The 72,089-nt window shown below is 42.6% G+C and overlaps 1 long non-coding RNA gene across 1 annotated transcript; it reads right to left on the reverse strand.

Annotated features, from left to right (window-relative positions):
• Positions 1-39,499: 39,499 nt before the first annotated feature.
• Positions 39,500-41,104, reverse strand: LOC118374776 (uncharacterized). The gene is made up of 3 exons (XR_004823671.2): positions 40,947-41,104; positions 40,701-40,754; positions 39,500-40,124 (listed from the first exon to the last, which is right to left on the reverse strand). It is a non-coding gene; the product is annotated as an uncharacterized LOC118374776 (long non-coding RNA).
• Between the last annotated feature and the right edge of the window lie 30,985 nt (positions 41,105-72,089).

Raw genomic sequence — 72,089 nt, forward strand, 5'->3', positions numbered from 1 at the left:
CACATGACTGTAAGTAGCTTTGGATAAAAGCGTCTGCTAAATGGCATATATTATTATTATTATAATAACACAGTAGAAAAAAAGAGTCTATATACATTGTGTGCAAAAGGCATGAGGAGGTAGGCGAATAATTACAATTTAGCAGATTAACACTGGAGTGATAACTGATCAGATAATCATGTGCAAGTGGAGATACTGGCGTGCAGAAAAGTAAATAAAAATAGTATGGGGATGAGGTAGGTAAATTGGGTAGGATATTTACAGATGGACTATGCACAGCTGCAGTGATCGGTTAGCTGCTCAGATAGCAGATGTTTAAAGTTGGTGTTGGTGAGGGAAATAAAAAAGTGTCTATCTTGAGCGAATTTTGCAATTCGTTCCAGTCACAGGCAGTAGAGAACTGGAAGGAAAGATTGCCAAATGACAAAAAGTAAATTGCTTTGCCACATTTTTTGCAGTATTACATTAGTGCCTTGTTGTAAACAGGATGCATGTTTTGGAATATTTTGTATTCTTTAAAGGCTTCCTTCTTTTGACTCTTGTTAATTAGGTTTGCATTATGGAGTAACTACAATGCTGCTGATCCATCCTCAGTTTTCTCCTATCACAGCCATGAAACTCTGTAACTGTTTTAAAGTCACCATTGGCCTCGTGGTGAAATCCCTGAGCGGTTTCCTTTCTCTCCAGCAACTGAGTTAGGAAGAACGTCTGTATCTTTGTAGTGACTGGGTGTATTGATACACCATCCAAAGTGTAATTAATAACTTCACCATGATGAAAGGGATATTTAATGTCTGCCTTTTTACCCATCTACCAATAGGTGCCCTTCATTGTGAGGCAGTGGAAAACCTCCCTGTTTTTTGTGGTTGGGATCTGTGGTTGAAATTCCCTGTTCGAATGAGGGACCTTACAGATAATTGTATGTGTGGGGTACAGAGATGAGTTAGTCATACAAAAATCATGTTAAACACTATTATTGCACAGATAGTCCATTGCAAATTATTATGTTACTTATTATGTTATTACGTTATACGATAAATACCTTCCCCTACCACGGCTGGGATTTAATTAAGAGTGGCTCTGCGATGATGTCCATGTTTTATGTACACAGGGACATGTTAGGAAGCAGTGTGGGAGGTGTGTCGGACATAACATCTCAAATACGAAGTAAACATTGAATTCCAGGCTTTGTGGTTCTAGTCCCCCACATGGTCAGAAAGATCTTTAGTTATGACCTTTTCAGTCGTTCAATTGTTTCATTCTCCCCAATTCTTAGATTGGAATAGAGGGGTAATGATGAAACGTTAGCTAATATGTTGTGCACAGTCACACCCAATATCTAATGATGTTCCAACGATGTGTAATGAAACGATGTGCTTAAATTCATACAAATGTTTCCAAAGGCGATCAAATTCTGCATGACAGAATAGATGCATTTTCTACGCTTCTTCTTGGGAGACCAGTTTAAATATTTTCACCCTTAACGGGTGGGAGTGCTGCTCTTATCCCGAATAGTGAGCACACCCATGTAGAAACCAAATTGACACGTGGATCGACGCAGTACATCTGAAATCTCTTTCACTTCATCAGCTTGGTTGAAACGCGTGGAGTTGTATTGCATAACCCAGTTGTCTGTAAAGCCTGATTGAAGACAGATGCAGGCAAGATGGCATCAGCCTGTCTTAAAATGTCACCCTGGAAGACGTCCCAGTGCGAGGAGTAGAGTACCAGTCTCTCTGATCATTGGCATTTGCCCCATAATTATTATTCCTCTCAGGGTCCAGGGCACCCATTATTATAGGTCAAAGTTGGACAGAATTGTGTTGTGTTGATTTGGTTACACTATAACAAAATGTTTCAGATCAGATAGCTTCTCCCTGTTTTAGTCTGTTTCTGGACATTGTTTTCTTTAGTTTTGTGCCTACTGAACATGATACAAGACTTGATACAGGACACAAATGACCCCTGCTCTAACCGTTGACCAACGACACGACCCAGTGTTGGTAAGACAGAAACTGTGACCAATGTGAAGGAAATTGGTTAGGAGAGGGGAAGTGGTTGGATTCGTTCATTTGGCTGGCAGAGAAAGTGTGAAGAGTAATCAAGAAAAAGACACATCCTTTTTTTTGGCGTTCCATTTCTATGTTCCGCATGATCTACATTTATAATTAAAACACAGAATAAAAAATAGTGCCAAAAGCAATATCCATTTGTGGGAAAACATTATGACTACTTAACATGCAAGCATGGAAAGGGAAAAACGTTTTGTCAGACAATCACATAACTAATCATTTTTTTTGGACTGTCTTTAGAATAAATCTTGTTTACTGCATTTTTGTATTCCCTGGGGTAAGAGGGCTGTGTCCTCGTGCTGTCATCTAACTACAGCTGAGACAAAGTCATATAATATAGAAATGAAAGCTCTATACTCTTGTTAGCTTATGAGTAGGGTACTACAGCCATAGATCTAATGGAAGTACTGCAAGTTCAACAAAGTCCCATTGTACCTCTGGAGGAGTGACATGATTAAAAGAGGAACCACTGTATGTGCATTATGAGTCACGAGTGTTGGTTCTACTGTCATGTAGCATGCTGTGGTTAAAGTGTGGGATGGAGTAGGTTGAAGTGTAATATGGTTTAGACTGTTAAGTCTGCTGTGGTGTAGAGGTTTACCAATGTGTGGCATTGGGACTGGCTAAGGTACATGATGAATACATCCATGGTCTAGTCAGATGTCAAGTCACAGGACCGAATTGGAGTTTCACAGTACCTTGAATTTGGAGAGAATGTAGTCATAAAAATGAAGCCTCCCAGTTAGAGGCAGCAACCAGGCTGCTGGTTCCAATCCTGGGACTGATTGGATGTCAACTGGTAACCTGAGTGACCTTGAGCAAGGCATTTAACCCCTAAAACTGAGAAAGCTTCAGAACTCATGGTACTGACAGACTAGACTATAAATAGCTACAGTATCATAGCAGTCCATTTTATTGCATTAGTACGCTAGACAACTTTGGCTAGATGATCCGCATACCAACTAGCCAACCTCAATGACTGTGCTGTGACAGCGTGGCACGATTATTCCTCAATAACTTAGATCACTTGTTATGTCTGCTCTGTGCTTGTGACGTGTTGTGCCAATCCCTATGGCAGCATAAACAAGCTTGTGTGCTGTGTTAACGGAATATCCACGTGCTATGTCACTGCGTTTCTCTGCTTTAGTAGCTGACAGCAACTGGAGGGCCCTCATACAACAGACACGCTCTTGTTTTGAGTCGCTACGTCGCCCTCCTCCGCCTCACCTCCAGTCGTCTGGTCGCTAGTGACCAGGATGTTTATGGGGACACGGCACAATGTTTGGCCCCGACCAGGTGTTTACAAACCCAGGATATCACAGACAATATTTAGCTCTGACATTTCATTGGTTCCCACGGTTACGAGGGGTAGGGGAAAGATCTGGATAGATTGATTCCTGGTAGAACCTGTCTGTATAATGACTCTGCAACAACTCCAGTGGATTTGTCTCTTGATACTCCAGGGCTTGGACAAGCATTTTGTCAACTGGTCCAAATGACTGTTTGAAGACCCTGCATGGCATGATGTGGGTGGCCTTACCACACAGTGACCCTGACTTCCACTGAAAATACAGTAGTCACTCTGGAAACTGCTCCCTTGGGGCTCTTGTCAAACTGGACACGTGCATGCGTCCGCGTGCACAATCGTGCGCAAATTGATTTTATCCCCCCCACATGAAATGTAATGAAACACGATCATCACACACAGGTTGAAATAGCAAACCAAACTCTGAACCAATTATGTTAATTTGGGTACAAGTTGAAAAGCACTAAACATTTATGGCAATTTAGTTAGCTATCTAGCTTGCTGTTGCTAGCTAATTTGTCTTGGGATATAAACATTGAGTTGTTATTTTACCTGAAATGCACAAGGTCCTCTACTCTGACAATTAATCGTTTCTAGTCATCTCTCCTCCTTCCAAGCTTTTTCTTCTTTTGATTTTATATGGCAATTGGCAACTAACTTTCATAATAAAGTGTATTACTACAACCGACCTCAGTTCATCTTTCAATCACCCACGTGGGTATAACCAGTGAGGAGATGGCATGTGGGTATATGCTTCTAAAAGCCAATGAGGATATGGGAGATGCAGGACTTGTGTTGCGTTCTGCATCACAAAATGAAGCAACTTATATTTTAGGGCTTGGTGAAAGCGAGCAAGTTTGGGTGCAATGATTGAATAACATGTATGTGTACATTTATTTTGCAATGCTCCAGCAGGTGACACACCCGGTTCGGGCAGCGTGTAAGGTGCAGGGTTGCGTAACCGGTGGAAGCCGGCTAGTGATGGCAATTTAACAGTCTGATGGCCTTGAGATAGAAGCTGTTTTTCAGTCTCTCGGTCCCAGGTTTGATGCACCTTACCTTCTGGATGGTAGGGTGAACAGGACGTGGCTTGGGTGGTTGATGTCCTTGATGATCTTTTTGGCCTTCCTGTGACACCAGGAGCTGTAGGTGTCCTGGAGGGCAGGTAGTTTGCCCCCGGTAATGTGTTGTGCAGACCCACCACCCTCTGGAGAGCCCTGCAGTTGCGGGCGGTGCAGTTGCCATACCAGGTGGGGATACAGCCCGACAGGATACTCTCAATTGTGCATCTGTAAAAGTTTGTGAGGGTTCTTACCTCATTCAGTTATGGTTAAAGCTTCTCCAGTTGCCATTTTGTCAACTGGTCCAATTGGCTGTTTACTGTACAGCAGAAGACCCTGCATGGCATGATGTGGGTGGCCTTGCCACACAGTGACTCTGACTTCCACTGAAAATACTGTAGTCACTGTGGAAACTGCACCTTTGGGGCTCTTGAAATCTTCAAGTTCCTTCGCGTCCACATCACCAACAAACTAACATGGTCCAAGCATCAAGACGGCCGTGAAGAGGGCACGACAAAACCTATTCCCCCTCAGGAGACTGAAACGATTTGGCATGAGTCCTGAGATCCTCAAAAGGTTTTACAGCTGCACCATCGAGAGCATCCTGACTGGTTGCATCACTGCCTGGTATGGCAACTGCTCACCCTCCCACCGCAAGGCACTACAGAGGGTAATGCATATGGCCCAGTACATCACCGTGGCCAAGCTTCCTGCCATCCAGGACCTCTACACCAGGCAGTGTCAGAGGAAGGCCCTAAAAATTGTCAAAGTATTCAGCCACCCAGTCATAGACTGTTCTCTCTGCTACCGCATTGCAAGCGTTACTGGAGCACCAAGTCTAGGTCCAAGAGGCTTCTATACAGCTTATACCGCCAAGTGATAAGTCTACTGAACAGCTAATCAAATGGCTACCCAGACTATTTGCACAACACCCCCCCCCCCCCCCACGCTGCTGCTACTCTCTGTTATTATCTATGAATAACCACTTTAATAACCATACCTGCACCTAGATAATTACCTCAATTACCTCGACACCGGTGCCGCCACACTGACTCTGTACCGGTACCCACTGTATATAGCCTCCACACTGACTCTGTACCGTAATACCCTGTATATAGTCTCCACACTGACTCTGTACCGTAATACCCTGTATATAGCCTCCACCTTGACTCTGTACCGTAATACACTGTATATAGCCTCCACACTGACTCTGTACCGTAATACCCTGTATATAGCCTCCACACTGACTCTGTACCGGTACCCACTGTATATAGCCTCCACACTGACTCTGTACCGTAATACACTGTATATAGCCTCCACACTGACTCTGTACCGTAATAAACTGTATATAGCCTCCACATTGACTCTGTACCGTAATACCCTGTATATAGCCTCCACACTGACTCTGTACCGTAATACACTGTATATAGCCTCCACACTGACTCTGTACCGTAATACACTGTATATAGCCTCCACACTGACTCTGTACCGTAATACACTGTATATAGCCTCCACACTGACTCTGTACCGTAATACACTGTATATAGTCTCCACATTGACTCTGTACCGTAATACCCTGTATATATCCTCCACACTGACTCTGTACCGTAATACACTGTATATAGCCTCCACATTGACTCTGTACCGTAATACCCTGTATATAGCCTCCACACTGACTCCGTACCGTAATACACTGTATATAGCCTCCACACTGACTCTGTACCGTAATACACTGTATATAGCCTCCACACTGACTCTGTACCGTAATACACTGTATATAGCCTCCACACTGACTCTGTACCGTAATACACTGTATATAGCCTCCACATTGACTCTGTACCGTAATACCCTGTATATAGCCTCCACACTGACTCCATACCGTAATACACTGTATATAGCCTCCACACTGACTCCGTACCGTAATACACTGTATATAGCCTCCACACTGACTCTGTACCGTAATACACTGTATATAGCCTCCACACTGACTCTGTACCGTAATACACTGTATATAGCCTCCACATTGACTCTGTACCGTAATACCCTGTATATAGCCTCCACACTGACTCCATACCGTAATACACTGTATATAGCCTCCACACTGACTCCGTACCGTAATACACTGTATATAGCCATGCTATTGTTATTTATTGCTGCTCCTTAATTATTTGTTTTTCTTTTCTCTTTTTTAAATGTATTTTCTTAAAACTGCATTGTTGGTTAAGGGCTTGTAAGTAAGCATTTCACTGTAAGGTTTGCACATGTTGTATTCGGCGCATGTGACAAATAACATTTGATTTGATTTGATCTTGTCTTACCCGCACCATTAGGCTCTTGTCTTACCCAGTCTCAGAGCTGAAACATCCTACCATGCTCTCAATATGTACCCCACACAGTTAAAGTAGAGCTTCTCCAGTTGTCAAACAAACAGAATATGTTTATTTAATTTAATCAGCTTGTCCCTGATTGAGGGAGTTACACACATGCCAAGGTTCTGCTGATTTTTAAATCAGCAAACAAAGCACTCTGCTGTGCAAATTAAATGATAGTGTGACATGTTGGCAATTTAGCTAACTATTTTGTTCTAGACTTCCAGTCACTGCCCTAAGTTACAGTGCCGTGAAAAAGTATTCACCCCCTTGGCGTTTTAATTTTTTTTTTGCATTACAACATGTAAGGTAAATTGATTTTATTTGGATTTCATGTAATGGACACATGTAATACACCTCTCTCACCTCTCCAGCGCTGCCGGAGCCTTCCTCCTCTACAGCGCTGCTGGAGTCTCCCGCCTGTTCAGCGCAGCCAGAGCTGCCAGCCTGCATGGAGCAGCCAGAGCTGTCAGCCTGCATGGAGCAGCCAGAGCTGTCAGTCTGCATGAAGCAGTCAGAGCTGTCGGTCTGCATGGAGCAGTCAGAGCTGTCGGTCTGCATGGAGCAGCCAGTCTACATGGAGCAGCCAGAGCTGTCAGTCTGCATGGAGCAGCCAGAGCTGTCAATCTGCATGAAGCAGCCAGAGCTGCCAGTCTGCAAGGAGCTGCCAGTCTGCAAGGAGCTGCCAGTCTGCAAGGAGCTGTCAGTCTGCAAGGAGCTGCCAGTCTGCAAGGAGCTGCCAGTCTGCAAGGAGCTGCCAGTCTGTAAGGAGCTGCCAGTCTGCAAGGAGCTGCCAGTCTGCACGGAGCCGCCAGAGCTGCCAGTCTGTAAGAAGCCACCAGAGCTGTCAGCCTACATAGAGCAGCCAGAGCCGCTAGTCAGCGTGAAGCAGCCAGAGCCGCCAGTCAGCATGGAGCAGCCAGATCTTTCAGTCTGCCAGGATCCGCCAGTCAGCCAGACTCTTCCAGATCTGCCAGTCAGCCAGACTCTTCCAGAACCGCCAGTCAGCCAGACTCTTCCAGATCCGCCAGTCAACCAGACTCTTCCAGATCTGCCAGTCAACCAGACTCTTCCGGATCTGCCAGTCAACCAGACTCGTCTAGATCTGCCAGTCACCCAGACTCTTCCAGATCTGCCAGTCAACCAGACTCTTCCAGATCTGCCAGTCAACCAGACTCTTCCGGATCTGCCAGTCAACCAGACTCTTCTAGATCTGCCAGTCAACCAGACTCTTCCAGATCTGCCAGTCAACCAGACTCTTCCAGATCTGCCAGTCAACCAGACTCTTCCGGATCTGCCAGTCAACCAGACACTTCCTGATCTGCCAGTCAACCAGACTCTTCCAGATCTGCCAGTCAAACAGACTCTTCCAGATCCGCCAGTCAGCCGGGATCTGCCAGAACTGCCAGTCGGCCAGGATCTGCCAGTCGGCCAGGATCTGCTGAAACCACCAGCCAGCAAGGATCTGATAGATCTATCTACCTGCCTGGGCTTCCTCTCACTCCTGAGCTTCCTCTCACTCCGGAGCTTCCTCTCACTCCTGAGCTTCCTCTCACTCCGGAGCTTCCTCTCACTCCGGAGCTTCCTATCACTCCGGAGCTTCCTCTCACTCCTGAGCTTCCTCTCACTCCTGAGCTTTCTCTCACTTCCGAGCTTTCTCTCACTCCCGAGCTTCCCCTCAGTCCCGAGCTGCCTCAGTCCCGATCTGCTCCTCAGTCCAGTGAGGTTCTGGGTGAGGACTACTGGGCCATGGTCGGCGGCGAGGGTGGACTATCCAGGGACGAGAGGAGAGGGGACAAAGACATTGACTGAGTGGGGTCCACGTCCCGCGCCGGAGCCGGAGCCGCCACCATGGACAGACGCTCACCCGGACCCTCCCTGTTGTTTTGAGGTGCGTTCGGGAGTCCGCACCTTAGGGGGGATTCTGTCACGCCCTGGTCGAAGTATTTTGTGTTTATCTTCATGTTTGGGTCAGGCCAGGGTGTGGCATGGGGTTTTTGTATTTTGGTGTGTTTTGTCTTGGGGTTTTGGTATGTATTGGGATTGTAGCTAGTGGGGTGATCTAGCAAAGTCTATGGCTGTCTGCAGTGGTTCTCAATAAGAGGCAGGTGTTTATCATTGTCTCTGATTGGGAAACATATTTAGGCAGCCATATTCTTTGAGTGTTTTGTGGGTGATTGTCCTTAGTGTCTTGATGTCCTTGTTCTGTGTGTATGTGCACCAGTATTAGGCTGTTTCGGTTTTCGTTACGTTTATTGTTTTGTAGTGTTTGTATTTAGATTCGTGTTACGTTAGTTGAATAAACATGGATCGCAATCTACACACTGCATTTTGGTCCGACTCTCCATCACACCTAGAAAAACGTTACAGTCCCGAAGTAAGATCTAGTGCAACCAATTACTTCCAGAAGTCACATAATTAGTTAAATAAAGTCCACCTGTGTGCAATCTAAGTGTCACATGATCTGTCCAATGATCTCAGTATATATACACCTGTTCTGAAAGGCCCCAATGTCTGCATCACCACTAAGCAAGGGGCACCACCAAGAAAGCGGCACTATGAAGACCAAGGAGCTCTCCAAACAGGTCAGGGACAAAGTTGTGGAGAAGTACAGATCAGGGTTGGGTTATAAAAAATATCCCACAGAGCACCATTAAATCCATTATTAAAAAAAGTGAAAGAATATGGCACCACATCAAACCTGCCAAGAGAGGGCCACCCACCAAAACTCACGGACCAGGCAAAGAAGGCATTAATCAGAAAGGCAACAAAGAGACCAAAGCGAACCCTGAAGGAGCTGCATAACTCCACAGCGGAGATTGGAGTATCTGTCTATAGGACCACTTTAAGCCGTACACTCCACAGAGCTGGGCTTTATGGATGAGTGTCCATAAAAAAATAAGCATGTTTGGTTTTCACCAAAGGTTATGTGGGAGACTCCCCAAACATGTGGAAGAAGGTACTCTGGTCAGATGAGACTAAAATTGAGCTTTTGGGGCATCAAGGAAAATGCAATGTCTTGTGCAAACCCAACACCTCTCATCACCCAGAGAACACCTTCCCCACGGTGAAGCATGGTGGTGGAAGCATCAAGCTGTGGGGATGTTTTTCATCGGCAGGGACTGGAAAACTGTTCAGAATTGAAGGAATGATGGATGGCAGTAAATAAAGGGACATTTTTGAGGGAAACCTGTTTCAGTCATCCATAGATTTGAGACTGGGACGGAGGTTCACCTTCCATCAGGATAATGACCAAAGCATACAGCTAAAGCAACACTCGAGTGGTTTAAGGGGAAACCTTGAAATGTCTTGGAATGACCTAGTCAAAGCCCAGACCTCAATCCAATTGAGAATCTGTGGTATGACTTAAAGATTGCTGTAAGTAACAGGGTTCCCCTGTTCCCCTTGCCACTTTATTGTTAAGCCAATAGGTTTTTGGTTTGAGTTTGTCTTGCCTTCACCTACTCAACATGGCATCTTATTGGCTGGTTTGCGTAGCTTGCTTACGAGGGGGAATGTTCCAGTTAGAATCATCCCAGTGAACAAGCACCAAACCAGCGGTAAGTTGTTGGTTGCCAAGCACTGTACATCAAAAGTGATTTTTATACTCTCAAGTGATGATTTAAATGTACAATTTATATCAAATTGTTTGTAAATGTTATTTGAACATCACACATAAGATGCAGCGGTTTTTGGAGAATATTTGTTGTGCATTTTGTTGTAAAGAATTCCTGCCAGTACTAGCTAGCAACTTACTGTGTCTGGTGGGGGGGTCATATGTTTTGTACAGTGCGTGAGTGCAGAGTTGGATGGTGAGACGTGCATTGCATGACGTGCAATTTTGTGTCGTTCCTATCAGAATACATCTACATGACTGGTGCTACATTGGAGTTACGTTGGAGTTCCATGTCGATGACTGATTGTACACAACGCAAGAAGAGTACTGTTACATGTACACGAACGGAACCCATCCAACTTGAAGGAGCTGGAGCAGTTTTGCCTTGAAGAATGGGCAAAAATCACAGTGGCTAGATGTACCAAGCTTAGAGACTTGCCAAGATACTTCCAGCTGTAATTGCTGCAAAAGGTGGGCTCTACAAATTATTGACTTCGTTGGGGTGAATAGTTATGCACACTCAAGTTCTCAGTTTTTTTGTTTAATTTCTTGTTTGTTTCACAATAAATAATATTTTGCATCTTCAGAGTGGTTGGCATGTTGTGTAAATCAAATGATCAAACCCCCTAAAAATACATTTTAATTCCACGTCGTAAGGCAACAAAATAGGAAAAATGCCAATGGGGGTGAATACTTTCGCAAGCCACTCTATATTTTGATCTGTGTATTCTTTGTAATTTATGCATATCAGGGCTCATCTGTAAAAGAGACCTTAGTCTCAGTTTGATTCCCTGATAAAATAAAGGTTAAATAAATAAAATAAAAATTGCTCGTCATTCGATCTTCAACCTTCTTCCAACTGCACGCAGAGAAACAAAAATGGTATCCATTAAGTAATTTCACACTATCCCATTAAACACACTTCTGAAAATGCATTCCAGGTACATTGAATGTGGCTCCATTGAATTACAGCTCAAGTATCAATGTCTCAGTGTTATCTGTACTTTGCTGCTGGCTAATATGATTCTGAGGTATGTCTTAATTGGTGTTTTGCAGTCATGCAGACCCCAGCCTTAAGGCCTTAGAGCAACATTGTCATTTTGCAACAGACAAGCAAAAGAACCTGTAGCATCAAACTATCGTCACAGTACTTTCTTGACAGACTCATGTCAATGTGTGTAAGGACATAATGGAATCAACTGATGAAACTATTGGATTGCGTGATGTATCACATGATCCTTGTCTACCAAGGCCAAGGTGTTCTGTTACCCAAGACACCCTCATATAATAACCTTTTACACAAAAGGATTGGTGTCAATGTCAATTAACATTGAACTGTCTCACCCATGCTTTACAGGCCTTCAATGACCACATCGCCACCTGAACAAAACAATATGTCACACAGGTATCTTTTGGTTATCACTACGGCAACAGCTTCCAGGAACGACACAATATTTACATGACTGTGCTATGTTTCTATGGGCTGTGCTATGTTTCTATGGGCTGCCATGCATTTTGAATGGGCAGCCAGGAAAATGCCCATTATGGATGAGACATGTTATACCCTGCGGGGAACAGTAAAGCTTACACCCTGGTTCCTTCCTTGTGATGTCTATGTGGCGCTGTGTACTGGCAAAGCATGATGTTTTGAGATGTTTGCCTCAACATCTGTGTCCACCATCAGCTCACACAACCACCTTCATCTCTGTACTCTGTTCCAAGAACCAATGTGGTATTTCACAATGTGGAAAATTTATTTAGGTGGCCTGAATTGGTCTTATAAATACCTAATAAAGTTCCAAACTGAGGAACAATTATCCCTGCTCTTTCTCACCGAGGTCTCAGCCAGTTACCTTACTGCTGAATCACAAAGCATCATTGCATGTGTCCCAGTCCCTGCAATTCATTCATGTGTAATCTGAGTGACGGTCGGCATTAGTGTTGCTTTCCTAAGATGCTGTAACAACTGTCAGAGAAGAGTAATTAGGCAGGGGAGTGACACGAGGGGGCGCATGCATGCACACCCTTTCCCATTCCCAAAATCCAATATCCCCTCCACATCCCTCGCTACAGAAGTCCTGTTTGTGAATCATTATATTTAGATTTTAGTCATTTAGCACACACTGTTATCCAGAGTCACTTACAGGAGCAATTAGGGTTAAGCGCCTTGCTCAAGGGCACATTGACATATTTTTCACCTAGTTGGCTCGGGGATTAGAACCAGCAACCTTTCGGTTACTAGCTCAATGCCCTTAATAGCTAGGCTACCTGCTGCCCATCATCACAACCTGTTAGCTGTTTGATGTGGTGTTGCATCTGCTCAGGCAGCCATGCTGCCTCTTTACCCAATCAGTCTTCTTCACTTCCTGTATGAGCTTGGAGAGGTACATAGGCCTCTGTGGATAAACTGTTGCCTGGGAAAGGGTTTGGGGCGGCAGTGGGATACATGCATCTCAATTCCCACATGTATAGACGGGTAGTCTGCCTTCCAGTCTCGCTGTACCCATTAGCGCTAATCTGGAGCTTCCGATGCTTTCTTCTAAAGATCTGTGGGATGAGCTTGGTGATAAACTGCAAAGCAGTCTGCCTCTTGAGGGACATGGTGGTTTAACAGACATACCATTTCCCATCGCACCATATCATGACACATTCCACACAGGGAATTACTCATACCAAGGGTACAATTGATTTATTAGCATACTCTATTACTCAAATCACAGACAAAGTGAAGCTTGTGTAAGGAGTGATAATAGTGCCAAAATAAATGTTATTTATTGGCATTTAAATCACTTCATACTTGTCATAGTGGAAGTCTAACAGTGATCTTGAGGAAAACACATGGAGAGAGATTTCACTTGGAAAATTCACAAATAGCTCCGCTTACATCAGCATCTAGCTATGGCAATGCTAACAACCTACTCCCTACCTCTGTTTGTTTATGTAGAAGACACCCTGATAATGTTCTGCCCGACTCATTATATGAAATATGCAGGGAGAAAAATGCCTGGAATTAAATTCACATGACAGAACGTGGCAGTCAGTCAGGTCTACTTCAGGCATCTAGGAGACAGTGGCTCTCTGTGTTAAATGGGTAAGTATAAACATGAAATACATGGCAAAATTAATGATTGTAATGATAAGAAGGAATGTTGGAGGGGGTAGTCAAAGTTGGAGTTGCCATTTTTCATTTCTAAAAGAGTGTGGTTATGTGAGTGTGTTTCACTGAACGATTAGAAGGATACTGGTGGTTGCAGAAATAACAATGCCCCCCCCAAAAAAATATTTAGTGCTTGTCTGGCCTAAGAATCAGAGAATACTCATTGCTTAATAAAGACTGAAACGCTAAAAACAGACAAGGCAAAGTTGTTGAAAGGAACATCAACCGACACTTTTCAAGAGCTCTTTTTCCCAGTATAATGGTTTTTTTAATTGTTAGGTAAACTAGATACAGGTGTGTGTTGCGTGGAGGATTTGCTTTCTCCTGACTCCACTCAACTTTCTTAAACTTATAGAGAGGTCAGGGGTTAAAGGTTAGGAATGCCACCTTGACATTCTACCTGCTGCTTAACTACACTAGGAACGTTGTGTTCACATTCCATTAGAATAGGTTTTTCTACTGCTACACCTGGAACGTTGTGTTCACATTCCATTAGAATAGGTTTTTCTACTGCTACACCAGAAACGTTGTGTTCACGTTCCATTAGAATAGGTTTTTCTACTGCTACACCAGAAACGTTGTGTTTACGTTCCATTAGAATAGGTTTTTCTACTGCTACACCAGGAACGTTGTGTTCACGTTCCATTAGAATAGGTTTTTCTACTGCTACACCAGGAACGTTGTGTTCACGTTCCATTAGAATAGGTTTTTCTACTGCTACACCAGGAACGTTGTGTTCACGTTCCATTAGAATAGGTTTTTCTACTGCTACACCAGGAACGTTGTGTTCACGTTCCATTAGAATAGGTTTTTCTACTGCTACACCAGGAACGTTGTGTTCACGTTCCATTAGAATAGGTTTTCTACTGCTACACCAGGAACGTTGTGTTCACGTTCCACTAGAATAGGTTTTTCTACTGCTACACCAGGAACGTTGTGTTCACATTCCATTAGAATAGGTTTTTCTACTGCTACACCAGGAACGTTGTGTTCACGTTCCATTAGAATAGGTTTTCTACTGCTACACCAGGAACGTTGTGTTCACGTTCCATTAGAATAGGTTTTTCTACTGCTACACCAGGAACGTTGTGTTCACATTCCATTAGAATAGGTTTTTCTACTGCTACACCAGGAACGTTGTGTTTACGTTCCATTAGAATAGGTTTTTCTACTGCTACACCAGAAACGTTGTGTTCACGTTCCATTAGAATAGGTTTTTCTACTGCTACACCAGGAACGTTGTGTTCACGTTCCATTAGAATAGGTTTTTCTACTGCTACACCAGGAACGTTGTGTTCACGTTCCATTAGAATAGGTTTTTCTACTGCTACACCAGGAACGTTGTGTTCACGTTCCATTAGAATAGGTTTTTCTACTGCTACACCAGGAACGTTGTGTTCACGTTCCATTAGAATAGGTTTTTCTACTGCTACACCAGGAACGTTGTGTTCACGTTCCATTAGAATAGGTTTTTCTACTGCTACACCAGGAACGTTGTGTTCACGTTCCATTAGAATAGGTTTTTCTACTGCTACACCAGAAACGTTGTGTTTACGTTCCATTAGAATAGGTTTTTCTACTGCTACACCAGAAACGTTGTGTTCACGTTCCATTAGAATAGGTTTTTCTACTGCTACACCAGGAACGTTGTGTTCACGTTCCATTAGAATAGGTTTTTCTACTGCTACACCAGAGTTGTAGCTCAGAACTCAGAAGCTTGAACGACATTCATTTGTGTATTAAGAAATTATAGTCTCTTCATAGGACGTAGACTCAAAGCAGAGAATCACACTAATGATTTACAGTAACTATAATGGGAGTGTATCATTTGTGTCTCCCGTCAGTCAACAGATACAGTATGCAGCTGATGTAGCATCCCGATAAATATCCTAAGGCATAGTACACTGAAGGCTGTCATACCCATCAGTATTAGGTCATATCATTCTCTAATATGAAGACGGCCTCATTTAACATTCTATCCTTCATATTTACTCCATCTATATAGAGATCAGGTCAGTTTCATTGCGATTCTTTAGCTGGTTTCCTCGTGATATATCATGTGAGACAGTGGGATCTGACAGGGAATGTATATCATGGATAAAGTTCACCAGAAAAAAAAAAACACAATCTTTGTCCACCAGCTGTTGGACGATTTTCAAAAGTTCTGGAGGGGAAAGAAAATCCAGCCGTGGTGCGGCTATGACAACGTGCCGTATGACAGCAGCCGTATGTCCATCCATTCCTTGGTGTTTCATGACAGTCCAGGCTAACGACACCTCTATAGGCTTGTCTGTATACATGGCAGGAACACAACCTACTCAATTCCAACCTTAACAGCACAGGGGTGGACCGAGGGGAAATATGACATTTTAATATGGTCATGACTTATCATTTTTATAATATTGTTAATTTAAAAAGTATTTGGAAGGTGCTTTTAAGAGTGGGAATCTATGTGCGGGTTGCGTCAGCGATGGCTCAATCTGCAGGGCGTGGGGGACCCCGATTCTAATCTGTAGGGCGTGTAAGACCCCGATTCCAACTCCCTGTGTCATCCGAGGGATGTCTTCAAATGTGCTCACTACACGGCTTGGCTTTGCTGCAATGATGATTCATAATTATTATCATGTAATTTCTACTCAAACTGGACTCGGGGGAAGATGTAACATGGTTAACGTAAATCTGAGAAAATGAGTGTGATATGTTACATTGCATATGGTATATTTTATTTTGTGGAAGTCCATCATCCAATTTCATATGATATTTTACAGGGACCCTCAAAACAGCATGGTTCTTGACTTTTCATTAAAGACCCACCTCAGGGGAAGTTGCCGAACCAATTTTGTGTACCTCCCTCCTGTCATAGAGTGGAAATGTTAGTTTAGGTTCCGCCTCGAAGACTGGGCTGTTAATAAATATTCAGGAACTGGGGGTGGGATTTCGACATGTAGCAGAGAAATAACAACAGATATGCCCCTTACTAAGCCACTCTCTGTTGCCAAGAGAGTTTTTATCTATATTTTTAGTAGCTGTCTATTTACCACTACAAACCGATGCTGGCACAAAGAATGCACTCAATGAGCTGCATAAGACCATAAGAAAACAAGAACATGCTCATCCATCTGCGGGGGTCATGGTGGCCGGAAACTTTAATGCAGGGAAACATCCGTTTTACCTCATGTTACATATGCAACATGAGGGGAAACAAACTCTAGACCACCTTTACTCCACAAACCGAGACGCACACAAAGCTCTCCCTCGCCATCCATTTTGCAAATCTGACCATTACTCTATTCTCCCGATTCCTGCTTTACAAGCCAAAACTAATGCAGGAAGGACCAGTGACTCGTTCATGGCCAAACACGACTCCAACAACATCATTATGTTTATCGATGACACAACAGTGGTAGGCTGATAACCGGCAATGATGAGACAGCCTATAGGGAGGAGGTAAGGGACCTGGCAATGTGGTGCCAGGATAACAAACTCTCCCTCAATGTGATCAAGATAAAGGAGATGATCGTTGACTACAGGAAAAGGAGAGCCGAGCACGTCCCGATTCTCATCAACAGGACTGTAGTTGAGCAGGTTGAGAGCTTCAAGTTCCTTGATGTCCACGTCACCTACGAACTATCATGGTCCATCAACATCCTAGAGACCAGTGCTGTCCACTGACTGGAGGTTGAGAAACACTGTTGAGTACACACTTCTAGGCAAAACACTGTCAAGCACCATGCATACACTAAGGCTTGAGCTCCAGTAATATTAATACAAACCTAATATAAACCTCTTTACTCCCGAGAGTTGTTACACTGGATGTGCATACAAGATAATAATATGCAGTTTTGAAGGAAATTGGTTGGTAATAGACTGTTTTAACACAGTTCCACCATGGACAACAAGCTGCTAGTGCTTAACAACGCTATGTCCCATATTAAGAGTATTTACCAGATTCCCATGGATGGATTAAAGACAACGAGTTACAGGGCTTTTCACTCCTTTGCCAAGCAGCACCAGTATGCCAAAAGCACAAATATGATTTCACAGATAAACCAGACTCTTGGGACGGACAGATGACAGGAAATCCAATGCAAATACCAATGTTTTTCTGCAATCCCCCATGTGAATACAACCACATGATTTATTCAGAGGAAGAGGATAGATCTCAACCACATGATGTATTCAGAGGAAGAGGATAGATCTCGACATTGAGATCTCTTTAATGGTACGCTTCTGGCGTGGATATATGCCATGCATTTCTACCCAAAGCCAATGCCAATAGGCCTGGGACTGAATCCAAGTCTCAAGCACTTCCTTTTCTCGTTTAAGTGGCTTTGATTCTAGGGTACATACAGTACATACTGTACAATCCATATCCTCCTTCATTCCTGCTCTCTCTATAATCACAGACTTGTATTTTGTCTGGCCGAAGCCTTAGCATTTCACCCAAGGTTGGGTCCCAGTCAATCCCAAGGTCTTGGGTTGTTCTTTACAAGAACCTTAAGGTTCTATTACCTCTACCGACAGGCAGTCCTATTGGTCCCTTGATGTCTGCAGACTCAGCCATGTGCACACGGTCCATGTAGCCTGCCCTACACCCTTCCTCTGCTCTCAATTCTGTCCATACCACCCCCTCCTTTCATTGAAATATTTAGGTCGGTAATTAAAGAAATGAGACGCAAAACAGTGTCTAAGATGAATGTTCTGATTTTGGTGTGTTAGGCTGTCATGAGCCAAGTCCATTTGCGTGAGAGCCTTGAGAAACTGGCATTGGAGGTAGAGAGGAAAGTAAAAGACCAGAGAAGTTCCCAACAGCAAGACAGACATTTTGGGCCCAGATGGAGGTGCACGTGCATTTTATTCCGTGCTGGGAACATGTAATCATTTGAAAGGAGATCGCGTTGAAGTGGGTACTTGAATGGAACCACACCTTATCTAAACAAAGTACCCCATTTAGAAATTGGCATTTAAACACATTCCTAGCTGGAGAAAAAAAAGGGGGAGTCTTGAAGTTTTGAAGAGCCCCATCGTAAGAGCGCTTCGATGAAGCAGAAGAAAAGCTGAAGAAGCAAAATGAAAAGATCTGGAAAATATGATGAACGTCACACTATCTGTGAATAATAAATAACAAGTGATTGAGACAGAAGCGAGACAAGTACACAGGACTATAGGGCTACAGTGTGCAGGGTCTGGCACATTTCAAAGGAATACGGAGGGAGGAAGGTATGTCCTGTATGACTTGTTAAAACCAACACTCTGCAACTGTTTTTCTGTGTAGAGCATAAACAGAGAGATATGTCCATAATCGCCAAAGCCATTTGCATTTCAGCTTTGTCCGATCACTTTTTCCCCTCTCTCCGACTTCTGGAAAGATCCACAATGAAACATGCAGTGTAGCAATAGGTTCTTGTGGCAGTTGTTTCTCTCTACATGCCGGATCTACTAACAGAACAATACTGCATTAATTAGCTAGTATTTCCCATTTAAATATACAGTATTATAACATTTATATTGGGGACAGGGAGTACATCAGAGAAAAAAACTAAGGATAGGACTATATCAGCAATGGAGTGTGCCTCAACGTTTGGTTGGTTTATGAGGGTGTAGCAGGTGTCACATTAACGAGCTATCAGAGCTAACATGGCAACACTCAGAGAATGAATACTGTGGGCTACGGGCTAAAACGTATAGTGTTGTCAGACATAGATCACATTCTGAGGAGATATGTTAATTTCAATCATGTGTTTTGTATCCAAGATGGGTGATATTATTTAATTTATTTGGGCATTTGACTCGTTTGACTCATCCTTCTCAACTGTTGTTATTTACTATTCTATCTCTTTCAGATAGTTGGCTTATACAAGTATAGAGACTTCCCCTGTGAGTAGTGTGATCTTTTTATATGTCAGAGGAAAAAAAGAGAGGAAAAATGGAGGTGAAATGCAAAGTGGGAGATGTGAAAAGACCCACACAGTTGAGCGTGACAGGCCCGAATATAATTGGCAAAATGTCAGCCATCGGCAAGAAGCAGACAAGTAGTAAAACCACAGTGTATCTGAATGGAAATCGGCACGGAGCCGTTGTTAACATTGCCTCGTCAGTAATTTAATGACTTTCTACCCTCAGGATGATCCAACCTTGGCACACTCCACCTCTCTATCCATCTGCACAGCATTATTTGAGGAGCAACATGCACACAAAGACACAAACAATCACTTGTTAGTTTCTCAGGGTCAAATAAACATGGATAGAATTTCATCAGAGCAAGCAGATTTCTTGGAGATGGAGGAAGAGGTGGGAGGGTTGGAAGTCAACAAACAATGGGAGAGCTGGAAGACAACAAGAGATGGGAGGGTTGGAAGACAACAAGAGATGGAAGGGTTGGCAGACAACAAGAGATGGGAGGGTTGTAAAATAGTAGAGGTGGGAGGGTTGGAAGACACACGGTAGTAGAGTTGGAAGATGACAGGTGGGAGGGTTGGAAGAAAACAATAGATGGGAGGGTTGGAAGCCTACAAGAGATGGGAGGTTTGGAAGACAACAAGAGATGGGAGGTTTGGAAGACAACAAGAGATGGGAGGGTTGGAATACAACAAGAAGTGGGATGGTTGGAAGACAACGGCAAGAAGGGTTGGAAGACAATAAGAGATGGGAGGGTTGGAAGACAACAATAGATGGGAGGGTTGGAAGACAACAATAGATGGGAGGGTTGGAAGACAACAATAGATGGGAGGGTTGGAAGACAACAAGAAGTGAGGGTTGGAAGACAACAAGAGATGGGAGGGTTGGAAGACAATAAGATATGGGAGAGTTGGAAGTCAACAGGTGGGAGGGTTGGAAAACAACAAGAGATGGGAGGGTTGGAAGATGACAGGTGGGAGGGTTGGAAAACAACAAGAGATGGGATGGTTGGAAGATGACAGGTGGGAGGGTTGGAAGACAACTAGAAGTGGGATGGTTGGAAGACACCAAGAGATGGGAGGGTTGGAAGACAGCAAGAGATGGGAGGGTTGGAAGACAACAGATGGGAGGGTTGGAAACAACTAGAGATGGGAGGGTTGGAAGACAAATGGTGGGAGGGTTGGAAGACAAACGGTGGGTGGGTTGGAAGACAAACGGTGGGAGCGTTGGAAGACAACAAGAGATTTGATGGTTGGAAGACAACAAGAGATTTGAGGTTTGGAAGACAACAGCAGATGGGAGGGTTGGAAGACAAATGGTGGGAGGGTTGGAAGACAAACGGTGGGTGGGTTGGAAGACAACAGCAGATGGGAGGGTTGGAAGACAACAGATGGGAGGGTTGGAAGACAACAGGTGGGAGGATTGGAAGACAAGAGATGGGAGGTTTGGAAGACAAAAAGATTTGAGAGGGTTGGAAGACGACAGGTGGGAAGGTTGGAAGACAACAAGAGATGGGAGGATTGGAAGAACGTTTTGATGGTGAACATGCTTGGTTTTTAGTGGAGCACCACTCCATATGGCCAATGCAATCAGTTTATTCCTGGCTTTACCATGGTGATTATTTTAAAAAAGGCAGTAAAAATGACGACACCACAGCTTTGATCCTCCAATTTCACGTTTCTATTATCTTTCATCAGGCGGCTATTGTATCGACCGATTAGAATTAAAGCCACCATCCATAATTTATTTTCACAAAAACAGCAGCCCCGGTACTTAGTTTTCAGTCAAGTTGAAAATCAAAAATCAAATAACATTTTATTGGTCACATACACATGGTTAGCAAATGTTATTGTGAGTGTAGCTAAATGCTTGTAAAGTTGAGGGATGCGAATGTAACTATGGAGTGGTAAAGGTTGTTCTCAGTTATATTCTTGAAAAAGAAATGGGTTATATGATTAATCTAAATGACCACTGAACAACAGTAACTTTCAGATAGCACCTCAACATGCTTAGGGGCCTAACAGTTCGGTTTCACTCTCTCTTCATTATTAGTCTTTGTGGCCTGCCAGTCACCGGATACTTCCAGACGCCACACGACACAGTGATTCACCTCAAAGATAAAAATACATCTGATATTTCATTCGCTGGGCTTTGAAGTAAACTGGCTTTTATTCCTTATAGTTAATCCATACATGGGTCTGATGGAAGCGGACAGTAAAAACTGTCATATTGATTTAGAGTATTATCTCTGATGAGCTCTGGAAGAGGAGTCCGGAGGAGCTCCATGCCTGGGCCCATTTTCTCCACATCCCGGAGGGGGGGGGGGAGAGAAGCGGGGTGACGGGGTAGGGCCTGGATGGGATAGGCGGCTGGCTCAGGGTGAAGTGGTAACCAGTGTTGTGGAGTCCAAACAGAGAAGCAGCAGCAGGAGGTGAGTATCTGTTTTCATAATGGGATCACTATAAAGACCAAGTGTACATAATTTTGAGAAACATTAGTGCAGCTTTCCAGTAGTGCAAGAGTGATTGAATGTGGCCCACAGTCATAATAGCCCTGTGTAGAAAACCTTGTTGGCAGTGAGGGCCAGAGGGTGCACCTGTTTTTAATCTCTTTATGGAGTATGAAACAGGCTGAAAAAACAGATTGGCGTTTTAACTGTGGATACGCCCGCACTCTCCTTTAATGTCTGCCAAGGAGTGGGCAGGGTGTGTTAACCGGGTCTGGCTCTTTACATCTCACCCTCTGTCCCTGATGCCTGTCATAATATGGTTGGCAGACACTACTTTTCTAATGTGAGCCTAAGACTAACCTGTCCTGAAGCATTTACCCAAAGAAAGAGATCAAGGGTTTGTGAGAAATTGAAGAATATCTGATCTATAAAAATCCATATAACAATCACTTTCATTTATAACATTTTGTCTAGACTTGACCCCTGACTTTAGAGCATCAATACCTATCCAGTCACCTCTGATGTCCTTTAGGTAAATACAAGTCTACATGGACCTTTGGGTAAGTTTGATGTACTCTCTGCTACCGCATGGCAAGCGGTACCAGTGTGCCAAGTCTAGGACAAAACGGCTTCTCAACAGTTTTTACCCCCACGCCATAAGACTCCTGCCAGTCAGGTAATCAAATGGCTACCTGGACTATTTGCATTGTGTGTACCTCCCCAACCCCCCCAACCCCTCTTTTATGCTGCTGCTACTCTCTGTTTACCATATATGCATAGTCACTTTAACTATACATTCATGTACATACTACCTCAACTGGGCCGACCAACCAGTGCTCCCGCACATTGGCTAACCGGGCAATATGCATTGTGTCCCGCCACCCGCCACCCACCACCCGCCAACCCCCTCTTTTACGCTACTGCTACTCTCTGTTCATCATATATGCATAGTCACTTTAACCATATCTACATGTACATACTACCTCAATCAGCCTGACTATCAGGTGTCTGTATGTAGCCTCGCTGCTTTTATAGCCTCACTACAGTATATAGCCTGTCTTTTTACTGTTGTTTTATTTCTTTACCAACCTATTGCTCACCTAATACCTTTTTTCACTATTGGTTAGAGCTTGTAAGTAAGCATTTCACTGTTGTATTTGGCGCACGTGACAAATACACTTTGATTTGATTTGATTTGATGATGTCTCCTTCCTCCCCACATTTTAAGATGCTGGCAGTGATACACATCTATTCTGAACTGCTGTACTGGGTTCAGGCCATAAGAAGGCTTTCAGCCAAGATATGTCTGCGAGCAAAAAAGCTGTTAAAAGCTTGTTAAAAAACACATTTTACAAAGTACTCTCTGAACTGACGTTACTCTCCCACCATTAGAATACTGATCTAATGTATGACTTTTGTTTTGGAAACTTTTGCATGCCCACACAAAGTGCATTTATGACTAAGGAAAATTGCACAACAATAGATTATCACTTTTTTTTTTTGCCTGTGAGACCGAGTGTCTTCGAACACAGTTCCCTTGCTTGCTAAGAATCTGTGTTAACCACTGAGCTAAACTCTAGGGTAGCTGCAGATGTAGGATCTTAATTTGATCACCATGTTGCAGAACTTTTCTGCAATGCAGGAAATCATTGGAAATGTGTGGTAGTGTATTTGAGGTTTAAAAAGGCTTTTGAACTTTGTAATTTACATTTAAAAATGTCAGACTTAAGTTTCCCTTACGATAAATGTATCAAACCCCTACAAACATTTTCATTAATTATAATTCAGCGTAATAATTCACATCTCATTTTGCTGCAGGATTATTTTCCTGCTGTATCAAACTGGCTCAAATGAAGATCCTACATCTGTAGTGAAAGTGTACAGGTTATTTATCATGTAGTAACATAAACGCTAACAGTGCTAGGTTAGTGCTGTCGTGTCTTTGGCTATGCCGGATTAAGTGATATGACATGCTATTCTATAAAATAATTTCTCAGTAATTAATATCACCTGATTGAGTTAAACATGTAAATGTAATTAACTAGAGAGTCGGGGCACCACAAAATAATATTTATAGAGCTGTTATCTTACGAATAAACTGCAGTCAATATTAATCGTCACCTTAATTCAGTCTCATCTGAAAGTTGTACATTCTTGGTTATCTTCACGAACCCTGGCTAACAAGTTAAATCAGCAATGCAAAATTGGGTTTAATTATTTATTTACTAAATACCTAACTAATCACACAGAATTACACATACACATAATTAATCATAACTTGATTACAAATTACGTCATAAAGGAAAACGTCCCTAGCGGGCGGAACAGATATGACAGCTTGTTACCCAAAAGAAAAGGGGCTGGGTTTGAGTGAAAGAGCAGGAAGACTGTGGAAGAAAGGGTGAAGCTATGCTATCATAAATACAGTATCTTATGCATTCTAAATTACCGCCCATTTGGAAAAGGAAAATGCAGTAAATATTTACTCTGAGCTGCGCTTCGGTAGGTTGGTGGTAGATGGAAGGCCGTGTTGCCAAACCAAGTCCTTTGTCCTTTGAAGAATTTCTCCGGTGGTCAATTGGATACATTGCAGTAACGTCATTGTGTGGTAGACGGGATACTTTGTCTGTTCCTTCCTAACCTGCGTTTGTAGCTGCTGTTGCTAACTCAACGGCTAGGAGGTATCACTTCTGTAGTGAATAAGAGTTCAAAGTTTATACCATTCGCAACCAAAGCTCACGCTGATGTTGGCTTCGTACTGTAGTTATTATCTGAACCATTCTGACATCGGACCGTCGTCCTCACATCCTCGGAACAGGAGGTTATATTGTCGTCAAGGCTTTATATAGGACGGGAGAAATGGGGTGTGTTTCATAGTTTACAACCTATGTCTCTTCACGTGGGCCTAATTTACAACCTATGTCGGGCCAAATTCACTCATGAAAACCCAAATCTCTAAAGTCACATTTCATCTCGTCACGAATAATTTCATATTCAAACATTTTTATTGAACAAAAAATCCATGTGAATCTAATAACTCTGATGTGTAGACTTTCCACTGTATAGTTTATGTCATCTTATCATTGATGAGAATGTCTCAGATGACAACCGAACTGACATCATATTCATTGAGTACCACCGCATATGTTCAATTGGTCGGATTACCAGAATATAGTTCCCCCCCACCTTCTGATGTTCCCAGAATCTCTATGTTAACCAAGGTGTTTGCAAATGTAAAATCAGTAGGGTAGAGAGAGGAAAAAGGGGGGAAGAATAAACCTACCCCCAGGCCAACGTCATAACATTGCCATAAGTACAAATGGCTTTCACCATCACAAAAGGTATGGAGGCCCTACTGGCCCAAATGTAGAAAACCTGACAAATTATTTTGGGAAAAGGTTTTAAACATGTGTGCTGCTTTTCCATGGAGCAGTGTACAACATTGATCATGTACTGTACACCCTTAATCCCTATGGTGTTTCAGAGAAGTACAGAGAATAACATAAGCTGTGGCAGGGAAACACTGGAGTGGATGAGAGCTGGGACTGTACATCAAAGGGAAACTGGCATGGGTGCAGAGTGGACCTCTGATTGGTAATTGTTTGCACATGCCTAAATGGGTCCACTGGGCAGGAACTGAGGATGGAGGAGAACTTTGATCGGACAGTGAAAAAAACTCCACTGCAAAAACCAGCAATGACAAGAGCATAGCCACAGAACATTAAGAAATGTGTGGTAGCACTTTAATTAAGGTTTGACTGGTAAATAACGTGAAGTAAAGGCTATGTGATCTATCATGTAGCCGAACATCAACGCAGCAGTGGTGTTTAGTATATAGTAGATCAAGTTTGGCCATTTTTGAAAAAAACAAAAACATATCTTTCCCATTATGTTCATGGATGTAATAAGTAACAAAACAGGACTAAAGACAACATATTGTTCAGGCTATCTGCCTGAAATACGATGAAATAACTTTCAATATCAGAGAACTTTGACAGTGGAGACATCTGTTTTATCTAACTCAATGGACATGAAAGCCATTGGGTGTGATTCCATAAGCTTTAAACTTTGTTCTAGAACCATAGAGATCCATGTGATGCATTAGAACAAATATCCACATATGGACTAACAGTCGGACATCAAGCATTCCTTTTGAGAATTGCCTAAGATCTCTTGGCTCTGTTCAGATCCCAGACACACACACACACACACACACACACACACACACACACACACACACACACACACACACACACACACACACACACACACACACACACACACACACACACACACACACACACACACACACACACACACACACACACACACACACACACACACACACACACACACACACACACACACACACACACACACACACACACACACACATCGTCATGGCAACTAACCTTAATCCTCCATCCCGTTCAACCGTTCCATGGCATGCTCTCTCCGGCCATACTTGTCTGATTCTGGGAGGGGGAGGGGGAACTGTCAACTTTCCCTTCCGACTCTCCACAGCTGGACACAGCGTTCCCAGTTCGCATTAGGACGATGCTGTGGCCGTAAGCCAACCAGACACCTGCGTCTGACAGCTGAACACTGTGCGCAGCAGTGGAGCAATACGGAGAGGGTGGGAAGGATGCTACCAACTTACGTGGAGTAGAACTGAACAGAGAGAGAGAGAGAGACAGAGAGAGAGAGAGAGAGAGAGAGAGAGAGAGAGAGAGAGAGAGAGAGAGAGAGAGAGAGAGAGAGAGAGAGAGAGAGAGAGAGAGAGAGAGAGACAGAGAGAGATCCTGTGTTAGTCAAGTCTTTGATTTGAATTCCCTTTCGTCAGGGCAGCCAACAGGGTTCCCTGTTACAGTAAACAATTTCCAATCAGAATGTGTCACTACATGTGTTTGACTTCTGAATTGTTTCTGTCTTCTATCATAATTTCACATGGTCATTTGAGCCCATATTTAAATATGTTATATTCCTCAAATGTCTGCCATCATGTGGCACTCCATAATCTGTTTTGTAGGTACCGTCCATCAGGCTTTGCCACGCTGAGGCATTTCTTTACTATAAACCCAATCAGTGAGGTGACTCAGTAAAAAGTGAGGAAACCTCAACATGAAACACATGCATTAGCCTTTTGGTGTAATTAGTTTTTGCTACAGTTCATAACAGTAAGTGCTTAGGTAGTACACAACAACAATTATTTTATATAATAACTACAGTGTCCCACCTAAATAACTAATTTTGTCTATTTGTCCTGTGAGCCTTTATGTGGCAATGGTACTTAAACAGGACTTTATTTGAAAAGGGGTAATGGTGTTCCTCATGTATTGGAGAATTTGCAATATAAAACGCCTGAACTCTGGTTAGCCTTGGAGCAGCTAATCGTTTCTACCATCGACAAACCCTTTCTCTTCTTTCCTCCACCAAGTTCAAGTGATTGGAGGATCCTGCTTTACAGTGCATTACCATCTCAGTTCATAACCGTAACACAATGACACACCTTCCATAGATCAAGCAAACAGTCCATTCTGCCACTCAGTGGCATTGATATCTCATGCCTTGCTTTGATTAAAATGTCTCCTGGCAGCTCACAAATCTTATATGGTTTCTCATATATTCCGAAGCCTGTTGCAATACTGTGGTTTCACAATATCATCGAAGTCTTGTTGGTGAATTTAAAGAGCACTGTCAGTGTAAGTGTTGTGTAAGTTTAGAATTTAAAGTTGAAATATGATGAAGCATTTTATGAATTAATATATTTTTAATATGGTATATGGCTACAGTACGTGACTATTAAAGGATTTGCGTCTTCCACTGTATATTGCATCTAATGTATCCTACACACTTTTATTATCTTAGACACAGTAGAGAATTGTACTGCTACAAGGGAACTTTAAAATGAATTGGCATGCTAAGGGTTAAAGGTCGAATGCAGCTCTTTTTATCTCAATATCAAATCATTTCTGGGAAACCATTAAGTACCTTACTGTGATTGCTGTCAATTAAATTGTAAAAAATAAACAAAATAGCTTCTTAGCAAAGACAAATTCCTCAAGCAAGAATTTTACAATGACTATCTTGGCTTCATGATATCATAGGAAAATGTCATCATGGTCTATTTTTGCAAAAAGGTACAAATGTCACAGTAGAAGCTCTGCCCTCCCTCCTCTCTCCCTGATTCCTCCCTCCCTACACCGTCCCTGCTCTCTCCCTCCTCTCTTACGCTTCCCCTATCTGCCCCTATCTGTCTCTCTCCCTCGCTCCTCTCTACATCCTCCCTCCCTCCTTTCTCCCTCCCTCATCTATACCTCATCCGTCCCTCCTCTCTCCCTCCTCCCACTCTCCTCTCTCCCTAATCCATCACTCCTCTCTCCCTCCTCTCTGCCTCCCTCCCTCCTCTTTCACTCCTCATTCTCTCCCTCCTCTCTCTGTCCCTCCGTGCTCCATCCTCTCTCCCTCCTCCCTCTCTCCTCTCCCTTCTCTCTCTCCTCTCTCCCCTCCCTCCTCCCTTTCGCCTCTCTCACTTAACCCTCCTCTCTCCACCCTCTCTCCCTCCATCTCTCCTCTCCTCTCTATCTCCATCTCTACTCCCAATATTTCCCTCTTCTCTCTCTGCTCCTCCCTCCCTTGCCCTGTGTAGGGTGCTGTCTTTCGGTGTCCTGACTCTCTGTGGTAACTAGAGATCCAATGGCACTTATCGTAAGAGTAGGGGTGTTAACTCCAGTATCCTAGCCCTCATACCATCATGGCCCCCTAATCATCCTCAGCTTCCAATCTAACGTAGGCTAATGTGATTAGCATGAGGTTGTAAGTAACAAGAACATTTCCCAGGACATAGACATATCTGATATTGGCAGAAAGCTTAAATTATTGTTAATCTAACTGCACTGTCCAATTTACTCTGGCTATTACAGTGAAATAATACCATGCTATTGTTTGAAAAGAGTGCATCATTTTGAACATGAAAAGTTATTAATAAACAAATTATGCACATTTGGGCAGTCCTGGTACAACATTTTGAACAGAATGCAATGTTTCATTGGATCAGTAAATCTTTGAACATTCACTGCCACTAGTGGCCAAAATCTAAATCGCACCTGGGCTGGCTGGAATAATACATGATGGCCTTTCTCTTGCATCTCAAAGATGATTGTACCAAAAAAATATAAAATAACGGTTGTTTTTCTCTTTGTATTATCTCTTACCAGATATATTGTCTTGTTTTCTCCTACATTCCTTGAACATTTCCACAAACTTCCAAGTGGTTCATTTCAAATGGTTGAAAGAATATGCATATCATTGCTTCAGGGCCTTAGATACAGGCTCGATTTGGGTATCTCATTTTAGGTGAAAATTGAAAAAAAAAAGGGGGCCAATCCTTAAGCATTTGAACCAATCAGTTGTGTTGTGACAAGGAAGGGGTGGTATACAGAAGATAGCTCTATTTGGTAAAAGAGCATGTCCTTATTATGGCAAGAACAGCTCAAATAAGCAAAGAGAAACAACAGTTTATCATTACTTTAAGACATGAAGGTCAGTCAGTATGGAACATTTAAAGAACTTTGAAAGTTGCTTCAAGTGCAGTCGCAAAAACCATCAAACGCTATGATGAAACTGGCTCTCATGTGGACCGCCACAGGAAAGGAAGACCCAGAGTTACCTCTGCTCCAGAGGATAAATTCATTAGACTTAACTGCACCTCAGATTGCAGCTCAAATAAATTACAGACACATCTCAACATCAACTGTTGAGAGGAGACTGCGTGAATCAGGCCTTTATGGTCGAATTGCTGCAAAGAACCAACTACTAAAGGACAACAATAATAAGAATTGACTTGCTTGGGCCAAGAAACATGAGCAATGGACATTAGGCGGATATACATCTGTCTTTTGGTTTGATTGGTCCAAATTTGAGATTTATGTTTCCAATCGCTGTGTCTTTGAGAACCGCTGTGTCTTTGAGAACCGCTGTGTCTTTGAGAGATGCAGAGTACGTGAACGGATAATCTCCGCATGTGTGGTTCATACAGTGAAGCATGGAGGAGGTGGTGTGATGGTGTGGGAGTGATTTTCTGGTGACACTTTTGGTGATTTATTTAGAATTCAAAGTACACTTAAACCAGCATGGCTACCACAGCATTCTGCTGGGATACGCCATCCCATCTGGTTTGCGCTTAGTGGGACTATCATTTGTTTTTCCACAGGACAATGACCCGAAACAGTTTTTATAAATACAAGAGATTGTGTGTGAGAGAAATTGTTAGTGGGAAAATGTTAGTTAAAGAATCCACCTTAAGCATTACAGGTACACTATGCAGAAATTGCTCTGCCATTTCCTGGTTGCTAAAATTCTAATAATTTGCCTTTTTCAGTTTATGTGACAAAATAAGCAAGTAGAGTGTAGAGAATCATTGTACCATTTTAACCCCTGTGAAATATATTCTCCATAACCAGAAATATAGTATTTTCAGCTGAAAGTAAATGTAGCAAAAACTCAACTGCAGACCGGGAAGCATAGAAATAGTGTACAATGAACATATCTACTACTTCTTAGACTTGCTATCAATGAGAATGACAGGTCTGTAACTTCCATTTCTATGTGAATTTCATCAGGTCACCCAAAAAGTTACATATCGCAGCTTTAAGTAAGCTGTGTAATTGAGGTCTTAAGAAATAACCAGAAAATAAATAACACCTCAACTCAAATGAGAAAGTTTCAAATGGTGAGTGCTTAGTTGGTAATTAACTTCAGCTCAATTGGTAATTAATTTCAGCTTAGTTGGTAATTATCTTCAGCTTAGTTGGTAATTATCTTCAGCTTAGTTTGGTAATTAACTTCAGCTTAGTTGGTAATCATCTTCAGCTTAGTTGGTAATTATCTTCAGTTTGGTTGGTAATTAACTTCAGCTCAATTGGTAATTAATTTCAGCTTAGTTGGTAATTATCTTCAGCTTAGTTGGTAATTATCTTCAGCTTAGTTTGGTAATTAACTTCAGCTTAGTTGGTAATCATCTTCAGCTTAGTTGGTAATTATCTTCAGTTTAGTTGGTGATTAACTTCAGCTTAGTTGGTAATTATCTTCAGCTTAGTTAGTAATTAGTTGGTAACTTCAGTTGCACTTGATGACATATTCATGGGAGGAGAACAATGACAAGAGACAAATATGCATGCAGATATGTGTACACACACACACACACACACACACACACACACACACACACACACACACGCACGCACGCACGCACGCACGCACGCACACACACACACACACACACACACGCACGCACGCACGCGCGCACACACGCGCACACGCACACACACACACACACACGCACGCACGCACACACACACACACACATGCACAGACATCGAAATCACACAAATAACATTCCAGAAAAACTTATATCTGTTTTATGATGGTTGTCATAGACAGGGGCATTTTGTCGTTATGTTAAATCATTGATTGGTGAAAGTAGAGGATACCACTTGCGTCAACCCTGAGATGTTTTCAGATGAGCCTTGGGTGTCACTGGAACTGACCTGCAAATGATGCTGCATCACCACACTGGTCAGCAGTGGTCTAAAGTACCTATGTAAAAATTAAGTTGTTTTTTCTACTTTACTTTACTATTTATATTTTTTGCCAACTTTCACTTCTACTTCACTACATTCCCAAAGAAAATAATGTACTCACACCCAAAAGTACTGGTTACATATTGACAGGAAAACTGTCCAATTCACACACTTGGTCATCCCTACTGCCTCTGATCTGACTCACTAAACACAAATGCTTTGTTTGTAAATTAACGTCTTAGTGTTGGAGTGTGCCCATGGCTATCCATAAATAAAACTTTTTTTATTTTTTATTGTGCCGTCAGCTTTTCTTAATATAAGGAATTTGAAATGTTGATAATTAAGTATATTTTAGCAATTCCATTTACCTTTGATACTTGAGTATATTTAAAAGAAAATACTTTCAATTTTACTCAAGTAGTATTTTACTGGGTGTTTTCTATTAAAGTGTCTTAATAGATACCAACAAATTGATTGACATTTTTTTGGCAAAGACTCCAGTCACCAAAGTCATAGACTTTTCTCTCTGCTATCGCACAGCAAGCGATCTAGGTCCAAAAGGCTCCTTAACAGCTTCTACCCCCAAGCCATGAGACTGTTGAACAATTAATCAAATGGCCACCCAGACTATTTACATTGTCCCCACTGCCCTGCCACTTTGTTTTAACACTGCTGCTATTCACTGTTTATAAATCTATGCATAGTCACTTTACCCAACCCTACATGTACAAATTACCTCACTTAACCTGTACCCCCGCACATTGACTCGGTACCGGTACGTAGCCTCATTATTGTTAGATTAGTATTTTTTTTAACTTTAGTTAATTTGGTACATATTTTCTTAACTCTATTTTCTTAAAACGGCGTTGTTGGTTAATTAAGGGCTCATAAGTAACCATTTCACGATAAGGTCTACAATTGTTTTATTCGCTGCATTAGACAAATACAATTCAATTTGATCTTTACTTTTACTCAAGTATGACAACTGAGTACTTTTTCCACCACTGCTGGTAATTGAGTGTTTTGGTTAGGATGTGGTGCCTACCACAATGGGAGGAGCTGTAGGAGAGGCCTGGGTGTGTGGTGTTTGGCTGAGTCAGGCTTCGTGGGCCAAGGAGCGGAGAGAACGATGGGGTTCAGGCCCAGCCGGTCCCAGGTGTGCAGCCTATCAAATGATCCAGCTGGACCCCAGGTGCAGCCTATTAAAGGATCCAGCTGGACCCCAGGTGCAGCCTATTAAAGGATCCAGCTGGACCCCAGGTGCAGCCTATTAAAGGATCCAGCTGGACCCCAGGTGCAGCCTATTAAAGGATCCAGCTGGACCCCAGGTGCAGCCTATTAAAGGATCCAGCTGAACCCCAGGTGCAGCCTATTAAAGGATCCAGCTGGACCCCAGGTGCAGCCTATTAAAGGATCCAGCTGGACCCCAGGTGCAGCCTATTAAAGGATCCAGCTGGACCCCAGGTGCAGCCTATTAAAGGATCCAGCTGGACCCCAGGTGCAGCCTATTAAAGGATCCAGCTGGACCCCAGGTGCAGCCTATTAAAGGATCCAGCTGGACCCCAGGTGCAGCCTATTAAAGGATCCAGCTGAACCCCAGGTGCAGCCTATTAAAGGATCCAGCTGGACCCCAGGTGCAGCCTATTAAAGGATCCAGCTGGACCCCAGGTGCAGCCTATTAAAGGTTCCAGCTGGACCCCAGGTGCAGCCTATTAAAGGATCCAGCTGGACCCCAGGTGCAGCCTATTAAAGGATATAGCGGGACCCCAAACCCACAGTGTCCCCTCCCCATAAATTAGCTTTACAATGTAAAATCATGGCCCCCTGTCGCAACCATGACATCAATTAAGTGTCACATAATTCCCTCCCTGTTTTCTTTCCTGAATAAGATGCATGAACCAATCAAATCTCAGGCCGGTATTTATTAATGTGCATATATGGGAGTTTCCGGGCTTTCAGAATTGCATTTGATTTTTACAGCAGCACGTTTCACAAGGAGGAAGTTGTTTATGTTGTTGCGTGCGCTGGGTGAATTCTCAGCCAGGTTTGCCATAAGAACTGAGTGGACCATGCCACCGCACTGCCAGTTTCTAAAACTGTTTTACTGCAAATAAATAAAAGATAGTGTCAGTAGAAACTAATAATAATAATAATTATTATTATAATTATTATATATTATATTATTTGATTTATTTAATTTGATAGTTATTTCTTATCAGTATCTGTCACACCCTGACCATAGTTTGCTTTGTATGTTCTATGTTTTGTTTGGTGAGGGTGTGATCTGAGTGGGCATTCTATGTTGGATGTCTAGTTTGTCTGTTTCTGTGTTTGGGCCTGATGTGGTTCTCAATCAGAGGCAGGTGTTAGTCATTGTCTCTGATTGGGAGCCATATTTAGGTAGCCTGTTTTGTCATTGTGGGTGATTGTCTATGTCTAGTTGCATGTTAGCACTATGTTTCATTAGCAGTCACGGTCTTTTGTTAGCTTGTTCAGTTTACGTCGTGTTTTTCGTCATTCAATAAAATAATGCATTTATACCACGCTGTGCTTTGGTCCGCTTCATACGACAAACGTGACAGTATCAAACACAAGGTCTGGTACCGCCAGCCATTGTACTGTCCTGTGGGTGTCTTAAAGTGGTGTATTCCCTAGTTGCCATAGATATTAACATTATTCATCATTGGAAAGGAAAGGGGATACCTTGTCAGTTGTACAACTGAATGCATTCAACTGAAATGTGTCTTCCGTATTTAAGCCAGCCCCTCTAAATCCGAGAGGGGCGGGGGGCTGCCTTAATCGGAAATAAACGGCGCTGGAGGAACAGTGGGTTAACTGCCTTGCTAAGGGGCAGAACAACAGATGTTTACCTTGGCAGTTAACCCACTGGCCAACAACCTTTCGGTTACTGGCCCAATGCACTAACCACTAGGCTATCTGCTGCCCCATTGGACAAAACTTTGAGTTTGAATGGAGCTGTGGATTTTCAAAGAGTCCCAGAGAGACAGAAACTATTTCCAGAAGCCATGGCATCTAAATGTCGAACCATCATGATGTTCTTGGGAGCAGGCAAATTGTAACAGGATCTTTCAACGACACACAAACATGTAACCTGGGTGTCTGATCAGTATTTTGTTCTTGTAGCTTTTTCATGGTATGCACACACTCTCACACCCTTACTCTTACAATAAGTACCATTCCATACACACCTTTTCCAGATCATTGCCATTTAGTTATTTACCAGTCTAGACTGTATGAACACAGGAAATGCTAATCACAGCTTAAATGTGTCGTCAAAGCTAAAACAATAGGTGTGTATAAGGGATAAGGATCAAGACAAGTTCCTGCATTAGCTTTTTGTTTTCATATTGTTGGAGGAGTTGTGTTTAGACATGGTCACCAAGTCTGAACTGTAGAACATACATATTATAATGGTGAGATCGCTTCCAATTGAGAAATAGACACCCATCAAGACTACACTAAATACACCTGACTGCCTCGACAAGTGAGGCGAAATGAATGCAATCTTGTGAAGCATATAGCCTGCAGCTCAACACAAGCAAATAAAATGTAACATTTCTCACACTTAGTAAATTCAAAGAGTAATTAGTGTGCGTAAAGTAAGCAAATATTGAGGGGTATCATCAACCGCCATGCCTCTTTCACACCCAAGGCCAACCTTACATAATGAGGTGCATGCTGGTACTGGATGACTAAATGACTACTGTGCACAACGTGGACACGAATACAAAGAGTTAGGTGGGTGATGTAATGATCGTAATCTTGATTATATCCGCTGTTGATGTACGTGTGATTGATTTTGTGAGGGATTTATCTCCTCAATCTATGAATGGATTATCAGAGTGTTTACATTCAAACGTGAGTACACATAACAAAGTATGGGCTTATTTTCACACTTTACAAATGGTAATGTGTAAATAAACGTGGCGATGTGAATGAGGTCAAAATATGAATCTATATTCAAAGCCTTTAATACTGCTTCGCCGATGCAGACGCAGATGATCTCTGCGGGTTTATAATGTGAGGGATGCACAAGTCCGTCATAACTGTCAACACTTTTCGATTGATAACGTATGTTTTGACAGTGTGTTTATACCGTATGGGATCAAATTCTGCATGGCCCTTGAGTTAGACCAAGCAGACATTAGACATATTTTGCTGTATGTAAACAATCAGCAGCACTGTATTCTCTAAAGGCCTAGGATTTACACCTTCACCTCAAACCTCATCATCTGCAGTAATAATATATTATCTTGAAGTACACATGTGCCGAGTTATATCTGCTGCCTAACAGTAAGTAAAACCATAAAACCATACACTCAGAAATGAGGACTTCCCAAACCCTGACTGTTAGAGCAAGTAAAACCATATGGAAGTGGAGATACATAAATATTTGTAGCTTTACAGTTTGTATTACTCCGCATGGTATCAAAGCAACTAAGGACACCACTCCAGTTTATGCCACTTAATGTAATATAATATATAATATAATAATAATAATAATATATGCCATTTAGCAGACGCTTTTATCCAAAGCGACTTACAGTCATGTGTGCATACATTCTACGTATGGGTGGTCCCAGGAATCGAACCCACTACCCTGGCGTTACAAGCGCCATGCTCTACCAACTGTGCTACAGAATTGTCAATTGTCTTCTTCAATTGAAGCTAACAAAAGAGTATTTAATTATACTGAATGTTTTTCTACGGCAAACTTTTCCCAGGATATTTTAAGGTGATTAACGTTTTGCTTGTACTTGCTTGTAGTTCCGAAATACTATCATTGCTTTGGCGTTCTGTCTAACAAAAGCCTAACATGATCAAACAGTCGTCAGTTTCCTCCCTTTCCATTACAACCTTGAATAAATGAACAAGAAATAAACAACCAAACATCAAGTCAACAACAGTCATGAACAGCTTCAATTCGTTGGGGAATTGACTCTACAAGGTGTCAAAAGCGTTCCATAGGGATGCTTTCCACAGTTGTGTCAAATTGGCTGTATGTCCTTTGGGTGGTGGACCATTCTTGATACACACGGGAAACTGTTCAGTGTGAAAAACCCATAAACAATTGTCTTGCCCATTCACCCTCTGAATGGCACTCATACACAATCCATGTGTCATTTTTCTCTAGGTTTAAAAATCATTGTTTAACCTGTCTCCTACACTCCTATGTAACAAGTGACATCAATAAGGGATCATATCTTTCACCTGGATTCACCTGGTCAGTTTATGTCATGGAAAGAGCAGGTGTTCTTAATGTTTTGAAACACTCAGTAGGTTGGTATATGGTATTTTATTATTATTATAGGATTGAGATATAGGCCAGTATATTGTAGCAAAGTGGTTGACGTTGAGAAACGCCAGTATATTGTAGCAATCAGCAAGGCAGTGCAGCTGTCTACAAAGAGAGCAGCCTGTTCACGTGACCTCTGTTACGCATACTTCACACACACACACCTGAAAGCGCTTAGCCTTATCAGGGGGTAGACTACTGACGGCTCCACCATACACACACACACACACACACACACACACACACACACACACACACACACACACACACACACACACACACACACACACACACACACACACACACACACACACACACACACACACACACACACACACACACACACACACACACACATTGGAAGGGCCATGAAGGCTTTCTCCCCCTCCTCTCAGCAATCCATCTTTGCTCGGTAAACAGCCCTTTTAACAGAGTGACGGATGGTGTAAGAAGGTGTTAATCATGAGGTCTCTACCCCTCAGGCCTCTTGTTAACACCTCCTTATCATGGTCATTCGTCCCTTCAGTGGTAGTGGTTATGGTTGGGATGTGGTGGATGGACTGGACACATACTGTACAGCTGTAGTTCGCCAACTGACTACCGTGTGACAGGGGCACTACTTAGACCGGACACACAGAATGCAGTCGAAGTGGAAGATGTATCTGTCCTTTCATCTGTGGGTGTTGGCGTTCTACCTAAACCATATGTCTTCTGGAGTCAGCCACTTTATCTGCAAATCAATCACATTTGTGTTGCAGCATTTTGGAAAGATCTGGGCCTGGACCCCAGGTGGATTGTGTGAATACACTGGGTATTCCAATTGGACATAGTGAATCCATTTGTCTTGAAAGCATTAGCTACACAATCGTAGGCTGAAATTGAAATTGGCCACAGCGAATTGTATTTTATGTGCAATGACTGCTGTTGAGTCCGATAGGCTCTCAGTTAAAATGAACCAAGCAGTGAAAACGACAGATCTCACTTAAAAACAAAAGCCAATAAATGTTGGGGTAAACTCAGTTTCGGACAATTCTGCTCTAAGGAAGCATCGGCAAAGCTGTCACATGGGAGCACGACATTAATGTGACTGTTGTGCAAATTCTTCAGGATAACAACGGAATACATTAAACACCTGTAGACTACATGCAGAATGAGGTTGTTCCTTTTACAACCCAATTGTCTTCTCAGAATGTTCCAGCTTTTGGTCAATGTTTTCTCTGTAGTCCCAGTCCTTCGCTAAGTAATTCAAATGTACTGTTCAGGGGTGACAGAAACCTGAGGCAGTGTGACATAAATCCGACTGTTCCTCTGATGCGACTAAAACCCCCCCCAACCTTTATTGAAAGTTTTGACTTCAAAAAAGTGCCTCTGGTTGGTGATTCATATGCTGTCATGATACGATAGACACTCATGGAACTCATTCTGGCTGGCTTTTTGATGAGGAATAGGCACTATGGTTTCTCTCACATGAAAGAGCCAGAGCACGTGTGTCACCCCTGAGAATGGAGCCACTCGTTAAGGTAGACACTGTTACTCGGACATAACTTCAACCGTATTGGTTTTACTCTTTGTATGAAGACTGTTCGCTGCTCTGGCTCCCCAATGGTGGAACACACTCCCTCACGACGCCAGGACAGCGGAGTCAATCACCACCTTCCGGAGACACCTGAAACCCCACCTCTTTAAGGAATACCTAGGATAGGGTAAGTAATCCTTCTCACCCCCCTTAAAAGATTTAGATGCACTATTGTAAAGTGGCTGTTCCACTGGATGTCATAAGGTGAATGCACCAATTTGTAAGTCGCTCTGGATAAGAGCGTCTGCTAAATGACTTAAATGTAATGTAAATGTAAGACAAGTGTCTCTGAGACTGCTGGACTGCACTATGGCCGCTCATTGTTTGAGTTGATCTGCTTTCACTTTAGCAAATGCAATCAGTCAATGTGGTAGCTGAATCTCAACATTTTTTTCCTGACTGATTTAACAGAAGATTTTTGGAAATATAGAACATATTTTCTTCGATAATGGTTTATTCCACACGGACCAGAGCCTCTGTGTTCGTGCTCCGTGTTACAATGCAGTACATGCTCTCACGTATGAATCATTACGCTGGGTGTTTAGAGTCAAGTCTCAGTGCTGATGGGTGGAAGAAGTCTCTCCCTCTCACACACACACACACACACACACACACACACACACACACACACACACACACACACACACACACACACACACACACACACACACACACACACACACACACACAGCATTTGTCTGGTCTGACGTGTAGATGAGAAGCTGGCCCCGACTGGCCCCAACGGGGTGTGTTTTGGGTTACGCACTCTACACTCTTCTGAGTCATAGGTCATAACCCCTGGGAGGAGGTAGAAGGGAGTGCTTCTTTTGTCTAACGTTTGTCTTGGATGCACCAGGCTGTAGTCCAGCCGTCAGACACTAGCAGGACAGCTGGTGGAAACTGACCACTGCAGTTCCTGGAGAAAAGAGTGAGAACCGGCTTTAAATGTTCAGGGCGGATAGTTTGTCACCTCCCCTGTGTGTGATGGAGGTCCTCCAAGAAGTTGTTACAGTAGACTTTTCCTCTGTGAAACAGAATCCCTTCGTTTATTTCAGAGTGCACATTTAATTAGTATGACACAATGACAGGGTGCCGAGGACGGAGCCAAGTGGCGCGCCCATACATGGATTCCGGACATACCAGTGGTGTCGGGCGATAATATTTGACGGAACCTGGAAAATCCTGGAGGCTAAGCTGTCAGTTTAGACACCACAAACAGGTTTCAAACCAACCAAGGAACAGAGGAACTCCCATTGGATCAGATTCTTTCCTGAGTGGTTTTCCCAAATCAATGTTATACCAGCTAATGAGGCCCAGACTTTTAAAATGTATATAACAAATAACAAAATACCAAGCCCATTTACTAAAGGCCCTACGATCAACAACATAATAATGTCAATCTTAACGAAAGTAACTCATTGGAATTGCTGGACCCTTTTCTTCCCATGGATTAGTAGGGTGAGAAACAAGACAAACTCTCTCCCACTTTCCCAGGCCTGTGAACCATGTGGACAGACAGACAAACACTGTGTTCATACCGACAGACTGAGAGCACGTGTGAAAATGACACTTCCCCTGAGCAGTCATCACATAGCAAGTCTCTCAAAGCCTGCGCCAAGATCAATTTCCATCAAAGGTCCAGTGGGACCAGTATCCCGCCATTTCTTGGAGACGAGTCAAGTCTTCCTTGAAGTGAAGGGAGCCAGGCTGTAAATGTATTATCTATAACAGAAGACATTACAGAGTTTTGTCATGTTTGTGCAGAGGTTCTCAAGGTCTTGTCACCATGGGCGAAATAGAAAATGAAGCTTTCGTTGTCTTGCGATCCAAAATACACAAATGTAATTATTTCAACCCCTGACATCCATGTACTGTGACTACCTCCCTGGCATTTATAAACGTTTCATATTAAATTGAGGCCCACAGTTCCTTTGGAGGGGATGTAAGACCACAATTATTAGCTGACTCAGTGAATTATTTTTTAATGGCTATCAGACTTTCACCAGACTTTAACGACGCGGGGTATGACACTGTCAGTAAATGTTTTTTTTCCGGGTGTGTGTACCGTTAGTGCAGTCAAGCATATCAAACCGGACCCCCTCCTATAATGCTCTGTGAATGACTTATAATCAAAACATACAGTATGTTGATGTCATATCCCGAAATTAAACATATCTGTCAATAAAGTTATTGGTGTAAGGCACCTTCCACACACTAAAACATGTAACTTCAAGTATTACATCAAAGAGACTGGAAGCGTACAAATAGCCCCCTGGCTTTATATCCTACAGACTTCACCTGGGCATGGTGTTAGACAAGCAGATCTATCCCAGTCTTTCACACCTCTTCAACCTGATTGAGAGAGCAAGAGACAGAGGGAGGGAGAGAGAGAGAGATGGAGAGAGAGAGAGAGAGAGAGAGAGGAGGAGAGAGAGAGGGAGAGAGAGCAGAGAGAGCGCAATAAAGCCCCTTAAATTGAAAAATTGAAATTGAAATTGAAAATTGAGAAAGCGAGAAACACCCATTATAATGATGACATCTTACACTGGCCCTCCATGGCCTCGAACCCTGGGAGTAGGCGGCTTCACTTCCCCTCGCAGCATGCACATCCCTGTCTTTTCCCATCATGAGGTCATCACAATGTCACCCGCCAGGAGCCTGCTCCTTTCAGCTTTCAGGAGGTCAGCAGGCAAACAATTGAAAAGAAAAACAGCATGGAAAGAGGGGGGGGGGGAGAGAGAGGGAGCGAGAGAGAGAGAGAGAGAGAGAGAGAGAGAGAGAGAGAGGTCCCTAAGAAACTGGTCCTGAAAACACAAACACACCCTACAGAGCCCCAGGACAACAGCACAATTAGACCCAACCAAATCATGAGAAAACAAAAAGATAATTACTTAACACATTGGAAAGAATTAACAAAAAAACAGAGCAAACTCTATTTGGCCCTACACAGAGAGTACACAGCGGCAGAATACCTGACCACTGTGACTGACCCAAAATTAAGGAAAGCTTTCCTATGTACAGACTCAGTGAGCATAGCCTTGCTATTGAGAAAGGCCGCCGTAGGCAGACATGCTCTCAAGAGAAGACAGGCTATGTGCTCACTGCCCACAAAATGAGGTGGAAACTGAGCTGCACTTCCTAACCTCCTGCCCAATTTATGACCATATTAGAGAGACATTTTCCCAGATCACACAGATCCACAAAGAATTCGAAAACATATCAATTTTGAAAAACTCCCATACCTACTGGGTGAAATGTCCATCACAGCAGCAAGATTTGTGACCTGTTGCCAGGAAAAGGGCAACCAGTGAAGAACAAACACCATTGTAAATACAACCCATATTTATGCTTATTTATTTTATCTTGTGTCCTTTAATTATTTGTACATTGTGATATATATATATATATATATATATATATATATATATATATATATATATATATATAATATGACATTTGTAATGTCTTTACTGTTTTGAAACTGTTGTATGTGTAATGTTTACTGTTAATTTTTGTTGTTTTTTCACTTTATATATTCACTTTGTATGTTGTCTACCTCACTTGCTTTGGCAATGTTAACACATGTTTCCCATGGAATAAAGCCCTTGAATTGAATTGAATTGAATTGAGAGAGAGAGAGAGAGAGAGAGAGAGAGAGAGAGAGAGAGAGAGAGAGAGAGAGAGAGAGAGAGAGAGAAAGGGGGCCTGAAAACACAAACAGACAGTGCAGGAAGGGAGGGAGAAAGAAAGTGGGAGAGTGGGTTATTTCCTCTAGGGTTTGTTTAAGAGAATAGGACACTCCTCTGGATGCTTTGATATGCCTGGGACTTTCTTGTTGGGGGTTTGATGAGAGTCCATCTCATGTCTCTCTTTGGTCAGGTTCTGTTGGGGTTTTGATGATAGTCCAGCCCATATCTCTCATTGGTCGGGTTCTGTGGACTTTAAGATTACATATACAGTTTGAGTTGCTATAAGGGGATGTCGTGAAAAGGAAAGCAAAGGGAATATTGTATTTCGGCCTGCCGTATTCAGATTAAAGACAACTGCAAATTTCAACCTAAAGAACTACTGTTTTCTTTAAAGTTGTATTGCCTGAAATTACGAATTATCCTGTTAAACATTTATCTAAAGTGATAATTTTGTATGCCGATTTCATTTTTTTAAATGTTATATTTCGAATGTAATGGGGAAAGTATATTTCCGCAACTATGACTATTGAATAGAATGGCTCATTCAATTTTTACTCTGTTAAATTGATAGGCTCATATCATGTACTATATAGCTTGGAGTTACATGACTTGTACCCAAATGTACGCCATTGTCTGCCCAGACTGTATTACATTTACATTTACATTTAAGTCATTTAGCAGACGCTCTCATCCAGAGCGACTTACAAATTGGTGCATTCACCTTATGACATCCATTATTATATGGAATCACAGGATGTCTAAGGCTGTCTTATGTTGTTGCAAGTCAAAGTCATTAACGATCCTTCAGTAAATGTTCTTTGCTCCCATAAGACAAGTGAATATACTCCTGCGTGACTGCACAGGGGAGATAACTTATGGGCTTGGACATCAGATCCAGGAAAAATATTGTACCCTTTGACCTAGCATACCTAGCAGAGGTTTAACTCTGGATATAACAACGGGCTGATGCCAATTCTGGATGAGACCTGCCTTTACAAGGCTTCCACCAGCACCCTCTATATCCCATTTGATACATAGTGTTTTGCAAGTCTACCCATGTTTGCTCTTGATTTAAGACCCAAGGCTTGTTTGAAGCCAAGAGACACGAATGGGATAAAGAGAGAGGTCCCACAATTCAGCCAAGATAAAAAGCAGACAGTGAGGTTGTACTCCAATGCCTGCGAATGTATGAGAAAATTGGTACTGAACCTGGCAGTGAGCCTCATTTACACAGGTATAGTGTGTACCTAACTACCAAACTCAAAGTTAGGTTAAGACAAAATTGGTCTTGCCCTGACTACAACACCTGGGCTAGCATTCTTCAAAAACGTACAAGAAGAGAGTGTACAATCATGATATTAAATCTGAGCCCTAGATCAGAGAGATGCTGTGGTAGGAGACACAGATATAAACTGGACAAAAGAGAGACAAAGCTGTTTTGAAACTAGCATGACTAGCATGGCTTACGTAGATTCCAGTGGTCAAATGACAGCATTGTGTCTCTGAGAATTGACATAAACTTTGTCAGGCCACAATCTGTATGATGAATCCAAATATGTGTTCAACAATTAAATTGTACTAAATTGTTGTTCTAAGATGTTGTCTTTTTGAAGATCCTACGTCTCTGATCTTACTCCCGAAAAGAACTGCATGTTCAATACAGTATGTTCGCTGTGGAAACTCACAGGTATTAGTCAGATTACATCACTTGTTTGTAATTGGAGCTTAGTACCTTGCTGCACCAAAGGTTCTCAGACTATCGATAGAAGCATCATTATCGCCTGTTTATGAGCCCATCTTACCTTGGGATAATGAGAGTTCCTAATCACTCCCAACATCACACGATTAACTGGAATACAACCAACTAATCTGGAGAGAGAAAGTAATGAAAACCCAAATTAGGAAGGGTTTTAATGAGAATAGTAAATGTAGGCATGTGTGTTGGAGGGTTTGAATTAAGAAACCCTTCTCACCTTAAACCAGAAGTTTACGTTGAGAAATGCAGAGTCGGCGCAATCAGATTGTCTCCCTCTCCTCCGCCTTACCACAAACCACATGCTGCAAGCCTTCAGAAAACACCTGTCCCCTCACCATTCAGCCAACCGAACATTGAGCAATCGCACAAAACCCCATTATGTTGGAGCCAGAGTAATTTACAAGCTGGATCAGATATACCTAGAGCCTCGGCTCTAATCTCTGCCCAGAATCACTCAGGCATTCAAACCCTCATTGCCCCTATTCTTGTCAGCTGCTAAAATAAAATAATGTATATAGTGTTTCACCATTGAGTCTATTCCCAGCTAGAACATTTAGTTCCTTGGAAGTTGTGGAACTGTATGTTTTTGTTTGAAGAAGTAACATTTTGCCTTTCCTGGGAACGTTTATCTTTAGGTTGCAGGGAGATTCTAGGAGCATTTTACTCTGAGGTTTTATTAACCCTAATTACAGGTTATTTGGAGGTTTTATTAGCCCTGAGGACGGAAATTACAGGTTATTTGGAGGTTTTATTAGCCCTGAGGACGGAAATTACAGGTTATTTGGAGGTTTTATTAACCCTGAGAACGGAACTAACAGGTTATTTGGTGGTTTTATTAACTCTGAGAACGGAAATTCCAGGTTATATGGAGGTTTTATTAACCCTGAGAACGGAAATTACAGGTTATTTGGAGGTTTTATTAACCCTGAGAACGGAAATGACAGGTTATTTGGAGGTTTTATTAACCCTGAGAACGGAAATTACAGGTTATTTGGAGGTTTTATTAACCCTGAGAACGGAAATTACAGGTTATTTGGAGGTTTTATTAACCCTGAGAACGGAAATTACAGGTTATTTGGAGGTTTTTGAATAACCTCCTTAAAACTTTCACAGGATGTTTTGAATAAGACTTTTAATAACACTGCTTATTTTGTGTTAACTTTTTGAACTCCAAGCACAGATAGAAAGAAATTCATGGGAACACTTTTTTTTTTTTTTTTACTGTGACATGGCTTCATTGAGATTTTAAGTAGTCCACTGCTCCACCAGGATGTAGCAAGCAGGCCGTGTGTTTACGCATACAAAGCTGTTCATTTTAGTCTATTCAAACAGAACCAATTTCAAAGGGAAACAAGCACTCATTATTAAGATCAGGTGTGGCCAAATAGTGTTGGCGGCCAACACACCTGAACACACTTAACAAGATAGAAGATAGAGTTCTGTTGATGGTGAGAAGGAAATGTATATGTTTCAAATAACATTCTTAGAACGTTCTCTGAAGTTTTTTTTTTCATCGTCCCAGTCAGTATTAGATAGGACGTCGGGTCCTCGCCCACCTGTGGGAAAGGTTTCTCCATTGACTTACAGCAAAAACTTGACCTTGTTTTCTTGTTGTCTGCTTGTTTTAATCAAATATAAAACTACGTTTAAAAAAAGTACAACATGTATAAAGATGAATTTTCAATATTTCCTGCTACCAAGGGTTCTCACTTCTTAGAAAAGCATAATAATGTATTGTAAACCGCATTGTAACCCGTCGATCAGGAGTTTTCACCTGGTTACATGTACATTGAACAACACAGCAGCTATTTGGTATGTTTTGTTATTTCTGTATAATGAAAAAAATACTACAAAGATGGCTATTTTACAATCGGGCGCAATGGGAAATAATGTTTGTTTTCCCCAAAATGTGGGCGTGGTCAAGGGGAATTCCTTATTATAATGTGAATATGGACTCGGAGTATGGACTGTTTTGAGAATGGAATTTAGAGCTTATTGAAATTAATGTGTACAATTATTATTATTTTTACCAGAATATTGCCAAGAAATGACAGAAACGACAACCATACATTATCTGATCATTCTGAGAACATTGCTTAAGCCTCCCAAAATGTTGACATTAACCCTTAATAGAATTCTACAATGCTGCTGTAGAATAGATAAAGATAAAGTTAATTTTATCTCAGATTTAAAACAAAAAGAAATAGCTCAAAAACGAAGGACAAAAAACAATTACAAGTTAACTTAATTTTATAGAGCACAATCTCTTCTTTAATATGACACCACATCCACATCAATAGGAATAACACACATTTTGTATTCCATTGTGTAGACACTCACTATCAAAAAACAACTAACACTCAACACAAAGACTTGAGTATTTATATTGTAGTAAAAAATACCAAGTATATCAAAATATACCAAGTATAATATATTATACTTATAAATATTATTTTCCACATAAATAAATACATTATCCAAAATGTGACCAGAGGTGTCATGGTCATAGAGAGGCTTTATTCTCTATCTTGGTTAGGCCAGGGTGTGACTAGGGTGGGCATTCTAGTTTCTTTATTTCTATGTTGGTGTGGTTCCCAATCAGAGGCAGCTGTCTATCGTTGTCTCTGATTGGGGTTCATATATAAGTTGTTATTTTTCACTTGGGTTTTGGGGTAGTTATTTTCTGTTTAGTGTCTGCACCTGACAGGACAGTTTCGGTTTTCACTCTTTGTTATTTTGTTCGAGTGTTTTGAGTAATACATTTATGATGAACACTTACCACGCTGCGCTTTGGTCCATGCCTTCTGTCGAGAGACGTGACAGAACTACCCACACAAAAAGACCAAGCAGTGTGGTCAGGAGGAATGGACGTGGGAGGACATTTTGAATGGGAAAGGATCCTGGATGTGGGAGGAGATCCTGGCTGGGAGGGAACGCCATGGGAGCAGACGGAGGCAGCAAGGAGGGAGCCATTTTACAAGTGGTCACGGCTAGCACGGAAGCCCGAGAGGCAGCTCCATAAAACTATTTTGGAGGGGGCACACGTGGAGATTGGCGGAGTCAGGGTTTAGATCTGAGCCAACACCCCGTGCTTACCGTGAGCAGCATGTGACTGGTTGGGCACCGTGTTATGCGGTGATGCGCACCATGTCTCCAGTGCGCAGTCACAGCCGGGTGCGCTATATTCCAGCTCCTCGCATTGGCCGGGCTAGAGTGGGCATCCAGCAAGGACAGATGGTGCCGGCTCAGCGCTCCTGGCCTCCAGTGCGTCTCTTCGGCCCAGGATATCCTTTGCCGGCTCTGTGCACTGTGTCTCCGGTGCATCTGCACAGCCCAGTGTGTCCTGTGCTAGCGCCCCGCATTTGCCGGGTGAAAGTAACCATCCAGCCAGGACGGGTTGTGCCAGCTCTACGCTTGAGACCTCCAGTGTGTCTCCACGGCCCAGTGTATCCGGTGACTGCTCCACGCACCAGGCTTCCAGTGCATCTCCCCAGTTCGGTGAGACCTGTTCCGGTTCCACGTACCAGGCCTCCAGTATGTCTCCCCAGCCTGGTAAGCCCTGTGGCAGCTCCAGGCACCAGGCTTGCAGTATGTCTCCTCAGTCCGGTGAGACCTGTTCCGGCGCCACGTAAGAAGCCTCCAATGATGATCCATGGTCTGAAGCCTGTAGTGATGATCCATGGCACGAAGCCTGTAGTGATGATCCATGGCCTGGAGCCTGTAGTGATGATCCATGGCACGAATCCTCCAGTGATAATCCATGGCCTGGAGCCTCTAGTGATGATCCATGGCACGAAGCCTCCAGTGATGATCCATGGCACGAAGCCTCCGGTGATGTTCCATGGCCCGGAGCCTGTAGTGATGATCCATGGCCCGGAGCCTGTAGTGATGATCCATGGCCCGGAGCCTGTAGTGATGATCCATGGCCCGTAGCCTCCAGTGATGATCCATGGCCCGTAGCCTCCAGTGATGATCCATGGCCCGGAGCCTGTAGTGATGATCCATGGCACGAAGCCTCCAGTTATGATCCATGGCCCGGAGCCTCCAGTGATGATCCATGGCACGGAGCCTGTAGTATCGATCCATGGCAAGGAGCCTGCAGAGACGGTCTCCAGTTCGGAGTCTGCAGCGACGATCCCCAGTCCGGAGCCTCCAGCGACGGTTCCCAGTTCGGAGACTCCGGCGATGATCGGTGGTCTGGTTTCTCAGGCGATGATCTGCGGCCCGGTTCCTCCAGTGAAGGTCCATGCACTAGGGCCACAACCAAAGCGGACGGATCTGCGGGTGGAGGGGGGTCTACGTCCCGCACCGGAGCCGCCGCAGTGAAGAGATTCCCACCCGGACCCTCCCCTTTAGAGTCAGGTTTTGCGGCCGGAGTCCGCACCTTTGGGGGAAGGGGGACGTGACAAGAGGACAATATTCAGAAAGTATTTCAAAACCCACACAAAGTAGCCTATTTGATTGACAATGATTCTTACTTCTGTAACAAGGTAAACAACTTTTCAGAGACCTTTTCAAAATGTAGGTAAATCAAGTCACATACACATATTTAGCAGATGTGATTGTGGGTGTAGCAAAATGGTTGTGGAGAGAGGAGTGCTCCAACAGCGCAATGGTATCTAGAAATTCACAATCAAATCAAATTGTATTTGTCACATGCGCTGAATACAACAGGTTTAAGGTCTTGATTACTTACAAGCCCTTAACCTACAAGGCAGAAAAAAATAAGATTTAAATAAAAAAATAACAGGAACAAATAATTAAACAGCAGCAGTTAAATCACAATAGCGAGGCTATATTCAGGGGGTACCGATTCAGAGTCAATGTGCGGGGGCACTGGTTAGTCCTGGTAATTGAGGTAATATGTACTGTACATGTAGGTAGAGTTAAAGTTACACGCAAATACACAAAATTCTAAAAGTAAAAGAATGGAATTAAGAAAAATATAAATATTATGACGAGCAATGTAGGCATTGCATTGGCTAGAATACTGTAGAATACAGTATAAATTATATACATATGACATTACTAAAACACTATGTAAGCATTATTAAAGTGACCTGTGTTCCATTATTAAAGTGGTCAGTGATTCCATGTCTATGTATATAGGGCAGCAGCCTCTAAGGTGCAGGGTTGAGTAACTGAGTGGTAGACAGCGAGTGACAGTGACTAAGTTCAGGGCAGGGTACTTGGTGGAGGCTATTTAACAGTTTGATGGCCTTGAGATGGAAGCTGTTTTTCAGTCTCTCTGTCCCAGCTTTGATGCACCTGTACGGACCTTGCCTTCTGGTTGATGTCCTTGATGATCTTTTTAGCCTTCCTGTGACATTGTGTGCTGTAGGTGTCCTGGAGTGCAGGCAGTGTGCCCCCAGTGATACTTTGGGAAGATGACACCACCTCCCTGTAGTTGCAAGCAGTGCAGTTGCCATACCAGGTGGTGATACAATCCGACAGGATGCTCTCAATAGTGCATCTGTAAAAGTTTGTGAGGGTCTTAGGTCCTTCGTTTTGTTGACATTGAGGGAAAGGTTATTTTCCTGGCACTACTAAATGTCCTATTCACCTCGAATCCTCTGGAGCGGGCCACTTTGGTGGCACTGTGTTACTGTATTCTCAAAGCGGGTGAAGAAGGGGTTTATCTGGTATTCCCTTTGTAATCTGTGATTATCTGGAGTCCCTGCCACATACGTCTCATACCTGAGCCGTTGAATTGCGAATCCACTTTCTCTCTATTCAACCAAATTCCCAGTCACTTTGCCGTGGTTAAATGCGATAGTTTGCACTTTCAGTTTCGTGCAACTGCTGACATCTATCCACAGTTTTTGTTTTGGGTTGGTTTTAATAGTCACAGTGGAAACAACATCACCTATATACTTCCTGATGAACTCAGTCATCGTGTCAGAGTATACATCAATGTTATTCTCAGTGACAACCTGGGAACATATCCCAGTCTGCCTGATCAAAACAATCTTGAACCATGGATTCCGATTGGTCAGACCAGCATTGAATAGACCTCGTTTGAGTTTGCCTATAGGAAGGGAGGAGCAGAAGGGAGTCGTGATCTGATTTGCAGAAAGGAGGGTGGGGGAGGGCCTTGTAGACATCCCGGAAGGGAGAGTAACAGTGCTCAAGATTTTTTGAAGTGCGAGTACTACATGCAATGTTTTGATAGAACTTCCGTAGCTTTTTCATCAAATGTGCATTTATTGTTGTCCCCAGCTACAATAAATATGGCCTCAGGACATGTAGTTTCCAGTTTTCACAAAGTCCAGTGTAGTTCTTTGAGGGCCGTAGTGGTATCGGCTTGAGGGGGGATATACACAGCTATAACTCAAGAGAATAAGACTATAACCCCATTCAATAAGATATAGTACAGACCAGGCCTCACACAAAATGTAGAAATAGTAGCCTACTTTGACAACAATTCAGTAAATGCAATAAGTATTAGAAAAATACAAATAAAAAGAGAAGATACAAAACACAACAACTGTTCAGAGACAATAAAATATTTGTAGTACAAATTCATATTTCACACTGTCACTTTAGTGTTTTCGTTTAGCCTACAACATTACATTTACATTTAAGTCATTTAGCAGACGCTCTTATCCAGAGCGACTTACAAATTGGTGCATTCATCCAGTGGATGTCATGGAACTTTTGGAAGCATGGCCCCATCCTGCAAAGTGGCACAAATCTCCCACTCTTTGCCCTGCGTCCACTCCGAATGCACACCACATACCCTCTCTTGTGCCCTTCAAACTTCCCTTGCTTCCATATGAGTTACAACTCGGTCCACACGCCCTGGTGCCACACTCCTGGCTCCTCTCTTCCTGTCACTGTAGCCATATCACAAAGTGAAAGCACAAGCTGCATTTTGAATGCCTTTAGGGACCAGTGTCTGCGGATTCTGGGAAAGGGCCTTTGCAGGGTCCCCCACACAATGTCCGCATTTATGATGGCAATATTGAGCATACCCCAAAACACATACTTTCACCATTTTCTGCCTGTGTCTTAAACATTGTAATAGCTCCTCAGTTGGTCAAGCTGGTCAACCTTCACTCCTCTTCCTCTCTCCCTCCCTCCACTCTCCTGTACTTTATTGTCTTCCTCTTTCCCTCTCCCTCTACCTCATCTTCAGTCTCTCCCTCCACTCTCCTCTCGCTCCCCTCCTTCCTCTTCGATCACATCTCTATCCCTCCAATTGTCTCTGACTCCTCTTCCTCCCTGCCTTTTGCTGCTGAGCCCTGACTTTCCACATCACTTCACTCACTTTCACTGACCAAGAGGAACAGAGTAACAGAGGAAACGGAGCAACAAATAGGATACAATTGTGGTCAGGAACATAATCTCTCCCTCTCACACTGTCCCTCCCTTCCTTCCTTCCTCCTTCTTTTTTTCAACCAATCACATACTTTTTTCCTAATAAGTGGTTTCCATAATAAATTGTGTGATACAGTTACACGCCTCCCATTCCAGACACACATGCTCTCTCTCCTCCAATCAACTCTTGCTTTCTTGCCTGACAGACTAACTACAGAGTTTTCAAATGTTAGCTGATTAGTTACAAAGCTGGAACAGTTTTCAAATAGAAACAGGACAAAACAAGCAACTATGTAAACAAATATCCAATTTAATATCAAATGAGCTCCACTGCACAGGCATCTACCCTAACACGACAGCTAAGCTGTCGAATAATAGGAATACGAGGCAATGTATAGCCAATGAATATCTGCACCTAGCAAACATGAAAAACCATAACCTAAGCCCAACAGCTAAACACAAATGACTCTAACCTTCATTTTGGTGGCTAGTTAGCTGGTTGTCTGTATGGCTAGCTACTGAAAGTGACAGCTGAGGTTGACGCTTCGTGTGCGCAGCCCAAATTCCCTGCTAGTTAGCTAGCTAGCTATATCAAGCAGCTTGGGTCGTATCCATATGAATTGCATCAGTAGAAACAAGAGTAAACAAACACCTAGTTAGCTGACTATATACAGCTATACCCTGGAATTATTTCCATGAAACAGAGAGCTATCATTCGAGCTCTACTGCTGATGTGCTTGCCTATACCATCCAAGTTATCATGACATGACAAGACTTGCTAATCTGAGAGCTATTTCCCAAGTTCCACAGCATCAAACATCAACAACACCAAACGTATATTTGCTGTTCACTTATTTCACCTACCTCAACATCATCACTACCTCATCACTACCTCGATTTGTCCAAATCCATATCACCTATTTTCCAGTGAAAAGTCGTGTCCACCTCGGCGTTGTCATTTTGAATAATGGAGTAAAAAAAAAAACTTTCAAAAGTCAAATGACAGCATACCCTGTTTCTGGTTTCTGGTTGATGGCAACAGCTACATGAATGCGACAACAGGTTGTAACCAAGTACATTTTGCGATATTGACACAGATATTATTGTTAGAAAAACAAGGCTGTTCTCTGACACTATTGTCATTTAAAGAAATGCTGTCGACTGCCATTATGGGTTCTAAAGAGTTAAATAGAAGCACATGGGAATTTGGGTGAAATGTTCTGTGGAATAACTGAAATTCCCACTGAAGAATGCTGTTTCTTAATGTCCACGAAACAATTTGAGAACATGACATTAAATAGAACCATGAGGAACCCTGTAGGAAACGTTATGCTGAAGATACTGAAATTCCAACAGAAGAACATTGTTTCTTAACGTTCTCAGAATAATTTGAGAACGTTACTTTAATTATAACCATGAGTAAACCTGTAATAAACATTATGTACTGAAATTCTTCCTACAGAAGAATGTTGTTTGTCAATATTCTCTCAACATTGCCAATTTCAAACCAGTTTCAGTAACCAATTCAAATTAAATTTACCAAACGTTCTGTTAAAGTAAAGAAAAAAATATGTACCAAGCAACTGTCCTACACTATTGCCAGAAAGTTGTGGGTTGGTTGGGTGCAAAATAACCAGGACAACAATACTCTCACCAAGATCTATGGAACATATGGTTCTCAGAACCTTATGTGCTAGCTGGGATATCTCTGTAGCCCCAGCTCTGAATTAGTAACTGTTCATTTAGTCAATAGCTTAGAAATCAAGGGTTCACCTTAGGGTCAAACCCTTGGGGCCCCCTATGAATGTCACATTTCTCAGTTTAATTGCGAGCCTCTGTCATATTTGTCTCCAATGTTGATCTTTCTTGTCAGAAGGCACAGTGTTTTTGTTTGACTGCTGTGTTGAGTGATTTGGATTATGAAACTGACTGGGCCATGATGAACGTTTGACCGTCGTTCCAGGTATGATCAGCATGTGGCTCTAGTCTACGTGGCTCCGGAGAATTCCTGGCCCATTGAGTGTTCTCTTGACCCATCCAACTGAGTTCTCACTAGCATTCTGGAGATATGAGTTTCCTTGGATGTGCTCATGAAGTGTACTGGACAGTGTATGCATAAATCATGGGACCATTCAGCCCAAACAATTCCTTTCGCTCAGACGCCGGGACCTCCAGCACGTTTGACTTTAATGGTTCAGCTGCAATTCTCCCACAGCTGGCAGGGACAGCAGCTGAATATGACCCTCTATGGGGTGTTAAATGTAGACAGGTGGATGTTGGGTAAATGAAGAGGGAACATCTCTCCATTGCTGCTCTCATGCATGGAACCAGTGAACTGAACAGCAGTGCTCTGTTTGAATTTCACATCTTCCTCTTAAAACTGAGTGTTTGTCATTAATATTGATATCAGCATTCAAAAGTGACATAAGACTATAAAAACTAACATATATCCAGGCCAAAGGCTCTGTTGAAAGGGTGTGGTGTAGAGTTTGAAATGCTAGTATGCTAGAAGAATGTGATGTTAGTGTGTTTGGTATGGAAGGGGACATTGGGTGCCTTGGTATGTAGAACCATGGGGTTATTGTTTGCACACAGGCTGATCATCATGTCAGTGCATCAGCTCAGTCTATTTATTTCTCTATCCCCCATCCTTTCCTACCTCCCTTTCTCACCAGAGGAGCTAAGTTCTGAACTTGCCTTGGAATGGAAATGCTTGGGCTTGCCTGGAGTTGCTGGAGATCAGAGGACAGCAGCAGCAGAGACCTAAAAGAGAGTCCCAGTCCGGGGAGTGGAGAACTGACACTTGGATGGCTTTCTCCCTCCTTTCTCCTCCAAGCTAAGCATGGGTTAGAGAAGGCAGCAGCACATACTAGAGCAGTGAAAACAGATGACGGATCTTCCCACCGCCTTCCCAACCGCTCGCCTCACCCAGTACTCGCACATTTCTGATCCCAAATCCCATGGACTGGAATAAGCAGGCTTCTCACAGGCTCCTTAAAATACAGTGTTCAAATGTTTTGCTCCACTCCTCGGATCACTTTGCTTTTCCTGTGTCGTAACCATAGAGATTATAGACTGTGAACTTACACCGTTTTGTTGAGTGTTATTCTTCCGACAGGGTGGGCAGCGCTCCAGTTCTTTTCTCTGGGCTGGTGAGAAAGGTGGATGTTTTAGATCATTGCTTGACTTAGCTAATTACAACCCTGTATTTATTAATTCAGAGTATAGCCCTTCTGCCGGCAACGATGCTTTCATCTCAAAGTCAACTGAAGGTTCTGGTACACTATGTGGCACATTATTCTATTTCCCAGAAAATATTGCTGTTCTTTAGATGTAACTCAGCGGCAGTCAAGCATGGTCCTCCACAAACAATAAGAAACAACAGAACAAACTAACTTTTTTTGGCTCAACAGACTAGCTCTTTGCGAAATACATCCAATGAAAACATTGACAGACGCTTTACCGTGCTAAAACAAGGGAATTGCTGTCACAGGACCTCTCTCTTTCTCTCTCTCGCTCTCCCGCTACCCACCACCCCCACTAGAAAGACTCGAGGCAGGGTCCCACAGTCAACAGTCGATTTGTTTTGCATTTCCTGCTTTACTTGTTCTGTTTGGATATGCAGGCCCGTGCTTTGATCTACCCACAGTTTGCAACACTGCTTACCCCTTGCGCATGGAGGGCTTTAGACATTCAAGACACTGCAGCTTCACAAGAGAACGACCTGACCATTTTTCCCGTCTTCTCATTGCTTGTCCTCTACCCGCTACGCTCTCACTGACTCTCTCATCCTCTTGTCTTGTCATCTTCTTGTCTTTCTTTTGTTGATAGTTATCTTCTTACTTTAATCTGATCTCATCATGCCCCTCTTATTCCCTCTTTCACAACAATTTCTCCATCACCAAATCACACTGTCAATGATCAGACAAGTAAGCAACTCAAGTCTGAGCATGTCTCCTATTTCTAAAGGGGACACCGTGGCCCCCTTCTAAACCAATGAATCATTGGGATGATGTCATCCTATTTCACGCCGCTGAAAAGTACCCTGTCCCCTGATTGGAGGCACTCACCCGTGGTGGACTTGGTACTAAAAAGCAGTGAGGCCTCTTTAACATTTCAGAGTCCTACTTCTTCTCTGCCTAATGGCTTTTGATGTTCACTCAACACTATGCTGCAGCACCCGATGGCCCTTTGGTTTGATTTAGGCGCCATGCTGTGGGGGCAGAGAGAATATTAATATTTCACTAGCACCTTCCCTCCACCGATGAGGCATGTTGCGTACTGAGTAGGCTGCCAGCAGTCAACCTTCGACTCGTTGCCTTCCAACAACACCCCTCCTTTCTCCACATGACAGTCTATACCCTGCCATGATAATCCATTTCAACCCTCAGGACAGTACAGTACACTACAGTTTAGTTTAGTAGAGTACATTATAGTAAAGTAGGATGCAATATAGTACATTATGCTGTACTATACTCTACTATACTACTATATCTGTACCAGTCTATGATTGGTTCAGATTTGGTGTGGTTCAGACCAGACCACATCTGTACCAATCATAGACATCTATGTTTGGTTTAGATTTATTCCAGTCTGGACTGGCCTTGATTTCACCAAACATAGATCTCTCCGATTGGTTCAGATTTGGTTCTGTCCGTGGATGTTGAAATCAAGGCCAGTCCGGACAAAAAAAAGACATCCACAAGACGTCGGCGTCAGTCTGTGCTTCTTGGGTATGTTTCTCACAGGGGCAGGTCCCCACTGGGTCAAACGTTGTTTCACTGAGCCAGCTAATGTTTTGTATGAGCAACATTCCTTGACAGCAGCTGTGTTTACAGCCCGATTAGATCGATTGGGGAAAAGACGGCCAGAATCTTACTAATGACAGCATGTCCTCACCTCTGGCTTTCATCCCACCCCTATGCTGCGGTTTCAGCAGCGGCAACATTTGTCTCTCGTATTAAAGGCCCAGTGCAGTCAGAAATGTGATTTCCCTTTATGTATACAGTACCAGTCAAAAGTTATGACACACCTACTCATTCAAGGGTTTTTCTTTATTTTTACTATTTTCTACATTGCACAATAATAGTGAAGACATCAAAACTATGAAATAATGTAATGTAGTTGTAACCAAATGTAGTAACCAAAAAAGTGTTTAACAAATCAAAATATATTTGAGTTTCTTCAAAGTAACCACCTTTTGCCTTGATGACAACTTCACACACTCTTGGCATTCTCTCAACCAGCTTCATGAGGTAATCACCTGGAATGCAGTTCAATGTCGAAAATAGTAAAAACAAAGAAAAACCATGGAATGAGTAAGTGTGTCCAAACTATTGACCGGTACTGTATATATATATACTATGAGGTTGCAATAATACTGTGGAATTGGTGAATTATCATAATTGACTTTTCGTGTAAGAGCTGTTTGACAATAAATCTCAGCCTGTTTTGCTGGGATGGAGATGTGGCATACCTGGTGACATCACCAGGCAGTAAATTAGCTAATAGTTAAGAAAGAGAGTTCGACACCTCTCTGCCAATAACAGCTAGTTTTTAGTTTTCCCCTTCCCATTCAGTCCACTCCCAGTCCCTAGCCCTTATCAGCCTGAAAATGTAATCCCGGCACGTTTTGGCAAAAAGGTCAAATGTCCCAGTAGCTGATGTTTCTCACAATACTTTGCAGTCAATGGGAAAATATGAGTGGCACAGGGTTGACATTTTATCAATAGATTGCAGTCAATACAGGGTTGACGTTTATCTCTAGTCTCTCCCACCCCCACCTCTCTCCACTTTCCTCCACAGACAGGATATTGACTCATAGACATGCTTTAAGGTTATTGACGCACAACTCAATACATTGCATTTAAGAAAAATGAGAGAGAGAGAGAGAGAGAGAGAGAGAGAGAGAGAGAGAGAGAGAGAGAGAGAGAGAGAGAGAGAGAGAGAGAGAGAGAGAGAGAGAGAGAGAGAGAGAGAGAGAGAGAGAGAGAGAGAGAGAGAGAGAGAGAGAGAGAGATGAGCTAAAGCACTTCTATGGTCACTTCGAGGCAAGCAAAACTGAGACATGCATGAGAGCATCAGCTGTTCCGGACAACGTGTTCACGGCCTCCATAGCCGACGTGAGTAAGACCTTTAAACAGGTCAACATTCACAAGGCCGGGGGGCCAGACGGATTACCAGGACGTGTGCTCCTGGCCATGAGCTGACCAACTGGCAGATGTTTTCACTGACATTTTCAACATGTCCCTGATTGAGTCTGTAATACCAACATGTTTCAAGCAGACCACCATAGTACCTGTGCCCAAGATCACGAAGCCAACCTGCCGATATGACTACAGACCGGTAGCATTCACGTCTGTAGCCATGAAGTTCTTTGAAAGTCTGATAATGGCTCACATCAAAACTATTATCCCAGAACCCCTAGACCCACTGCAATTTGCATACCGCCCAAACAGATCCATAGATGATGCAATCTATATTGAACTGCAAACTCCCCTTTACCACCTGGACAAAAGGTACACCTACGTGAGAATGCTATTCATCACCATGGCACCCTCAAAACTCATCACAAGCTAAGGATCCTGGAACTAAACACCTCACTCTGCAACTGGATCCTGGACTTCCTGAGGGGCTGCCCCCAGATGGTGAGTGTAGGTAGCAACACATATGCCAAGCTGATCCTCAACACTGGAGCCCCTCAGGGGTGCGTGCCCAGTCCCCTGCTGTACTCCCTGTTCACCCACAACTTCATGGCCAGGCACGACTCCAACACCATCATTAAGTTTGCAGACGACACAACAGTGGTAGGCCTGATCACTGACACCGACAAGACAGAGACCTGGCCGGGTGGTGCCAGAATAACAACCCATGCCTCAACATAACCAAGACTAAGGAGATGATTGTGGACTACAGGAAAAGGAGGACGCGGGCATGCCCCCATTCTCATTGACGGGGCTGTAGTGGAGCAGTTTGAGAGCTTCAAGTTCCTTGGTGTCCACATCACCAACAAACTAGAATGGTACAAACACACCAAGACCATTGTAAAGAGGGCACGACAAATCCTATTCCCCCTCAGGAAACTAAAACGATTTGGCATGGATCATCATATCCTCAAAAGATTATACAGCTGCGACATCGAGAGCATCCTTACTGATTGCATCACTGCCTGGTACGGCAACTGCTCGGCCTCTGACCGCAAGGCACGACAGAGGGTAGTGCGTACGGTCCAGTACATCACTGGGGCCAAGCTGTCTGCAATCCAGGATCAGAGGAAGGCCCTAAAAATTGTCAAAGACCCCAGCCACCCCAGTCATAGACTGTTCTGTCTACTACCACATGGCAAGCGGTACCAGAGTGCCAAGTCTAGGACAAAAGGCTTCTCAACAGTTTTTACCCCCAAGCCATAAGACTCCTGAACAGGTAATCGAATGGCTACCCGGACTATTTGCATTGTGCCCCCCCCAACCCATCTTTTAAGCTGCTGCTACTCTCTATTTATCTCTCTATTTATCATATATATATCACTTTAACTGTACATTCATGTACATACGACCTCAATTAGCCCGACTACACGGTGACCCCGCACATTGGCTACCCGGACTATGTGCATTGTGTCCAACCCACCACCCGCCAACCCCTCTTTTATGCTACAGCTACTCTCTGTTTATCATATATGCATAGTCACTTTAACCATACCTATATGGGTGGCAGGGTAGCCTAGTGGTTAGAGCGTTGGACTAGTAACCGAAAGGTTGCAAGTACAAATCCCCGAGCTGACAAGGTACAAATCTGTCGTTCTGCCCCTGAACAGGCAGTTAACCCACTGTTCCTAGGCCCTTATTGAAAATAAGAATTTGTTCTTAACTGACTTGCCTAGTAAAATTAAATAAATATCAAATGTACTACCTCAATTAGCTGACTAATTGTGCCTGTATATAGCCTCTGTACTGTATATAGCCTCGCTACTGTATATAGCCTCACTACTGTATATAGCCTCCCTAGTCTTATTTTTCACTCTCTTTTTACTGAGGTTTTTTTATTTCCTAACTTATCTATTGTTCACCTAATACTTTTTTTACTTAAGAATTGCACTGTTGGTTAGGGCCTATAAGTAAGCATTATCACTGTAAGGTCTACTAATCAAATCAAATCAAAACCAAATCAAATCAAATCAAATTTATTTATATAGCCCTTCGTACATCAGCTGATATCTCAAAGTGCTGTACAGAAACCCAGCCTAAAACCCCAAACAGCAAACAATGCAGGTGTAAAAGCACGGTGGCTAGGAAAAACTCCCTAGAAAGGCCAAAACCTAGGAGGAAACCTAGAGAGGAACCGGGCTATGTGGGGTGGCCAGTCCTCTTCTGGCTGTGCCGGGTAGAGATTATAACAGAACATGACCAAGATGTTCAAATGTTCATAAATGACCAGCATGGTCGAATAATAATAAGGCAGAACAGTTGAAACTGGAGCAGCAGCACAGTCAGGTGGACTGGGGACAGCAAGGAGCCATCATGTCAGGTAGTCCTGGGGCACGGTCCCAGGGCTCAGGTCCTCCGAGAGAGAGAAAGAAAGAGAGAATTAGAGAGAGCATATGTGGGGTGGCCAGTCCTCTTCTGGCTGTGCCGGGTGGAGATTATAACAGAACGTGGCCAAGATGTTCAAATGTTCATAAATGACCAGCATGGTTGAATAATAGTAAGGCAGAACAGTTGAAACTGGAGCAGCAGCATGGCCAGGTGGACTGGGGACAGCAAGGAGTCATCATGTCAGGTAGTCCTGGGACATGGTCCTAGGGCCCAGGCCAGTTGAAACTGGAGCAGCAGCATGGCCAGGTGGACTGGGGACAGCAAGGAGTCATCATGTCAGGTAGTCCTGGGGCATGGTCCTAGGGCTCAGGTCCTCCGAGAGAGAGAAAGAAAGAGAGAAGGAGAGAATTAGAGAACGCACACTTAGATTCACACAGGACACCGAATAGGACAGGAGAAGTACTCCAGATATAACAAACTGACCCTAGCCCCCCGACACATAAACTACTGCAGCATAAATACTGGAGGCTGAGACAGGAGGGGTCAGGAGACACTGTGGCCCCATCCGAGGACACCCCCGGACAGGGCCAAACAGGAAGGATATAACCCCACCCACTTTGCCAAAGCACAGCCCCCACACCACTACATCTGTTGTATTCGGTGTACGTGACAAATAAACTTTGATTTGATTTAATTGGATGATGTTTGAGAGGCTTCCATTAAAGAACACCCTCTGTGTTCTGTTAGACAGGTAACTCTTTATCCACATTAGAGCAGGGGGTGTAAAGCCATAACATTTCCCTTTTTCCAGCAGCAGACTATGATCAAAATTGTCAAAAGCTGCACTGAAGTCTAACAAAACAGCTCCCACAATCATTTTATCATCAATTTCTCTCAGTCATTTGTGTAAGTGCTGTGTTTTTTGAGTGTCCTTCTCTACATGCTGGCTGAAAATTTGTTGTCAATTTGTTTACTAAGAAATAACAATGTATCTGGTCAAACACCATTTTTTCCCAGAAGTTTACTAAGAGTTGGTAACAGGCTGATTTGAGTCAGTAAAGGCGGCTTTACTATTCTTGGGTAGCGGAATGACTAGCTTCCCTCCAGGCCTGAGGGCACATGCTCTCTAGTATGCTTAAATTGAAGATGTGACAAATAGGAGTACAAAATTGTTAACTATTATCCTCAGTAATTTTCCATCTAGATTGTCAGACCCCGGTGACTTGTCATTCTTGTTAGACAACAATCATTTCCCCACCTCTTCCACACTGACTTTACGGAATTCAAAAGTACAATTCTTATCTTTCAGAATTTGTCCAGAGTTACTTGGATGTCTAGTGTTAGCGTTTGTTTCTGGCATGTCATCCCTAAGGTTTGATTATCTTGCCAACTAAAAAGTCATTAAAGTAGTTGACAATATCAGTGGGTTTTGTGATAAATGAGCCATCTGATTCAATGAATGATGGAGCCGAGTTTGCTTTTAACTATCATTCTTTATACAATTTATCTTTGTTTCATAGTGTAGTTTATTATAGCTTAGTCACATGATTTCTTAATTTGCAGTACGTTTGCCAATCAGTTGGGCTGCCAGACTGTCACGTTCTGACCTTAGTTCTTTTGTTATATCTTTGTTTTTTTATGGTCAGGGCGTGAGTTGGGTGGGTTGTCTATGTTCCTTTTTCTATGTTTTGGGATTTCTGTGTTTGGCCTGGTATGGTTCTCAATCAGAGGCAGCTGTCATTCGTTGTCCCTGATTGAGAACCATACTTAGGTAGCCTGGTTTCACTTTTGAGTTGTGAGTGATTGTTTCCTGTGTCTGTGTACCATACGGGTCTGTTTCGATTTTCGTTTGTTCATTCACGTTGTTATTTTGTATTTTTGTAGTGTTCAGTTTTATATATTAAAATGGACACTTACCACGCTGCACATTGGTCCGCCCTCTCTTACTCCTCGTCAGAAGAAGAGGAGAGTCGTTACACAGACGTATTCACTGGGGGTCATAGAGCCCGTTTCCAAGGGTTAAGAAGGAAAGCAAACCCACAAATGAACTTTTAACATTTAACATTTACATTTAAGTCATTTAGCAGACGCTCTTATCCAGAGCGACTTACAAATTGGTGCATTCACCTTATGACATCCAGTGGAACAGCCACTTTACAATAGTGCATCTAAATCTTTTAAGGGGGGGGGGGTGAGAAGGATTACTTTATCCTATCCTAGGTTTTAACAAGGCACACCTGTTAATTGAAATGCATTCCAGGTGACTACAGTACCTCATGGTGCCGGTTGAGAGAATGCCAAGAGTGTGCAAAGCTACATTGAAGAATCTAAAATGTAAAATCTATTTTGATTTGTTTAACACTTTTTCTTACTGCATGATTCCATATGTGTTATTCCATAGTTTTGATGTCTTCACTATAATTCTACAGTGCAGAGAATAGTAAAAAAAGAAAAAAGAAAACCCCTTGAATGAGCAGGTGTGTCTAAACTTTTGACTGTGACATATGTACTGTACATATGTTACTTCAAATAATAATAATAATAATAATCCAATTTCACACAAGTGTGTATTTATGTACACGTGTGAATTGGAAATGTTCTTTTGCTAATCCCAACTCCTCCGGAGACACCGTCGGAGAGTGGAGTCACGGCCAGGGTCTGCATGCTTATCTCTCGTCTCAGAGTTTTGGGTGGCAAAATTAAAGCCGGTGGGCTGTTTATTGTGTTGTTTGTGTGTGTGTGTGTGTGTGTGTGTGTGTGTGTGTGTGTGTGTGTGTGTGTGTGTGTGTGTGTGTGTGTGTGTGTGTGTGTGTGTGTGTGTGTGTGTGTGTGTGTGAATTCCTCACAGAATGTGCATGGCAGATACTGGCACTCTGTACAGTTCAACGGCCTCTCCCAAATCCCTGTCCCCACTCCCTCCCCAACTTACATGTCCCCTCGCTCCTTTAAAAAATGCCATTGCATCTACGTGGCTCTCCAGTATCCAACATTTTGGCACTGATAGCTTGGCTCAGGTCCGAAACCGGAGCATAGGCACACCGTAGGCCGAGAACGAACAGTCTGCATGCCTTGTGGCTTCATAACAGCATACTTTTCAGCATAGCGCTTTTCGGGTAGGGCTCCGAGAGTGCATTCCTTGTAATTAATAAGGCAAGTGCGTGTTCCAATTTGTAGTATTCGAAAGGTGGCATGGTAAAAGGGCAGCTCGGTGAAATGGCACCCAAGCATTATGAAGTTCTGTCTTGTTGTTTAATACCGCACCAGTGGAACAGTGAAAGAGCATGAGTGAAAGACATGTTGTAGTTATAAACAAGTGAAATTCATCTGGTTTCTTTGATATGTCTCACACTAGTTTAGTATGTTAATATTTCCATGGTATAGTGGGTGCCAGTGTCCACACAAAGCCTAACACGGTGATCTGGGCTACATGGGAATGCATGTCCGATTTGGTACTCATGGATTCACTGATATGGACCAAGTTGGTTTACATGAGGAAGATATCCCTCTTCCTCCCTTTGACAACGGTTAATGACAGGAATATATTGGATGTGGCACCTTGATAGCTTGTGGCTCAAAGTGATCAACATCACTGAAGACCTAAAAACAAATGTTCTCTCACTGTCAACTGCGTTTATTTTCAGCAAACTTAACATGTGTAAATATTTGTATGAACATAAGAAGATTCAACAACTGAGACATAAACTGAACAAGTTCCATAGACATGTGACTAACAGAAATGGAATAATGTGTCCCTGACAAAGGGGGGGGGGGTCAATATCAAAAGTAACCGTCAGTATCTGGTGTGGCAACCAGCTGCATTAAGGATTGCAGTGCTTCTCCTCTTCATGGACTGCACCAGATTTGCCAGTTCTTGCTGTGAGATGTTACCCCACTCTTCCACCAAGACACTTGCAAGTTCCTGGACATTTCTGGGGGGAATGGCCCTAACCCTCACCCTCCGAACCAACAGGTCCCAGATGTGCTCAATGGGATTTAGATCCAGGCTCTTCGCTGGCCATGGCAGAACACTGACATTCTTGTCTTGCAGGAAATCACGCACAAAACGAGCAGTATGGCTGGTGGCATTGTCATGCTGGAGGGTCATGTCAGGATGAGCCTGCAGGAAGGGTACCACATGGGGGAGGAGGATGTTTTCCCTGTAATGCACAGCGTTGAAATTGCCTGCAATGACAACAAGCTCAGTCCAATGATGCTGTGACACACCGCCCCAGACCATGACGGACCCTCCACCTCCAAATCGATCGCGCTCCAGAGTACAGGCCTCAGTGTAACACTCATTCCTTCGACGATAAATGCGAATCTGACCATCACCCCTGGTGAGACAAAACCGCGACTCGTCAGTGAAGAGCACCTTTTGCCATTACTGTCTGGTCAAACGATGGTGGGTTTGTGCCCATAGGCGACGTTGTTGCCGGTGATGTCTGCTGAGTGCCTTACAACCTACAAGCCCTCAGTCCAGCTCTCTCAGCCTATTGCAGACAGTCTGAGCACTGATGGAGGGATTGTGTGTCCCTGGTGGAACTTGGGCAGTTGTTGTTACCATCCTGTATCTGTCACGCAGGTGTGACACAGATGAACAGGGACCCTGTGCATCATTCTCTTGGTGTTTTTCAGAGTCAGTGGAAAGGCTTCTTTAGTGTCGTAAGTTTTCATAACTGTGACCTTAATTGCCTACCTTCTGTAAGCTGTTTGTGTCTTAACGACTTGGTGAAAAGATGGCATGCAACATATTCTGCAATTATTCACACTTCATAAACCTTGTTGGTTGAAGGTTGTCATTTTCTGATTCACAATTATGATTAGTCTCTTTTAATCCTTCTCCAGTTTAAAAGAAGTTTCTGTTGCATAACATTATGACATTGTTTTTTCTTATACAGGCCTCATGTTTGTGGTTAAAAGACATGTCCTTCATTAAAAATGCATTGCTCAGCACATAAGTGCCTCCACTACCCAGTGCTGTCTGGATGGATTTGTTTGTCCATAGTCCATAAACAGAATGACAGAAAAAAGGCTTTCATGTATGCCACACCTTGTTAAATTCACCAGAACCCTCATCTTTTAATTAACAGCAGACTTTGTTACATTCACCAGAACCCTAATCTTTTAATTAACAGCGGACTTTGAGTTGAACCTTTGCTTAACATTTAATTTATGGGAACAGGAGTGTTTGAGTTCCAGCCCATATCAGGCTGGTGCTGGTTGACAGCTTGGGGTCTGGTACCACCACACACACACACACACACACACACACACACACACACACACACACACACACACACACACACACACACACACACACACACACACACACACACACACACACACACACACACACACACACACACACACACACACACACACACACTAATGCCGTCATCCCTATTACACGCTGGGGTTTTGCTGTGGCCAAGGCATGGTTGATTTGAGTAATGACACAGTGGTGGTATCTGCAGCTTGCCAAGTGTCCACAGAAACACTGCTCTAGAAGGGATGCACACATATACGCACTGAAGATGACAGTATGTACAGGCCAACATCGAGTACACCATTTAGGATTAGGATCCACTGTTGCCAATGCAGCCGCTACTCCAAACAGGAACAAAACAACACTTCACAAGCAAACAAGAGTCTACATCATAAACTAAACAACACATCAAAAACAACACTTCACAACAAAACAATAGTCTACACATAAACAAAACATCATAAACAAAATAACACATCACAAGAAAACAACAAAACAAGTCTAAATCATAAACAAAACAACACATCACAACAAAACAACAAAACAAGTCTAAATCATAAACAAAACAACACATCACAACAAACCAAAGGATCACAGCAAAACAACACATCATAAACAACACATAACAAGAAAACCATAGTCTACATCATAAACAAGACATATCACAACAAAACAATAGTCTACATCATAAACAAAACCACACATCACAACGAAACATCACATCAAACGAATAGTCTACATCATAAACAAAACATGACAACAAAACTACACATCATAAACAAAACATCACAACACACAACACATCATAAACAAAACATATCACAACAAAACAATAGTCTACATCATAACCAAAACCACACATCACAACGAAACATCACATCAAACGAATAGTCTACATCATAAACAAAACATGACAACAAAACTACACATCATAAACAAAACATATCACAACAAAACAATAGTCTACATCATAACCAAAACCACACATCACAACGAAACATCACATCAAACGAATAGTCTACATCATAAACAAAACATGACAACAAAACTACACATCATAAACAAAACATCACAACACACAACACATCATAAACAAAACATATCACAACAAAACAATAGTCTACATCATAATCAAAACAACACATCACAACAAAAAATCACAACAAAACAAAACAAAACACTCAAGAAGTTAAAGAGAAATGTTATGTACAACCTACCAAAAAGCAGGAGATAACTATGTGTAGAGTTAAGATCAGGGATAATGCCCCCGCGCATTAAAGAAAGATGGCATTGTACCAATCGGAAGTTTACATACACCTTAGTCAATTACATTTAAACTCAGTTTTTCACAATTCCTGACATTTAATCCTAGTAAAAATGTCCTGTCTTAGGTCAGTTAGTATCACCACTTTATTTTAAGAATGTGAAATGTTAGAATAACAGCAGAGAAAATTATTTATTTCAACTTTAAATGATTTTATCACATTCGCAGTGGGTCAGAATTTTACATACACTCAATTAGTATTTGGTAGCATTGCCTTTAAATTGTTCATCTTCGGTCAAACATTTATTGTAGCCTTCCACAAGCTTCCCACAATAAGTTGGGTGAATTTTGTCCCATTACTCCTGACAGAGCTGGTGTAACTGAATCAGGGTTGAAAGGACTCCTTGGACGCACACACATTTTCTATTGGATTGAGGTCAGGGCTTTGTGATGGCCAATGCAATACTTTGACTTTGTTGTCCTTAAGCCATTTTGCCACAAGAATGCTTGGGGTCATTGTCCATTTGGAAGACCCATTTGCGACCAAGCTTTAACTTCCTGACTGATTTCTTGACATGTTGCATCAATATAGCCACAGAATTTTCCAGCCTCATGATCCCATCTATTTTGTGAAGTGCACCAGTCCGTCCTACAGCAAAGCACCCCCACAACATGATGCTTCCACCTCCGTGCTTTACGTTTGGGATGGTGTCCTTTGGCTTGCAAGCCTCCCCCTTTTTCCTCCAATCATAATTATGGTCATTATGGCCAAACAGTTATATTTTTGTTTCATCAGAACAGAGGATGTTTCTCGAAAAAGTATGATCTTTGTCCCCATGTGTAGTTGCAATCTGTAGTCTGGCTTTTTTTATGGCGGTTTTGGAGCAGTGGCTTCTTCCTTGCTGAGCGGCCTTTCAGGTTATGCCGATTTAGGACTCGTTTTACTGTGGATATAGATACTTGTGTACCTGTTTCCTCCAGCATCTTCACAAGGTCCTTTGCTGTTGCTCTGGGATTGAGTTGAACTTTTTGCACCAAAGTACGTTCGTCTCTAGGAGACAGAACGGGTTTTCCTTCCTGAGCGGTATGACGGCTGGGTGGTCCCATGGTGTTTATACTTGCCTACTATGGTTTGTACAGATGAACGTTGTACCTTCAGGCGTTTGGAAATTGCTCCCAAGGATGAACCAGACTTGATGTCTCCATTTTTTTCTGAGGTCTTGACTGATTTCTTTTGATTTTCCCATGATGTCAAGCAAAGAGGCACTGAGTTTGAAGGTAGGCCTTGAAAAACATCCACAGGTCCACCTCCAATTGACTCAGATGATGTCAATTAGCCTATCTTAATCTTCTAAATCCATGACATCATGACATCATTGAACAGTTTTCCAAGCTGTTTAAAATCACAGTCAACTTCTGACCCACTGGAATTGTGATGCAGTGAATTATAAGTGAAGTAATCTGTTTGTAAACAATTGTTGGAAAAATGACTTGTGTCATACAGAAAAAAGATGTCCTAACCTAACCGACTTGCCAAAACTATGTTTTTTTAACAAAAAATTTGCGGAGTGGTTGAAAAACATATTTCAATGGCTCCAACCTAAGTGTATGTAAACTTCCGACTTCAACTGTATATATAGATTGATAGATGTGACTAGTTTCAGGAAAATAGGCGTATGTCGTGGGCCACTACTTCACAGAAGCATCATTTGAACGTCATAATTGTTTTATCAAAATTACTTTTTTGAAACATGTATAACAAATAACAAACTTGTTAGACATCTGTAAAGACGAATACAATTGTTAAATTACGATCCAAGTTGGTTTAGCCATGGAAAAAAGCCATCAACCTTCCCGCTAGCCGTGTTTGGCTGAGATAATGAGTGGGCTGGACATGCCGAGAGATTAGTTCTGATTGGACTGACATGTAACCTGCTTTTGTTTATAATATGAGCTGGACAGTATGTGTTGGTAATCTTTTCTAACATGGCTTTTTTCAATAATATCAGTAGAAATGCTTAAGTTTTGCTCTCCACTTTCCTTATAATCAGTGGAATTAGAGTATGATAGCTAAGGAGATGGAGAAAAGTCTGGTGTTGGGTTATTGCAATTGCAACGGAGTCATTTACATTACATTTAAAAGAGAATACACAGATGGCACCGGATTACCCAAACCAAGGGTAACCATGGTATCCATGACCAAAAGGGAGAAGCGTCCATCCATGTATACGGGTAAGCGAGTCCAGCTAGCCTCATTTCAAGTTAAAGTTGCTGCCTAGCTAATTAACATTACATGTATGATCTGCGTGGTAATATTATTCGTATCTCAGAGCCATTTGCATTGCTAGTTATAGCCTAACGTTAGCTAGCTAACATTGAACCTGGTTGGTTAGTAAGTGTCAATGATTGCTTTAGCAGTATCCTTAGGGTCATTGTCCTGCTGGAAGGTGAACCTCCGTCCCAGTCTCAAATCTCTGTAAGACTGAAACAGGTATCCCTCAAAAACGTCCTTGTATTTAGCACCATCCATCATTCCTTCAATTCTGACCAGTTTTCCAGTCCCTGCCGATGGAAAAACATCCCCACAGCATGATGCTGCCACCTCGATGCTTCACTGGGGATGTTGCTCTCAGGGTGATGAGAGGTGTTGGGTTTGCGCCAGACATAGCATTTTCCTTGAAGACCAAAAAGCTCAATTTTAGTCTCATCTGACCAGAGTACCTTCTTCCAGATGTTTGGGATGTTTGGGGAGTCTCCCACATGTCTTTTGGCGAACACCAAACGTGCTTGCTTATTTTTTTCTTCAAGCAATAGATTTTTTTCCTGGCTATTATTCTGTAAAGCCCAGCTCTGTGGAGTGTACTGCTTAAAGTGGTCCTATGGACAGATACTCCAATCTCCGCTGTGGAACTTTGCAGCTCCTTCTGGATTATCTTTGGTCTCTTTGTTGTCTCTCTGATTAATGCCCTCCTTGCCTGCTCTGTGAGTTTTGGTGGACAGCCCTCTCTTGGCAGGTTTGTTGTGACGCCAAATTCTTTCAATTTTTTAATAATGGATTTAATGGTGCTCCGTGGGATGTTCAAAGTTTTAGATATTTTTTTATAACCCAACCCTGATGTGTACTTCTCCACAACTTTGTCCATGACCTGTTTGGAGAGCTCCTTGGTCTTCATGGTGATGCTTGCTTGGTGGCGCCCCTTGCTTAGTGGTGCTGCAGACTCTGGGGATTTCAGAACAGGTTTATATATACTGAGATCATGTGACAGGTCATTTGACACTTATATTGCACACATGTGGACTTTATTTAACTAATTATGTGACTTGTGAAGGTATTTCTTTGCACCAGATCTTATTTAGGGGCTTCGTAGCAAAGGGGGGTGAATACGTGTGCATGCACCAGTTTTCAGTTTATTTTTATTTTTTGAAACAAGTATTTTGTTTTCATTTCACTTCAACAATTTGGACTACTTTGTGTATGTCTATTACATTAAATAAAATACATTTAAATTAAACATTGCAATGCAACAAAAATTGAATAACGCCAAGGGGGATGAATACTTTTGCAAGGCACTGTACCTGCAGATTCATGAAGGTTAGTATCATTATGAGGTGTGATTATGGGTTGTTGTTTAACTAGCTAGCTACATGTCAAAACAAAAACTCCACTATGCAAGTAACTATTTCAATAGAATGTTTATGATGTCATTGCGACAACTGTTGATAAACATAGCCAGAGCGAACTTACCAGCTATCTCCTCCGATTTCAGAGCACTCTCGTCTGAGTGTGCCAGAGCGAAGAATAACTGACACATTTACGAACGCTCAACACCCGTTTAATATGGTTGATGGCATTTAACGTTGTCAAAAAAGTGCAATTAAATTGTTGCCAGCAGCGCAGTTTCAGTCACCAATCCTCTGGATAACATAAAAAGAGCATAACCAGCTCTGCTAGGTTGAGTAAAATGGTCAGTGTCATCTCTCATTTATGTCTGGAAGTAGCAAGCAAGCTAGCCAACATTAGCCAGTTATCTTTGGTTGCTTGAATGCTCTTTTTAGATCAGAATGCTCGGATCAATACTACTTTTTGGCCAGAGCGTCCAGTTTGCGCTGCGAGAGCAAAATGCTCTGAATTTACATACGGCCAATCTGACAACGTTGTGAGTTTACAACGCCCAAAGCACTCTCTGTTAATCCAGATTAAATTTACGAACACACCCGTAGTATAAACCAGCCTTTAGTCTTGAAATATTTGTTTGTTTAGTAAATAGCCTCACATGTGAATCCTTAAAGAGATGGGTGGGGCTAAAGGTTAATAGGGGGTGAATGGGTCAAAGAAGAGCTCTCCAGTAGGTACCAAAAATTCAAGGGCCATTTTCTCAAAAGTGAGGTTACAAGTTCATCAACTTTCAAAGCAGAAATACTTTCCAATTTTTCCTCAACTGTAGCATATGATATCGACTTTTCTAACTCTGAGTCATTTACTTTTATCCAATGCAAAAAAACACAATTTCAAAATTTGCTACATAAGACCAAATCCATCCGGTCGGTCCCATATGTCTTACAAACCTACATTCTTTCTTGGGGCCCGACCTTGTTGAAATGCCTTTTCTTTCCCATTTCATTTATTTGTATTTATTCAACTGTATTTTTTTATTTTTTATTTTGCTGCTTGAAGGTTATTGTTATTTCTTGGATAACATATATATATTATAATGTTGATATTTATCATTCTTTGTATGTTGTGTGCACTGCACAGTACACTGGAGGAATAATTGTAATTTTCATTAAATGTGTCAATTGATCCCTGAGGGATCAGTTGTCAAATGGCGATGTGACACAAGCATAAACTATTCATTCATACAGTGATATTTGAGCATGAACTAACACACATCTATGTCTACTGTTAAATACTACTATTAATAGTACTATTAAATGCTGGAATGTTCTATGTCTACTGATGCTACTATTAATCACATTTCAGGGAAGACCCAGATGCAGACAATATCAAAAGTTTATTACTAGAACAGGGGTCAGGCAAAATGACAGGTCAGACCTTGATGACAGGTCAAGGTCAGTAATCCAGATCAGAGTCCATGAGGTTTTATTGATTTATTTTACCAGGCAAATAAGTTAAGAACAAATTCTTATTTTCAATGAGTGGGTTAACTGCCTGTTCAGGGGGCAGAATGACAGATTTGTACCTTGTCAGCTCGGGGGTTTGAACTTGCAACCTTCTCAGACTCGTCCAACGCTCTAACCACTAGGCAACCATGCCGCCCCCAAGGTAGAGAACGGCAGGCAGTCTTGGGGTCAGGGTAGGCAGAGGTCAATAATCCAGGGTGGTGTGACAAGGTACAGAACGGCAGGCTCAGGGTCAGGGCAGGCAGAATGGCCAAAACTGGGAAAACTAAAAAACAGGAACTAGAACAAGACAGAAGCAAAGGGAAAAATGTGGTAGACAAACTAAACGAAAGGGCAACAGATAAACAGAGAACACAGGTATAAATACACTGGGGATAATGGGGAAGATGGGCGACACCTGGAAGGGGGTGGAGACAAGCACAAAGACCGGTGAAACAGATCAGGGTGTGACACTATTAAATGACGGAATGTTCAATGTCTACTGTTGCTCAGTGATACATCAGGTGAAACTGCAATTGAGGTACGTATGTTAGGTAGTTGACACCTGGCCAACGTGCGGCTACATGTGTGCACACACACACACACACACACACACACACACACACACACACACACACACACACACACACACACACACACACACACACACACACACACACACACACACACACACACACACACACACATCCTGGGGACCTGGCGAGCCTCCATAGCAGCAG

This window comes from Oncorhynchus keta, chromosome 34, assembly GCF_023373465.1.
Source record: "Oncorhynchus keta strain PuntledgeMale-10-30-2019 chromosome 34, Oket_V2, whole genome shotgun sequence".
NCBI classification, from domain to species: Eukaryota; Metazoa; Chordata; class Actinopteri; order Salmoniformes; family Salmonidae; genus Oncorhynchus; species Oncorhynchus keta.